Here is a 72,089-nt window from a genome sequence, read left to right on the forward strand (position 1 = left end):
TGCAAATCGAGACACCCATTCCACTGGGAATGGATCAAAGAGCCTACAAACACTCTACAAAAGAGCTAAAACTCCATGTGCTTGGAGAGAATGAAATAACAAGCACGTACACGCTGCAGACAGGCATGCTGGTGAAGATGGGCAAGTGAAGCACTGCAGTAACAGAAAGTTGTGCTTAATGTGTTGTTCCACAGAAAAACTTTTGTGCATCCTCATAAATTAGAGTTGCACAGAGTTTTCTGTGCTGGTAGTACCGGGCTTGTAACGTACTCCCAGTGAATTGTTTGTGTCAGCAACCACAAAATCAGCTGTGGATCTGGTATGACCTATACAACGTGTATTTTGGGGGTAGAGGGAAAGGATGCAAGCTAGCACAGGGAACACAAAAACTAGGGTTAAGTTTTCTGTGCTAAGAGAGTTTGGCTATGTGTTAATAATCAGAAGTAAGTGGTGCAATTCTGATCCATCCTCTTTACCTCTTTTTTTTTTTTTTTGTGCACACACAATCCTGGAAACATTTCTCTAAGAAAAATATATTCTTATCTTCTCCCAGAGATATTAAACCTCTTTACAAAGCAGGCATCTTTCCTAATAAGAGTGTGATGCAGTGATCTTGCTAAGAAAAATACAAGATCAAGGCAAGGAATTATCCCCGCCCATGGCAGTGGGGTTGGAATTAGATGATCTTTAAGGTCCCTTCCGACCCAAACCATTCTATGAACCTGAGAGCACCAGTAGTAAATATATAGTGCTCACTTAGAAGTGCAATTTCTCTGGGACTTGCTTCTGACCTCCCAACTGCAAATTACATGATATGGGCTATCGATGAATCTACGAATATGTAATAACAACAAAATGGAAAAATCCGTAATTTCATAAAACGCCAAAGCATCAAGAGAAGTCTTTAGGGGTTTACAGCATCACCTCTGGTATCACAAAGTTCTGATATCCTTCTTCAAACACCTGGAGTCCTTTAGGTCCAAGTACATCTTTTCATCATTTTGACTTAATCATGTTATTAATTGTTTGTTTCCAAACAATGGGTTCCCTTAATTTGTGTTTTAGATTAAAATGCCTGCCTTTGAGGAATTATTGATATGATTTTAACTAGAACATGAATTGGGTTAGCAAATTAGGTCACTTGCCATGGTGACAACTATCTGAGATAACCATGAATTAAGGGAGAATGCTTTGGAATCTGGATGAGCTTCATCACCTGAAGTTCTGCTGTGTGATAAAATTCCTGTACTTGGTTCAATTGTGGACAGTTTTGGAACATTCAAGCCTGACTCGGACTGTACCCCCGTCAGCTGACAGCAGATGTGGCCAGCCCTGTCCAGGAATGTCACTGCTTCTGCAATTTAGTCCATCTACCAACAGCAGAGTTGAAGAGCTTTGTGTTCAGTGGACTTCTTGGGGTTACAAGTTGGGGTGGGGGACTGTATTAATTAATACACTCATTTTGGACCTTCACAGTGCTTATTTCTTGATCTCTAGTATAATGACAAATGTAAAAATGTTACCAAAACTACTTATGCTGAACTTTAATTTGACTAAGTGCACCCTGACTGCAGTCTGCCATGCTTCTGTATTCAACCAATTGATTTTTAAGTGTGGTCAGTTACAAACAGTTTTGTAAGCCACGAGATAGTTCATTAAGAGCCTTGTGTAATATGGTATGTCCCCGTTATTTTCCTTTTCTAAGTAACTATGTATAGCTTTACCAAATGAGCCATTAAAGAGTACATTTTAAGGATGTTTTCAGTTTAATTATCACTGTTGAAAGACATATCTCCATTAGGTTTGTGCATACATGGCAGAGAAAACTTAATCATTGACTGATTCATGTTTCATGTAGGTACTTCAAGTACCCAAGCTAATTGTATTCAGGTTAGTTGTCCTTTCGAAAAGGCTGAGAGGTAAAATCCTTAAAACTTGCTTAGGAATCCCAAGGCAGAACTTCTTCATTTCCATGAATCACGGTTCCGCTATCAAATAAGGAATCGAGATTTCATAAATAACAGCTTCCCAACTTGCAATTATGCTCGTTCTCTTATGCTTCCTACTCCTCTTACTCTTCCTGCTTCTTGAACGTATGTTTTCTTTAAAAGCCTCAGCTAGGTTATTAATGTGGACAGTAATCGAGCGCTTCCCTTGGTTAGTAGAGATGAAAAGATGGATTTTCTTTTGAGAGCTGTATTGTTCTGCAGTTGTGTGCATGTCACTCCCGTTGTGTGGTTCTTCACCAAGGAAAAACAGAGCTCTTCTATCCCCGAGGACAAAGAACAAACTGTTGTTGGAGGGAGGAATATCTACAAAATCGTAAATCTTTCTCCTTCTCCTGTTTATTCTTCGTGCCATCCAAGGCCATTTAGAGAATGACCAAGTAACTCCAGACTCATGGCAGATTCTGGTGGGCCGGATTTCTCCTATCTGAGATGACACAGCCAAATTTCCAAATATTTCCTAGGTGAACACAAGGTTTTCCTTGCTCTTTAATTCATGGCCCCCAAACTGATATTCTGGTTACTGGACAAATCGACATTTCCTCTAGTTAATGCACTGATCACCAGTAATATTGTAAAATGTAGGGAAAATGTGTACCAAATTCACTTCGTTGTGCATCCAGTTCTTTATTATTGTGAGTAAAACTGTTTAAAGATATTTGTCCTTCAGTGCTTAATCTGCTAGCTGTCCATTGCACATCACTGCATACTGAAATACACAGGAAGCAGGAGTTTTACAGATTACTTCTCTATGGTAAGAACATGCTGCAAAAGTAATAATTTGTAAAATACCTCTAATCAGTGAAGAAAACACACTTTTGACTATGATATGGTACCTACTAAGTAAAAAACCAATACAAACTGGGAGGGTGAGGGAGAGATTCCAAAATTCAATGTTAGATCTTAATTATTTAACCATAATATAGTGTGTAATTAACATCCATGCTGCATGTACTTCATTGCATTTTACGTCTTATCAATTCTTGATATGTGGAATTTAGAAGAACTGAAGTTCTGACTCAATTACCCCCCAAAAATGGCTTTTATATGGCTTTATATTGACAAGTCATACATTTGAAAGTAAATTATGTTCATCATTTTACTTTGATATCTCGCGCTGGTGTCTGAATTACATAAAAGTTCTATTTTTTGTTAAGTGGCAGGTCTGCAAAGAGCCTGTCTATTTAATCCTAATTAAACATGGCTAGGATCAGGTGCTGCATGGGCTTGTGTTCCTACGTAAATAACGTCTATACAAGAAGTGAGTTAAAAAAAAAATACCATGCCACATTCAGGCAAGCTCTAAAAGATTAGGTTGTTATAGAGCAGCTTTGCAACATCTTTTGTGATACTTGGGCTCATTTTCTCAGAAAACTTTCTCTGTTTTCGCAGTCTTAGGTGGGAGTTTGGCCTCGGAAAGATCCACGGACACAAGACATATCTGTATCATCTACTCCTCGTTACGCTCGCTGTTCTTGACAGCAGTCAGCGAAAGGCACTGCAGGGTGGAAAGAAACTGGAGGGTGGTTTCTCTCCTTTACTGGTGCCTCTCTTAGCCTCATGAAAGGCGTGAGATCCTGTAGTCTGGAGGCAGGGAATAATCTGGTCTCTCCCAGACGCAACACGCCATATCATAGAATCATAGAATCATAGAATGGTTAGGGCTGGAAGGGACCTTCAAAGGCCATCTAGTCCAACCCCCCTGCAAGGAACAGGGATATCTCCAACTAGATCAGGTTGCTCAGGGCCTCGTCCAACCTGGCCTTGAACGTCTCCAGGGATGGAGCATCCACCACCTCTCTGGGCAACCTGTGCCAGTGTTCTACAACTCTCATGGTAAAAAAGTTTTTCCTAATATCCAACCTGAATCTACCTCCCTCTATTTTAAAACCATTACCCCATATCATTGGTAGCGCTGGGCCATGTTTTTTACCCAATGAAAAACAACATAGAAATTAGATTATTTTTTTTTTTATGGGTCATAAACGAGTCAAGCAGGAGAAACAGAATGATTCTAAAAACAGAGAAGTATTTACCATTCAAATATCTGAAGAAATTCGCAGTGATAAAAAAGAAATACCGTAAAGGGAACGCAAAAGAGCTTAGCTGGGGCTCTGAAAACAAGGGAGCAGTCTTTCAACTTGCCTGGATGTTTTTCTGGGTTTTCGAGCTCTCTGGCCTTTTCGGGGGAAAGAATAACGTAAATGCCGAAAAGAGCTGGACAAAAAGTAAGCTTTGTTTCCTGTCTCTGAGAATCAGACGATGTGTGTCACGCTAGTTTTTACAGTCATAGTCTACAGTCTTCCACTGATTAAAATCAAATTTGACAGTAACACAATATAGAGGTTTAACTGACAGCACACACAGCACATTTGCTAGTCATAACGGCACAGTTTAATGACTGACGCATGTGGGAAGCTAATTCGGATTTTTTTTTTTTTTTTTTTTCTTGAATGGGATAAATGAGCATCCAGTTAATACCAATCATGAATTCAAGCCATGTGACAAAATTGATGCTACATACCCTGTTCTTGTTTTGCATATTCTGCAAATTGAGCTGCAGGGAAAGAGCCCGTTTGTACACACATCCGGAGAGAAAGTTCGTTCTGCTTTCTGACACAGCCACCGACTGCAGCTGAATGTATCCAGCTTGCTGCTGCTGTGTCCACAAACTAATTACCCTTTCTCTGTTAAATAGCCTAAGAATTACAAATTGTATGCCTGTTTTGAGAAAAAGTACAGGTTGAACAAGCAGACGTAGTATAAATAAAATATTTATATAAAAATAGTCTCTTACAAAATATACTCTCTTATCCTATGGTTGATTTTTCCAAAAGATGGAAGTTTGTCTGGATTTTCTTATTTTTAGGCATATTCCAAACAGGATTTTATTAATGCTTCTTTCTTTAATTGAAGAAAAAAAAAAATAAACTGGTAAAGATTTGTAACCCCTACCGCTTGACTTTTGTTCCAGACAACTAGCAGCAAACAGGAGAAAAAAAAAACAAAAAACAAACAAACAAAAAAAAATAAAACAAAACCAACAACAACCCCAAAACCAACAGTGTGTGTTTGTGTATGTACATATATATAAAGATGCCAGCTTTTGTACTTAAACATCTAGTACTGTAGAACATATCCTGCAAGTCCAACTAATAGAAATATCCTAGTTAAGAATAATATATACAGCTCCAGTTTTTCCTTGCTCTTTCTACAAAATTATTCCACAAAGAAAGCCAGCTATCTACTTTAATTGCAGAATAGTTCCAAAAACGTTGGTAGAGTTCTTTTTAATTAAATAAATTAATATTAGTTTTATCTGAATAAATTGTTAAATATTGCTATTATTATGCCCGAGTGTCCCAAATCCCTGTGCTAAAATCTGCAGCACACACGCACACAAAATAGGCAGATCAAGCAGTGTCTACAGAAAACTTCAACAATTCTACTCGCTGTAGCAAAGGGTATGACGTGGAGAGATGGGCAAGACCAGCAGAAGCTTTTCACAAGTGTAGAAGCCTGAACCTGTGTCATCCACACGCTCACGCGGGCGATTCGCGATGGGGCACTGTCCATCCCACCCTGTGCCAAGCCCTTTTTTGAGGATTTCTCCCCTACCCCTCCCCGTTCCTCATACACTGAAGTTTTTGACCATCTTTCCTCCAAACCAAGAGTTAGTTGCCACGCTCAGAGATTTTTCTCTGACTGGTGTCTCTTCACGAGGCAGTCAATACTTCTTGCTCTGGAGGTACAGATTAGCCGAGATGATCCTTTTCTCTCCGTTTTGTGTCTCAGGTGGCTCAGGGTGGGGTTTGTTTTCGTTTCTTGGCTGACTTTCATAAGAGTCTGAAGCGTGTATCCACATAAGCAATGAAACGTGAGAAGAAAAGAGAGGGCTCCACTCATCAGCGTTTCTTCTGGGAGAGCAGGTCTTTCCTACAGTCTTGTGTAGGTACGTTGAGTGCATGTGCAAACGTATCGGTGGCCAGGGACGCGTCAGCCGGCCCCGCCACGGACTCACTTACAGGTATAGACTTCTGTTCTTTCACTGCACGTGTTGCATTTGACATAGCAGCACCAATGAAATTTGCAGTTGCACTGCCACACTCTCGAGTACTGGTGCGTGTTGTAACCTCGACCGCAGCACATCAGGTCGCAGCCGTTGGACTGCTGGGCTGTCTTGTTGCACATCCTTCCCTGCGTTCCCACGCTGCCGGTGACAGGGTCCTCTTCACAATAGTTGGGAGATTTTTCTATGTACACTAAATCTGTATCCATGGGTTTGCGATAGGAAAGTGGCTTCTTTATTTTGAGGAAGGTCGGACGCTTGTTACGACTTGCTCTCACCGGTTCGACTTGAACGGCTTCGTTGTATTTGTCCTTAAGGATGTAGCCCAGCTCCCGGAATTTCGGCAGGGTCGTCCAGCATGTTTTCGTGGTACAGGATCCCGAGACCCCATGGCACTTGCACTCTAACTTCATGTTTTCTTCCAGAATCTGTATTTGGAAGAACAAAGAACGATGCATTAATACAAGCTAGAGTCTCTTCAAAAGCCACAGGGTTATTTGATGCATATGGAATGAGAGTCATGGCTGGGTTTGCTCTCCAGCACGAGCCACGTTCCCACCAGCGCTGTGGGCTTTTGCTTGCCCGGTGATGCTGTCATCCCAGGTAGCAAACGCTCACCAGTGCCAACGGAGTTCTGCCCGCAAAGCTCATTCCCTGTGTGCACTTGGAGTCAAGCACGGAAAATAACTTTGCCTAATTTCACAGCGCACGGACCAAAGGTAAAATGAGACCCTCCTTAACCACACCTTTTCTTCACTTTCATTTCACAGAATCACAGAATGTCAGGGATTGGAAGGGATGTCAAAGGACCATCCAGTCCAATCCCCCTGCTGGAGCAGGACCACCTAGATCAGATCACACAAGAACATGTCCAGGTGGGTTTTGAACATCTCCAGAGAAGGAGACTCCACAACCTCCCTGGCCAGCCTGTTCCAGTGTGCTGTTACCCTTACTTCAGATTTATCTGCTGTTGCAATTTTTGGCATATGGCAGTGAAGTTAGGAACTGGCAGAAAATCACACCTTGACATGAAATGCCACATGCAGACTGCTTTGAAAGTTCCACAATAGGTACTAAGGACTTGATTTTTGTAAACAGAGGTTCAAAAATAAACTGTGTTTCAGTTCTGGCACCTGAAAATGACATAAGCTGGTGCAAGATGTGAACAAGCAATAAACTCTATCAATGCTTATCGTCCTGTTGGTTTCACGTTAATCAACAGCAATGGTCACTTATTCATACAGGCATCATCTGTTCTAAAGGTTGCAAGCTAACACTCCAATTTGGAAATCTAACTATTATTTTGATATACCATAGTCTTAAGTTCTTTGCATTTTCTGGAGGGTTTGAAGTGCTTTGCCTCCTCTCCTGTGGATCATAGAGCACACAAAACACCCCAGCTAGTTTGCAAGAAAACTAGGTCTGTCTCAGAGCATAAAGGGTGAGAGTAAAGATGAGGAATTAGTTCCATGTTTTGCCATCAATTCTTGGTAAAATTATTCTACCTCCTTAATACCGTAAAAGCATCTCAAACACCTCAACATCATGGCTTGCTCTGCCCTGTCTCATCTTCTCTTCTTTGTAGGGGTCTCTCACGCTGATGCCCGAGTTGTCACTACTTTCCTTTTGAAGATAACAAGCTTCATCTTCCCTTCAACCTTCACATCCCTTGAAACTTTATCCTTGTATCTTCTCCCTCCTGCTGTTTGTTTACCAACCCAGTCTTTGCCAAAGAAGACTGGAGACCAGCTTAGTCCCCGCTGTCTGTCCTGAGCCCTATAGCTGACCTCACTGAGCAGCTACATCGGGTTAATGCTAGAAAACATACCTAATTCCAGCAGTTAATTTCCCACTGGCCTTTGCTTGAAAGAGAACAGAATAATTTTGATGATTACATTCTGCCTAACCTGGCAGATACCAGCAGCGGAAAGCCCGGCCAGAGGGATTATCTGGGTTCAGGGAGTGGCCACATAATTTTTCCCCTGAGAAACCCCAGCTGATCTGGGCAGCCTAGAAAGCTGGAGGGAGGTCAGTGATATGGAAATCTGAATTAACCCTTTGCTGTAACCCCCTCCTCCTTCAGTTCTGGATGTTTGGAAAACTTACCCTGCGGACACCGTCCCCGGCTGCTGCTGAGAGTGGCAGCCTGCACTGAAGGAGCCAAGTCCAGCTCGAAGCCTAGACATGTCTGTTGGGACTTCAGCTCTAAAATCTCAGAATAAACTGGGGGTGGCAAGGAGAAAGAGCCCATCTGAAATCTTGCAGGCAGCAGATCACAAGTAGTGCACTAACACTGGCGAAGGTAGCTCCGTCCTGTTCTTGGCAGCCTTAAAACAAGCCATTGAAAGACTGCACGTAGCAGCTTATTGTTCTCATACCTTTTGGTCTTGAGGCTGTTCCCATGTCACCTAGGCACAGTAATGCTATTGCCCAACCTTAGGAGCGTTTGTAGCCGCTGCTTTACTCATTGTTCTTCCTGTGCCCCTTTTCAATGAAGACAGGGATTTCAAAGGCATTAAAATGGCTTTATTTTGATTTCAGTCTGTGTGTGAAGTGTCAGCATGTGTGGTCTGAAGACAGGATTAAAACCCCTAGAAAGTATAGGTCCCAGATTTTGACAGATGTGAACTTAGCATATATTAGGTCACATTTTGCGCTACTGTTTTTAAATTAGATTTTCATGCAAACTATCCGATGCCTGCCCTAAAACTCAGATGTGAGAAACTTTTACATTCAGGGCTACGTCTTGACTCACAGTTCTGCTCAAGCTTTGGCTTAACGTTTTGCATTATCTTGTTATCTTGAGTTACTCTCTCAGCCACTGCATACTTCTTTTATTGCTCACTCATTCATAAGGTAGTACGCTTAGAAGATAGATGAGGAGACGGGAAAGGAGTTATAGCACAGAAACCGGAAAAATAACATAAATTCTTTTAGCTTCATTTGTACCTTTTTAAAAGCTCTCTGTTTTTTAATTTGAAACTAGCCAGGGATACATTTCTCAGTCCTAATTCAATCACTGCCCTTGTTCAAATGGCTGGCCCTATATCCTGGTACGATGTTCAAACTTGCAACGAAATATTTCTAACTGGTCTTCCATCAGGATCCGCCAAATCGAGTTGAAACATTTATACAAAACACATCATGGCTTAGTGTCATCTATCCAGGTAGGGCTTTTTTCCTGAAGTGTAGTTAAATAGCCTAAATTGCCTTTTGGTTTATTTCATTAACATGCCATTTACAGCCAGCAGTCTCTGAGAGAATGAGTAGTTCCCCTGGAAAGAGCTGAGCAAGCGGCTGGAGCGGTTCAGCAACCGGGCAGCCTCGTGTCAGGGGTTGTCTCCTGCTCTAGGTGACACGAGGCCAACTAGAACCAGCTTCTGGTTTTCTGGACTTGGCTAAGGCTGGGCACGAGTGGTTAGGATAAAAGGTCAGGTTTTGCCCGAACATGAGAAGTTTGAGCAATACTAGCTGTGCCCAAGTACTAGGGGTCCTTCTTAGATGACCGAAAATGCTTGGAACGGGATGGGAGGAGAAAGAGTTTTGTCTTTTAATACTGTGCCTCATTTATTGTTCTCATAATTTTTATAGATAGCACTTCCTAAGATTTCCTGGCCACCCCTCTCGTTTCTCGTCACTCTTGTCGGAGGTGCGTTTCCGATACGCTGCGCTAAAATTGCTCCCGCACATCTGCCTTACTTGAGTCCACTGTAGTCTGCAACCACACTTTCCCTTCCAGTTCTGCCCTTTCTAACCCAGCCTCTCCACCTTTCCCTCACAAACCCTTTTGTTGGTTCTGTTCTTGTACATATATCCTCCTCGCTGTCTTTCAATGCGGTGTTCTGCAAATTCAGCCAGAGAGGAATTGACTCTACAGCCTTTAGAAAATAGGCGGCGTGTAACTTGAACTGCCTATCCTCAGCAAAAGCAAAAGCCTGCCATGGTGATTTGATAGTTTTATTGTACTGTGATATCAGGTGCTTGGACTATTTGTTTTGCATTAAAATATGTGGACGGTGGTGTTTTAATACCATCACATTATTCTAGTGGCCTCTGATAAATCGGTGCCTTTATAAATTCAAGATGAGAGTTGAAAAGAGAAGGAAAAAAATAAAATAGGGAACTTTTTGGGTAGGGTCAGGAGTCCTCCGTCTTTCCCTTGGTTTCCATGAGCCAAAAGAAGCGTTCTACCCCTTAAAAACTTGGTCTGTGTTAAAACAGAAAGCATTCTTCACCTTTCAAGATCAGGATTTGTTTCTTTGAAGGTATTAGCCAGCGGCTCACACTTTTTACATTAGATTAAAACTTTATGTATATTATAGACTGACTTTTCCTAAAATGTTAAGAGCCTGAAGGGCACAAAATTTAAACCCTAGATCTTCTGTTTCTTACCGAATGACCATATCCAGCTCCGTCAGCCACGGAAAGTAAATCTGTATGCACCAGTGAATGCTCTGAACTGGATTAAATGCGAACAAAGAGCTGGAGTTCTTTTAGCTTTGTCCACTTTTTCTTTGAGCTCCTACAGTAAACTGTCAGTACTTGTTTTTCTCCCTCTCTCTCCCTTGCCATTAGCCTCTGGGAAATAGTTTGCGCGAAGAGAACTTGCGCTGGCTCTCTCTAGTGATGTTATCTTCAGGTTTAGTACCTTTGGGCACTGCCATAAGGAACTTAACATGTTTTTTCTTTGCCTTTAGTTTTGCAGAGAATGCGTAGGATGCGTCATGTGAGGGTGGCAAGCTGGAGCTCTGGAGAACCCTGCAGCCCAGGAGCTGCAGGGGCTGGTACCAGCACGGCGGTCCTGCAGCGGGCAGGGAGCCTGGGAGTGGTGCCCTGGCCGGGGGCTGGCTGAGCCAGCGGTCCTGGTTTCCAATGAAACCAGCAGAAAGTGCTGGCTGGTGGGACTTGGTGCTGGAGCGGCACTTGCTTACGAGTGCGGCCGCAGCCACGTGGGAGGTGTGTACCCCAGGTGGTGGGACGGTGCTGTGGGTGCTGTGGGTCTGGGCAAACAGAGAGGTTGTTATGTGGCTGGCATGCTCAGAAGTGCTGATCACCCCCGTGCAGTGGGTTTTCTGAGTTAAGTGTCTCTGTTACCCAAGTTGGGCAGTGGTCTGTACCTCCTTGGATTTCCAGCATCTGCAGCCTGCTGACTTCCCAAAGGCATCTGCCAGGGCAGTGGCAGAGCCCACATGCCCACTCACGCGGGGTCAGGTACTGCACAGCCCTGCATTTGGTCACCAGAACGCTAAAGCACTTGATGCCAACGCTGTCCTGAAGGACTCACGGCATGAAATACAGTGACCATCACACCTCTGGTGCATTTTCCTCCCCCAACAGGATTTCCCGTAGAAACCCAATCCTGCCTCGATAGCAGAGGGCCTGAGGCCGGGGACCCTTTACTGCACCATCAGAAATAACTCAGACTCCAGTCTACATGTGAAGCAGATGTAATCAGTGAGACAACAGACACTGATTCCTATCCCACTAAGGCCATAATCTTTCCTAATTTTGTCTGACATCGGATCATCTGGGTCAGGAAATACCTGTCTCCCACAAGTGCCTGCACACATGCCTTTACTATAGGTCAAAGAAAACACAACTATTGGCAAAACAAGAGGGAATTTTTCGCTCCAGAGAAGAAGACATCAGGGCTTGGAGAGTGGTCACGATGTTTCTGTGGACTGGAGATGCCAATGGACAGATGCAAACCTGCCCCTTTCAGCATGTGGCAGATAAGGATTTGTGATTTATGTTACTTTCAGAGGCAAGTGTAGCTATAAAACAAAGCTCTTCTAACTTCAGGAATTATATTTGAGATATGTTTTTTTCCTTTTGAGGAAGGATTGAGGAAAAATATTGTTTAAAGCTAATATAATAAAGCTATGTCATATTTAGTCTTTCTACAAATTAACTTATTTGAGAACTAACTGACATCTAGTACAACTGGCAGTGAGGTCTAGAGTGAGACTAGGCATTGAGAAGGGCAGTGTAGGTACGTGTAGGAGTGATTTGACAAGCAGTGAAAGGACTATGGCTAATTAAAATGAGTAGGAAATGACTCTGCCACTTGTTTTATTCAAGCGTGGCAGTGATCTCAAAAAGATGCTACTGTTTAAGTGGCCTGCGTTAACAGCAGAGCTCTGAAACTTGAGAAAAGTAGAAATAATACTTGGTGTTTTTCATTGGAAAACAAAAACGATCATGAGAGCGCGTAAAAGAAGAACCACTGTTGCTAAAGACAAACTCTATGAAATCTTTAAGAACTGTGAGAAACAGCAGAATAAAAAAGTACCCAAATGCAAGGGTAAAGTTAGCAAAGGCATATTTAAACAAAGATTATTTCCCATCAGAGGATGTTCACTAACTATACTAATAGAGCTGTTGTAAAACATGTTCTTTAGAAATAAAACATGTTTTGCATTGCTGTCCTATGGCAAACTAACTGTGGATGCCTTTGGAACCGATTGAGTCCCATATTAAGAGTGACTCGTTCCAGACAGTCTTTTGCATTTTGGTTGAACATATTATGAAGACCTTTCTAAGCACAGCCAAAAGATTTTTTTTCTCATGTTTTTGATTAGTAAATCTGTGCAAAAGAATAATATCTGAAGTCAGTATCAATCAAATACACTGAACGCTGGGAGCTGTGACTATCCCAGAAATACTACTACCCCTGGCAGGTTGAACCATTTTTCTCATTTCAAGAAATTTTTTGTTTCAAATAAAAAATGGCTGGGGAATCACCAGAGCATGTGACCTACATCAATCAGATCACCATCACACTTTCCCGAGAATAGACATCTAAGCAAAATCAGGCGACATGCTGGCCTGAGGACCAATTACAAAGACAGCCAAGAGAATGCTGACAAACGACATAATGCTAGAAACCTCACGGATGGGTGGTATTTCCCAGTTCCACCACCTACCATCAATAATAGCTATCCTATTTTAAAGAACAGAAACACTTCTTCCAGCTTCTGACTCACGATACTCTTAAAAATGAAGACTTAAGAAATTTTGCACTCTCATGTGTTTAACCTTTTTCACACTATTTCTGACTTTTCTCTATGCCACCACAAAGCAGGAGGTTCCTTACGTTTTTTCTATGCACGTTTAAGAGTTTCATAATAAGTTTTCTGTGATAATTATTTTTATATTTTCTGCCCTGGAATATTAGTTGCTTTGTACTTCAGCTTTATGAAAAGAGTTGACCATATGCAGCAATTATTTTCTAAATGCAGCTTCTATTTCCCCAATATATCAAATGAGTAAAGAAAAAAATAAATGGTTATCAGTTAGTCTTGCAGCGCGGTCACAGTACTCGCGCTGTCGTCAGCACACACAAGCTGAATGAGATGTTCTTCTCTTTCCCTGGGTAAGTTGTATTGTTTAAATTAGAGGACAGAAGACCTAATACCCTTCATTCAATGAGCAGCGCTGTGCAGAATAGGAAATGAACACAGAAGTCTGAGAGCAAGGCCAGTAAAAGCTGAGAGGAATGCAGCGAGAAATATTTTCTCCTACGTATTTTTCTTATGCTTCTGATAACCTTCATGACTTGCCATGCACTAGATCAATTTATCACCACTTCTGGGACCAAAAAACACAAGAGCAATAGAAAATAAACGCCACGGGATGCTTTCGTAATTGTTATTTTTGAAGAATAGTTAGACTTAGGATAAAAAGAACATTGCTGTTTTAAAAAAAAAAAAAGAGATTTAACGAGACAGATTCTTACACACCCTCAGATTAAATCCTAAGGCATGGCCCTTGCCTTTTTTCAAACTGTAGGAACTGCTATATGAAATAAAACAAGATGTCATAATACTTCAGCTTTCTGTCACTGAGGGCTGGAGCTGCTCCTAGGAGAAACTTCTGCCAAAAGCCTCCCTGTTTTGTAAGAGTAGCTATGAAAGTGAATTCCATGTGTGCGGCTCCGAGTCTGTATCTAGCTTGCTCATTCCTCAATATCTTTCTCTGACAGCTCTGCAAATCCAACCACGGTCCGTGAAAGTCAAATAAGGTTCTTAAGTTTTTATTTATCTTCATCAAGATACTGCTTGCAGAGATAGTGGGCATGATGTGGCAACACCTGATGTTAATAGCTCAGCAAAATCTGATACGGCTTTGAGAGGAATGATACACGCCGAAATCCACACTGCCACGTCAGACGGTCCCTCCCCAGAGCAGGTCTCATGCCAGGTATTCTCTTCTCCCTCACCCCCTCCCTTTTCCATCGGATCTGATAACAGCTGCAAGCTAGTCTGTGGGATTCCTTGCCTTTTTACGCCTCTCATGAACACATTCCAGTTTTCCCCAGTGAGAAAGTACCTGCACCCTCATCCCTCTCCCTCTGGTCATCAAAATGTAAATCGAAACCATTAATTCAGGAGCTGGAACTGTGAGCTTCAGGTTGAGTTTCACGTACTCTTAAGGGACGTGGTCGGTGACAAAGTTTTCTGTGTAATATCAAATACACAACCTCCTTACTCACCCTGCCTTCTGTTGGCAGAAGTCCTGCTTTAAAGTTTTTCTCAACTAGGAATCACCAAACTAATGCTTAGGGAAGTTTTATATCAGGAAATAGACTGCAAGTGGTGTGTTCCTCCCGTACGATCGGCAAACAGGCTGTGAGATGGGGGGTTCTCGGCGTGGAGCTTTTATATTTTGAGTTGCTAATGACAAAAGCTCAGTACTTGAAAGTTGGCTTGACAGTTTATTGAGGAGTTACTGCTCTGATGGCTTCTTGGTACCTCTGTCTGCAAGAACTGGTCAGACTTGCATTTTGGTTTTGTGGATTTTTCTGTTCAAAAGCAAGGCAAATATTTTAACAGAGGGAAAAATGGAAATAATTTGAAAACATAACTGTCAATGTGCTTGATAAACTACTTGTTTTTGAAAAATAACTCTTGGGAGACCCATTATCACCTAGATTAAACTGGATCAGTGCAGTGCCAAGTAAGTGTCATCATGTAGGAAGTTTAAACATCAGTCATAAAAAGGAACTTGGTAAAAAATAGCTCTGAAAAAACTCTGGTTTCTTTTAATGTGCTTTCAGCTACTGTTATTGGAATATAGCTGAATTGTCTTAAAGACATTCAACATGTTATTTTATATTCTATAGTTGTTTAAGTGAAAGTGTGATTTCCTAGCCTCTTACCAAAACGGGACTGCGAGATTAAGGGAAAATTTATCTCGGATCGTTATTTGCTGCTGTCCAAGCAAAGCTGACACTGTGGGTATGATGGATTTTAGCTTGTGAAATACTGAATAGTCTTGTTGTCTGGCCTACCTGGGCACTTTGTACAATGAAGCTAAAATAGACTGGAAAGGGGGATGGTGTTACAGGATTACAGACAGAGTTGTTGCTTATATTATCTAGTTTACCTTCCTATCACATAAGTTTTCTACAGTACGTATCTTCCTCTCCAAAAAGATACCAGATAGCACGTTCATGCCAGAAGTGAAGAAAAGATGATGATCGAGGAGTTTTGAAAACGAAGAAACAACATGGTGTTCACTGACACTAAGACAATTTACAAAGAAAATGAGACAGCAATTTTTCTGGATTTGGGCATGTTACCAACATAACATTTCTTCTTAGATCATATTTACCTCCCTTACATTCTGGTCACAAATTAAAAACCACTCCAAAAGACTGATACTTCTAAACCAGATCTCTCTAAAATAGTGATCTGTGCAGTATTTTGCCAGGTACTAAAAAGATGACCAATGTCCATTGTTAAAAATGCCATCTTCCCTAACCCCTACTTCAGCCTAGGAGCTCAGTCCTGCAGTCAATGTATGGATCAGAGTAATTAAGTCAATGGAATCTTAACTGAGTGGTGTCTGCTGACCTGACATCCTGTGTCCAGTGTGTCTGTTTGGGGACAATGATCTTCATCCATACTCTGTGCTTCTAAATGTCAATGCATCAAGCTGTCATTAAACTGTAGGATGGAGTTGGGTTTTTTTAAAAAAGAAAGTCATTGTGCTTATAGTTTATATTTTAGCATGCTATTTCTGAAGAAATTGGAAGTACTTCCAGGCAAAATGAACTAAAACTTATCTATGCTCTTCAGTTTGGGGATACAATAAGTTAAAGTCTTTGGGGTTATTCAGACAGGGATGTCACTGCTGCCCGTCACTTTGGGCTATGTCATGGAGCCTGAGTCATAATTCACGTTAAAAAATGAAGGGAAAACAGGAAATGACACAACTGGAATTCGTCCTCATCACAGCTAATGTACACAGGGAGAGGAACGGTGCAGGGTTGACTCATTCCCACCAAACTTTGTCTTCCGTGTAACTCTCCCTGCTCAAAGTGACACCCTCAAATGAAGCGGTGCCGGCATTGTGCTGGCATGAATTGGGAGCAACCAGGTAGAGCATTTTGACAAATGCTGTCAAGAGAAAAGTTTCCAAAGAGTGATAGAAACCGAAAGAATGGTCTACTTGTTCCAGACAACTCATCAGAAAACACCTCTTGTGCTAAGCTAATAAAGCCAGGTACTGGCAGGAGTACTAGTTGCAGAATAATATCACTTCATGCTGCTTCCAAACATTTTTAACCAATAGCCACACACAGTTAATTATAGGTTCATTTAGTTGCATACCAAACCATGAGAGTTAACCCTTAGGTACTCAGCAAATAATGCTGTGCAAGGCATGCTTCTCATGCTGAAAAGCTTATATAAATTTTAGTTCTTCAAGACAGCAGTTTTAGTAAGCAAAGGATGTCATTCCTTTCCATCAAGCTTTTCGGGTGATTTCAAGGTACTTCTACAATAATTTTTCAGTACTGCCTTTATAAAAACGCAGTATTTCTTAGCTTAACTTCTTCATTGACTCCTTTGATCCAGAAAGAAGCACCAGGTATCTTCACGTTTGATTGACAGAGAGACACCTTTAAGCTTCAATCCTAATATCTCACATACTTTTCACAACTTGGTAAATGACACCGTAGGTGTGCCCGCCGCCCGCTCTGCCCACCCACCGTTGGTTCAGCAGGGAAGAGCACCTGAGCTATCTCAAACTCACTTCCATGCCCTTCACTCACACTGTTTTGCAGAGATAACATGACCTAGACTGTGGCAGAGGCTTCAAGCCCATTGCCAAGGATGGTGGTGCCCTGGGTGGGGTATCACCCTGCACATCAAGTGACAGCTGCTCAGGAAAGTGGTAGCTATTCTCGTCATTTTAAGAGAGATTTCCCATGACTCCTCCAGCTAATCAGCATGCAATTATTTTAGTTAGAAGGCAGAAACTCGATCACAACAACGCATCGTGTTTCGTGAATGTATTTCCACACACTTTGTGTTTACAAGGCAAAATACTCACATTATCGTAAAGTAACGTGATTTTGGTGTTAATTGTAATATTCTTGTGAGAATAATTATTCCACAAAGATGACTTTCAACTTAAATTTTATACATAGGACTATGTTATAGGGCTATTTTATGCATAGGACCTTTCCCCCTCCAGTTGCAGTTGAGACAATAGATCCACACTTCCATGTTTTCAGATAGCTTCCACTTATCAGAGATAAGATCCTACCAGCAGAGCCTATCTCTGTAGCCTAGCAGCTGCCAAGATCAGCATGCCCGTATCCAGGCCAAGAATTTTAACAAGGATCTTCTGGCCTGTTGTCAATGAAAATTTCCTCCTATACAGAAGAAAGTGGAATTTCCTAATTTTATGCATAATGCCTAGCGCGCTCTAAGAAAACCTCTTTGGCTTTCTGTCTTGCTTACCTGGCTTATGAGATTTTCTCCTTTTCATTCTAACAGGAATTTTAAGCAATAGTTGAAGCTGTTGCCTCACAAGTGAGCAAGAAATTTGCCTTTAAGGTGCACCATATTGATGCATGTAATTCCCCTCGGGACAGCTCGCCCTCCAGACCAGACATTGCTGTTGGGTTTTGTTAACAGATCTGCCTGTTTGCTACTTATAGATGAGTTAAGTAGCAACATCCAACAATATCATTAATAGTTCCTCTTTATAAGCCCTGTATAAATGAGTCTCGATACCAAGATTGATGTTTTTAACAAAAGGTTAACCATTTGCTCTAGGTCTTTAGTTCAGAAGGTCATAAGATGCCTCTAACAATAGCTTCTAAGCACCAGTTTCACCAGTACATAAACTCATGAATAGAAGAAACCATACACGTCTGCAGCACATTTAATGTATTAATCAGATACTAATTTCATAAATCTCTCTTTAAGAGGAACCTTAATATAAAGTATAATTCTGTTAAATAGAATTACAAAAAAAAAAAAATCTTAATGCTAAGGTATTCCTTAGCATAATTATTTAAGTTTAGAATGTTCAGGAAAATATTTTAAGACTTTGTTTACACCTTTTAGCCTAAATTTGCACTAATTATAGGAAGGCAGAATTCTCAGGCTGATTTTTGGAGAAAACAAAGCCTGAGTGCTCACTTGGTGTGTGTCTCCCTTCTGCCTTCCCATCTTCTCATGTCCCATTGGTAACGGCGGCACCTTTTTAGTCATTTCAACCAAATATGACAAAGGGTAGACATTTTGAAGAAACTTCTGTGAAATAAAAGACCACAGGGAGGGTGCAGATCCTATAAATACTCCAGGTGGCAAGTGTGAACGGTAGCGATGTTACATCCTGGGCAATTCACAAAGAGTTTGTGAGTAAGACATAGTTTTGCAGGAGAGCAAAACTGTTTCCTGGAGCTTTTCTTTTTCAACCAAGGTCTTAATCCAAGCCTTTTGGACACATATACTTGGCTCCTTATTAAACCTCTTTATTTACACGCTCACTATTGTGCCATCTCCATAGTTAATTGTTTTATGACTGCAGGATTTATGTACCCAAAGATAACAGTATGTGCTATGACGATTAAAATCTCATATGGGAATAGCCCTGCAAGAGAATACGTGGTTGTGCTCATAATTGTGTGTGGTCTTATATTTAGTATAAGATCTAGAATGCTCGAGGCAAGGCTAGTTTCCTTAGTGTAGGCCTCCAGCTGGTGCTACCAAGAGAACCTATTGCTACAGCACTAACAATAGATGTTGGCTTAGATCTGATTTAGAGTCTGAATACTGAAGCTTTCCTTCTGTTTGTCCCAGGGGACCAAATGTAGCCCATTAGGTGCAGCTCACTTTTAAGCACCAGGAGGCTCAGGGTCATTTCAATAACCAGTCCTAATACAAATTAATACTAGTGCCTTTTGGCACTAATTGGGCATGCAGAGCCAAGCATCCTCTCTGCAATTACCTGAAACCCTTATCCTTTAATAGATCCATTCTACATTCTTCCAGTACCAAAACAGGCCTTGTTTGTGCCCTTGGACTAAAAGGTTGTTCTTCATTTAATCGATTTTTTGATTGTTTACTTCAAAATACCTGGAAATTCTTTCCATTAAAGCAAAGGCTGTTCCAGTTGTACAGCAAATGCTAGCAATTATGGCTTCTGGTGAGCGTTCAGGGCTTCATGACTTCAGAGTTTTCTGCCACCAAGTGTCTAATAAAGCATTTGAACCAAACCTTGGTTTAACTTTCATCTTTACCAAAGCCTCTGTTATGTATTGTTCCAAACGTCTCTCCTTAGCCCAGGTAACTGAGGTCAGGTTACTGACTCATCATTGCAAGGCTCTTGGAAGTGTTCCTGGAGCTACTTTCAGCTCAACACTCTAGAGGTTTAGGTTGCAACTGCAGAAGATTCCCATTTCTGTCCCCGTCGACACAGCATGGTAGCAGAGATGCGACCACACAAACCTTGAGTTAAGAATGGGGGTACCTTGTCAGAGATGCAATGAATGAGACTGCACAGTGCAAGATTTCCAGCGTAGTTCAGTGTCAACTTTATCTGTAGTGTAGACACTGTTGTGTATTAAAAATGTTCTTAGTGAACAGCCTGGCCTAACCATTAGTTTCCTGCTAACTTAACCAATACCTCTCCTCTGTTGTTTTTTGCTAGAATTGCTGAAATACAGAGATGGAATTGTCTAGTTTTAGGCAAGTAAACCAGTTTTAGATTTGGAAATCTAAATTTGAAGTTTAACGAATGTCATGTGGGGAATGCAGGAGAAGCAGAACTGTACTCGTCAGCTATTTCTGAAAATTTAGCAACAATTTAGGCCTAAATTTAGGCATGAAGCTCAAAAATTTTGGATCCTGATTTAATTTCTCTATAAAACATCAAGAAGCACAGGTTGATAGAAATAATACAAGGCAAAACAGCCGTGCTCATAGGTCAGAGTTACGGTGAAGAGGTGCTGTTTTCTCTTTCTTACAACTTTATTACATGATCAGCGTTAAGTTTAAGATACCCAAACATAGCACATATTTGCTTCGAAGTGCTTATGCTTTGTGATAGCTGCATTTGTTTCAAATCAGTTTGGTTAGAAATGAGGCCTTTTGTTCTGCAACATGAGAGAGACACTGAAGACTCCACCACGGGTCCCACGCAAAGGTGTGGACAACAGCGGGCCAACTGAATGATCGATACAACAACTACTTTCATCTGGGTGATGGTCCCCTCTGGGTGCTGAACGACAAACGGCTGCCCTGTGGGAAATGTTGCTAACTGTCCAAAGAGAAACACCAAATTAAATTATAAAATATCCAAAAACGTGTGACCCGGCCAGTGGCTTTGCTGAGCAAATTAATCATTATAGCAAGCGTCTGATGATTTCAGTTACAAAAGGTGCATGATATTAAACTTGGAATTTAAGACCCATGTTATTTATTAACAGACCCTGGCCCTCACTCTCAGCTATCTTTGTCAGCTGCATGACAGATTGTCAGCTCTAGTAATCCTATACATGAAATGCATGTTTTGCTCATAATGCCAGAATCCTCTAAAATTGCGACTGCAGGTAAGCGATAGCATTTATCATTCCTTAATCTTCAGCGTAAATCAGGAATTCAGTTTTCAACCACAAGATATAGGAGGGAGTGGAAAGCCAAAATACAAGTAGGACCATGTATCACAATTTCTGATTAGCTGAAAGTGGAGGACAAGTGGAATGAAAATTCCTTCTTGCGGATTACAGTTCTTGTGCAGTCCAATTCCCCCGCGTAATTTAGACCAACATTAATGCTCCCTTTATCTTTCCTCTGGGCTGTTGAGAAGATGCAGAGCTTGTCTGTCAAGTTTGGACTTGTTTTAAGACCATTATCTAAAAAAAGTAGGAAAGCCATAAAATACAACTTTGATCCTTTCAAATGCAAATAAAATACTGTAAGAGTGCACAGGATGTATATATTTTTTCACACCTAGGAAATTGCCCAGCAGAGTCTCCTTGTGCACTGCAAATCCTCAGTAGGGATGGGTTTTTGGAAGCATTTAGCCTTGTCCTGTGGTCCCATCAACCTCAGTGGGAGTTTTCCCATTTGGTGAATTGGACTTCCTCCAAATTCAGTGCTTGGCCTTTCTGGAAATCCTGCTGCCCCCCAGCAAACGTGTGATGATGAAGTTGCCAGGAAAGACTTGGTTGCATCTAACGCTCCTTTTCTAATTGCATTGAACTACAGCTGTGGTGCCAGGCCTTGAGGCTGGAGTGCTTGGAGAGAAGGGAGGTACTTTGAGCAAGAGGGCTGTGAAACACAGGAACTGCAGGGTGGGACAGGACTGGGTTTATCTCGGATAAAATGCTATAGCTGGACCCAGGTCTGCCGGTGGACACTCCTTCTCTTTGCCTGGACAGCCATGTCAGTTTGAGATTTGTCAGAAGTGTTTTTTACATATTCCATGTGGTCACAGTGAGGCACAAGTCACACAGAATCATAGCATCATTAAGGTTGGAAAGGACCTCTAAGATCATCAAGTCCAACCACCAACCCAATACCACCGTGCCCACTAAACCATGTCCTCAAGTGCTACATCTGTATGTTTTTTGAACACTTCCAGGCATGGTGACTCCACCACTTCCCTGAGCAACCTGTTCCAATGTTTGACCACTCTTTCAGTAAAGAAATTTTTCCTAATATCTAACTTAAACCTCCCCTGGTGCAACTTGAGGTCATTTCCTCTCATCCTATCTCTAGCTACCTGGGAGAAAAGACCAACAGCAACCTCCCTACAAACCTTCTCCTAAACCTTCTCCATCTGCCCAGTTTAATCTAGATAAAATATTGTACAGCTTAATTAAGCAAGCCAGCTACCAGGACATTCTATGTAGGCATATTTGATAAACCTAACACCAGATTTTGTAGATGTTACGTGGCAGTTTAGCAGTGGAGCTGCATTTTTGATTTAAGACTACTATTGCTTTATGAGCGGAAGTGCTGAGCGTTGCTTTGACTGAAGATTATTCTCGTGGTGTTTCCAGCATGGTTATCTCCATGACTGTCTGCTTTATTCAGTTATGCCACTGCTCTGCCCCACTCTCCACTGCCAGGCTCCGTGTTAACACATCTAGTAGCCTCATCTGTCAGAATTGCTACTGCTGCTATCAACGAGGGGCACCTACTTGCCAAAAGACTGAGCCCCGCATCTTCCTACGGGATGGATGCATAGGAGGCCTTTTCCTAGTCCCTTATCAGCCAGGCAGGAAATCTCAGAAAGGGCTCAGGCAGTTGCGTGTTGCAGGTGCAGCATTGGGCTCAGCGTTGTGCTGGTTGCTCTTAGGCACTCAACACGACTGTTGGCGATGGAGGTCCGAGTGAGGGAGTAGTAAGGGGAGCTGGATGTAAATGCACAAGCTCTTGAGCAAGCTGGCATCACAGCTAGTCCTCGGTATGCTTCTCTCTTCAGGATCCCTCACAGGAATTTGTAATTAGAAGCAGAAAGTTACTCCTAAAAAACCTTTTGCAACTTCAAGCCCCTCTAAATCCAGAATGTACCACAGCTGTGATCATTTCAGCAGTAATTAGTATCTACCAGTAAAGAGGAAAATCATTCATCAGCTTTGTATTTAAGGAGCATCCCTAACATTAAGAACCAGAAGCTTCTGAATACAAAAATCAGGAACATTTCTGTGCCCGTGCCAAAAAAAAAAAAAAGTGAAAAAAAAAACGTTGGAAAATGTTAAGAGCAATTGCAAGGGCACTGTTAAGTTCTGAACTCCAAGAAACATGTGGCTGTGCTGCTGATACTATAATATCACTTGATTGCTGGTGCCAGGAGTATCAGGGCAGCCTCACCCAGTTCTGCTCGAAGCTGGTCTCCTAGACTCTCTGGAGTCTGAGATAATTTTCAGCAGCTCCAGACACAGGCAAGTTTATCCTGGTGTGCGTGTGCCATTAGAGATGATCTTTCTGATGGAGCTGCGAGACAGCTGAGCACAGAAGTACGTGGGTTTGGTTACTATTAGCCAGTTGCGCTGTGTGTAGAGGTTGCCTAGGGCCAGATCACAGCTGGGGCATGCATGTGGGAAGGAATGGTGAATGGATCGAGAGCAGCCCTGAGGAGAAGGACTTGGGAGTACTGGTGGACGAGAAGCTCAATATGAGCCGGCAATGTGCTCTTGCGGCCCAGAAGGCCAACCGCATCCTGGGCTGCATCAAGAGGAGCGTGGCCAGCAGGTCAAGAGAGGTGATTCTCCCCCTCTACTCTGCCCTCGTGAGACCTCACCTGGAGTACTGCGTCCAGTTCTGGAGCCCCCAACATAAGATGGACATGGACCAGTTGGAGAGGGTCCAGAGGAGGGCCACGAAGATGATAAGAGGGCTGGAGCACCTTTCCTATGAGGACAGGCTGAAAGAGTTGGGGCTGTTCAGCCTGGAGAAGAGGAGGCTCCGGGGTGACCTTATAGCGGTCTTCCAGTACCTCAAGGGGGCCTACAAGAAAGATGGGGAGAGGCTGTTCAGGAGGGCCTGTTGTGATAGGACAAGGGGTAATGGTTTTAAAATAGAGGGAGGTAGATTCAGGTTGGATATTAGGAAAAAATTTTTTACCATGAGAGTTGTAGAACACTGGCACAGGTTGCCCAGAGAGGTGGTGGATGCTCCATCCCTGGAGACGTTCAAGGCCAGGTTGGACGAGGCCCTGAGCAACCTGATCTAGTTGGACGTATCCCTGTTCCTTGCAGGGGGGTTGGACTAGATGACCTTTGAAGGTCCCTTCCAGCCCTAACCATTCTATGATTCTATGATTCTATGAATCTTTTGGCCCCACTCTGGGTCCCGTGTCCTCCTGGCACACTGACCGTACCCTGCTAGCACTGCGCTTGCCAGGCAGTATCCATCCCTGGTCATCTTCTGGAAACAGAGCTCCTACCAGGAGCTGCCAGGGTCTCCCTGGAAGGTTGTAGCCTTCCTCGGGCAGGGCCACCCCAGCGGGGCTGCGAGCCCACGGGCTGCACTCCCTCTCCACTGCAGGCAGCTGAACCAAGCTGCGGGTGCAAGCAGGAATAGCACCATATTTTCACGTGCTTTAAGACTTAGCGCAGGCACAACTATTACATCTCCAGAATTTCATGCCTATATTCAGAAAAATTATAAATGTTAAATTGTTTGGCAGTCTCTTTTATCAGTCTTGCCTCTTTTTTAACAATGCACTACATGCTTAAAACCTTTCAAGTGGTTCTTCTGCAAGACCTTGTGTTCTGTGCTGCTTCTTGTCATCAGGCTAATAGCCAAGTTAAAGGTAACTTGAATGAAGTGGAAATAACTGCCTCCTCTAGAGGATAGTTAAATCCTTGCAGTGGCGTGGGGATTGCACACTATGCAAGAACTGGAAGAAGTTCAGGAAAGTTATATCATAGAATCATAGAATCATAGAATCATAGAATGGTTAGGGCTGGAAGGGACCTTCAAAGGTCATCTAGTCCAAACCCCCTGCAAGGAACAGGGATATCTCCAACTAGATCAGGTTGCTCAGGGCCTCGTCCAACCTGGCCTTGAACATCTCCAGGGATGGAGCATCCACCACCTCTCTGGGCAACCTGTTCCAGTGTTCTACAACTCTCAATCTCAATCAATATATGGTAGCAATCTCCTGATTTTGGAGATGCTAGCAAGGAAAAAGAGTGAGTGTCGTTAAGTGTAGGCTTTACAGAAGAGCCTGGGAGAACTCCTGAACTCCTCGCATTCCAAAAGCTTCAACATTATTAGAGCATTCTCCAAAGGCTAAAATACTAAACACTTCAGTCTATTATGATCATTGCATGATCCACTTCAGAAGCACCTTCTGGTTTCTCATAGCTTCTTCGCTTGATATTTGCAGCAACCCTGTTAGGCACGTGCTGCACTCCTCCTCCGCGCCGTAGAGCTGAAAGGGAAAACTGGAATGCTCGTGATTTAAAGGATGAAGACACGCTGCAAAGTTAGCACACCCAGGTATGCCTCCAAAGAGAAACGCCGAATAAAAATCCACCTTGATGTGCTCTTGAATTGCCAAAGCCTTCTAATGCAGCCTGTGCCCGTGATTTATAACAATGACTCATAATATTGCATTATACTTAATATGATGTAACGCTGATGCAAGATGCCATTCGTGGAATTTCAATGTCAGAGAGAAAGAGAGGAGAGAGCAATCTGGTCATGTACCTCGCCATGCTGTCAGCATGAGAAGTTTACAGCCAAAATATGTAGAACCTTTCAGTACCTACTTTGCTATTTTTTTAGCAGGATAACCTGGAGAATAACATTTTTATTTCCTGGAGCATAAATATGTCTCAGACATACGTTATTGTGTTACTTACAGTAATTTAATTAACTTCGTACTTGAGAAGACAAATTTCCTAACAGACAATTCAGTCTTGCAATTATAACCCCTCACGTGGACGTTTGCAGGGAAAATCAGGATTATGCCTTTAAATTAATTCAAGCTTTATCTCTCTTTTCTGACCCAGCTGTTGCGAATTCTCCTCCTGTTCACCCTGTACCGCTTGCTTCTTCCTGCAGTGAATCAGCATTTCAGGAAATACTAATTCAAAGAGGAAAGACACCCTAAACTCTGTTTCTGGAGGTCAGAAATAGCTGCTCTCCAATAGGTTTGACAAATGACATGAGGCTTCTCGGGCCGCTCAGGGCCAGTTTCGTAGGGTGTATGCGACCCTTGTTCTGAACTCTGCCCCTTCCCCTCCAAGTAGCCTCAGAACTTCGAAGTTGTGCCCACGTGCTACAGAACTGAGTCCTGGTGGTTTGTCCCAAGATAGAGAGAGAAAAAGGACAGTTAGAGCCCCGTCCTTTATCCATAAGGAAAACTTGCTGGCTCCAGCCCAGCAGCGGAGTGCAGGAGCCGTTGGCAGCCCTGGCATTAGTCTGCAGCGTGGGAGCAGCTGGCAGTGGAGAAGTTTCGCACACGTCGATCTCAGGTGAGAGTGCTGCTCGCTGCATCCCGGCTGTGCACACGAGGATTTTTCAAGCATGGCACCAGCCAGGCTGTTCAGGAAAGGGAAGAGCAGCACGGGTGTTCTCCACCTATGACCTCTAAAATCCTTCACATCTGACACCGTCAATTTTTATTGGCTTCTAGAAAGAGTGGACGGATGCTCGTACTATTGCTCTGACAGAGTCATGTATTCAGTAGGTTCAGAGAGGCTGGTTTTGGCACAACAGGCAGCAGAGAGACATCTGCCTAGGTAAAACAAGGCTATGAGAAGGTGGTGAGTCTTGAAATGAGATCTCCAAAAGGTCTGGGTGAGGCTTTTCCTGGTGGTCCTCTGTTGGCTGATACCATGCGGTCCTACTTATGCTGGGTGTCCCTGGTAAGCCCAGCAGCCCTGCCTACTGCAGTGCAAAGTCCATCATTTCTTGCTCGCCAAGATGGGACAGCGATTCTTAAGAAGACAACTAGGTAACAATATACGTATGATTTACTGGAGTGCATGCTGAATCACCTCCAGCTGGTGTCATCCTAAAGAAAGACCTTTTCACAGGTCATTTGTGAGCACCTGGGGAGTGAGCACAGAACATGGTGCAGTTTCATGTGGCAAGACCAAAGAAGTAGAGAGGACCGACCTTTGAACAGCGTAGTGGTGCCTACAGGTGAAGACAGCAGATCAATAAGAATTGAACATCTGGTTTATTTTTGGAAGCCCAGTAGGTGCCAGTCTGTCTCCTAGGTGCACAAATATCATCAAAAACCTAGCCATGGGCAAGTAAAGCTAGACAAGAATTTGTAGCCCAGAGGAAAGCCACCAAGAATAGATTGTGTGGAGGCTGATAAGATCCATATTGCTCTAAAAGGGAGAGTACCACCTCTAAACAAGACAGTCTTTGTTGGGAAAGGGTTAGGTTCTGAGAGACCTGGCTTGCCAAATACCCGTAAAGGCCTCCCTTTGCCAATTGTCTTTAAATACTGTGATCTTTCACAAAAGAGCAAAGCCTGAAAGGAATCTCTCTAGCAAAAACATCATTTATTCATTCTCTACAGGATGGTGGAGTAACATGCCTCTTCTCAGTCGTGTTACTCCTTCTTTCCCCTGAAGAGCTCAAACAGAGATTTGTTCGAACAAAGATCAGTAATTTTGCTCTGTAAGGGATGCAGGAAGAAGCGTAGCAATATCTCTAGATCAGAACAGTTCCTGAGCCTGCTGGAGAAATGGCAGATCGCCAGAGATAGGACGCACCACTGTTCTCCCAGATAACAATGCGGAGAGCTGAATCTTCCAGGCATAATCTTTTAGGACAGCAAATTGCACACACATAGGTGAGAAACACAAGGAGCTCATGTCCCTGGGGGGGGGGCTGCTGACTGCTTTGCCATCCCACAGGCCAACTCCAGGACTAGTATCCCTCCTCCTCTGCCCTAGGTCCATAACTGGTCCATCCAAGAAATGTAACATCTTTTTTTCGTCTCTATCTTTGAGCTTTGTAATTGAAACAATTTCCTAAGACAGTAGCCAGTTCCGTCTATGTTTCCAGTCCTCTATAGGCTGGTGTGTTGTTTCTTGGGCATCTCTTACTGCCAGCACCTCCCAAATAAAAGCAGACCTTTCAGGGAAGTAGCTTTCCCACAAAGGTGGCACTCCTCTGCTCTTTTTTATTTCAGTGGATTTGTGCTTGTGCAGCAGAGCAGACCGTGGCCCTTGGTGTTTTACCAGGCTTCTCAGTATGTGCCTTCATGCCACCAGAAGCCAAGTACTAAAGATACTGAATCTCAGCTCGTTTAATTAGCAAACATTAATGGGTTTGAGTTATTCTTGAATTCAGTGTTAATTTTGCTGATGTTTTGAAGTACCATGTTTGTACAAGAGAGCCAGACATGGGCATTTGGGATACTAGGTAGAGTAAAAACCATAATCTGACCTATAAAACTACTACAGTAGCATTAAATAAAAGTTAGGCTTTTGTTTGGGGTGGAAATGACTTTTCTTCAATGCCATCTGCTTGGCTCCAGCGTAAGTGGAGATGTCTCAGAGCCCACAGGTAATTACCACAACAAAAATAGTATCCACAAATTAACTGCTGTTCCTAACTTCCTTCTCCCATTTGCTTCAAGTCACACTAACAAAATGCTAAAATCAGTACTGATGCACAGGAGTGCAAGCAGTGCAGAAGGTAAGACACAGAGCTCAGAAAACGAGAGGATTTACGTTCGTTCTGTGAGATGGGATCAGCAAAACGGTCACTCCCGTATGGAAAGCAGCGCTGGGCTGTGCCCAGGGAGCCCACGGACATCCCCCACCCGTTCCTAGCTGGTGTAAATCAGAGCTCCTCCACCCCTGAGACTGCTCTGAGATGTGCTGGGGAGCCCCTGACCTGCAAGGGTCTGAGGAGCAGAGATCAGGTTGGGTCTCGCATCTTCAATGGCCACTGTTGACAGCAAATTGGCAGCAAACAGCACAGGCAGCGGACGCGGGGCATTGCCCAGCGACCCCAGAAACGCGCTGGAAGCTGCTGAATTCCCGTCTTCCCAAGCGCTGGTTCTGCAGTAGCAGCTTTCAGCTACCTGGTCCCAAAGAACGGGGAGGAGGCAGGAATCCTGCTGTGCCAAACAAACCGAATCCGTATCATGGAGTAACAGTGAGTCGGTCTGGGTTTTTTTTTTGCTGAAGTATCTTTCCCCGTGGAGAGGTAGTCCTCACACAAAGAACAGGGTTTAAACAGCCGGGTGAAAACGATCCCTTTTCAAATGAGTGAGAAGTTCATGTCTGAACCTGACGAGAATCCCATTCAACCCGCACGGTAGCAGGCGAGCTTTTTATCATCAGCACCATTTGACTTTCCAGATAAAATGTTTGTTTGCTTTTTTTCTTTTTACAGCTGTAAAGAATAACATTTAGACAAATATTTGAGGACAGATGGTCCAACAAGCTAAGGTGCCTACTTGTCTACTGTAAAACGAGGCCGGCGTTAACGCGCGCTGTGGTTCTCACGCACCAGACGTGATCCAACCCCATCTCCAGTCCCGGGCCGGAGATGTCCACATCTGGAGGAGAGCAGAAGTACTTACCTTTCGCCCAGCCTCGTTGTTGTGCAGGTTCATGAGCGTCCTTGCATTTTGCTTAATCTCCCGGGCATCCACAAACACTTTGGCGAATCCTATCCCGTATCTGATGTCAGCGGAGCAGCCTCCCCATTTCCATCCTTCCTCTTTATGGTACTGTCCTTGTTTCTCTTTGTCACAACCACAGTCACTCAGGTTTCCCTGCGTACAGGCAGCCGTGATTGCATGTGCTACTCCGGCAGCGATGATGGCATACGTGAATGCTGCTTCTCTGCTCCCTGAAATGAAAACAGCGCCATAAATACGTGGTACAACATGGTGACATTCCTTAGGAAAAGACAGGCAAGATCCTGCAGTGCAAACATAAGAAGGCTATTATTAGAAAAGTGCTGTAAATCTGCAGGCATAAGCAGGTCTCTTCTGAGTATTGATTTTTGTGGATGTTCACTCTCTAAAATGAGAGCTCTCCATGAGGCAGTAGGAGATAAAGTATTATTTAGGCAACTTCATATAGATACTTCCAGATGGTATTAGAAGTAGTCGGACTAAACTATTCATAGCAAAAGGGTGCGGTGGCAAATGCTCTAGCTCAAACAGAAAGAAAGAAGAAAATAGGTGGAATTGGAGGTGAAATTATTAAAACATCCAAATTCAACTTTTAAATAAATCAGCTCAGAAAGGGGATTTTGTTTAGAAATTTAATTCTACACTAAAAGGTACTTTTACAGGAAAACAACCTCTGTTAGAAATCTGGTTCCGAAAGTATTCTAGCTGAACTGGAACTTTTTTTCGCATTGTAGGTGTCACAAAGATTTCAACACTGACTTTTGTGCAAACTCAATGAAATAAGTTTCAGTTTTAATTTCAAAATCTCTCACAGGATGCAAAAAAATCCTGGCCTGTTGCAGGTACCGTGACAAAAGCAAGGCCACGTACGAGCCGCACCAGAGGGCTGGGAGGAGGCAGTGAAGTCAGGATTATTTTGTGCAATATGGCTCTTATGAAAGGCTTCTGTTTGTTTGGGGGAGATCACTTTAACTCTGTGATTTAATTTATCTTCTTGAAGCTTTCTTGCATGCTGGCGTGGAGACTTCCCACGTGTGGATCCTCTGGGATCCACGAGGCTTTTGGAACCAGTTCTGCTGAGAGAGGGACTCTTCAAAACACAAGGGGGTTTGCAGAGGTTGCCCACATACATCAAACAGCCCTTTCAAAATTCTTGCATCTCCCAGACTAAGAACCTACTCCTGCTTTTATTTCTCCAGTGGCAAAATGTACCCTTGCATCAACAGGATCAGAATCAGGCTCTTAATTAGGGGAGGGCAGATGGGAAGATCAGCTTCCCTTCTCCAAACGCCCACCGGTTAAGTGCTGGCAGACCTCAACTGCTGGCAATAGTTTATTATACATGAAACAAGCATATTTCTGCTGTTTGTTGGATTTCACAAAAAAATAATCACTTGGGAAAGAAATCTTACAAGCACTTCATTCTCGACTACGTCCCTTTCACGTACAAGACCTGGATTTCTGTACTTGTCACTGAACAGTTCTTTCAATGAAAAATATTCACTTCCTTACAGCAAGGAAGTAAAATGGAAATCAAGATGACATAATCAAAATCTGTTAATAGGCAACTTCATGCCTTTTTATCAGCATAGGCAACATTCCCATTGATACTGCTGTGCACTGTCTTTAGTAAGAAATTGGTAGTCAAGTATCAGGCTCCCTCAAAGGATTTCTTGTTTTCCCTTATTTAAAAAAAAAAAAAAAAATCATAAAATATTGAATTGTTATGACTATGTGGACTTTGCAGATGAGGCTTTCTGGAGCTAGTGGCTTTTTATGAAAATCTGAACGTGGGACAGAAATCGCAGGCTTTAAGGTGTGTTTAGGTGTGGGGAGGCCAGAGGGGGCAGGTGGAACTGGGGTTCCACTCCAGAGTGAATCCACGAGGACCAGCCAGGGCACCTTTCTAGTTCCTCCTCCAGTTTATCCTCAACAATATCCTCACTATTTTAAGTACAACACTATGGAAAATGCACTGATAAGCAGGGGCAGGTACAATAAGAGGTCCCAGTTTCTCCACTCAGAGGAGATCGATGTATTACACCAGATTTCTGTTTCATGAAGCAGCAAATGGGACAGCATCAAAATTATTTTTTGAGCTGAAATTTTCATCTGGTTCTGCGTTTCCTTCAGTTGGATGATTTCTGATCTAGCACAAGTTGATTTCTAGATCTAAAATGAAAAACACTGGGAGGGCATTTTAATCTGACACACTCAACATTGTGAAGTTGCTCTTTTGCTTCTTAGAGGGGAGAAAAATGCAACACGGAGTATAAAACCAGCCCAAGCAGAATCAGAAGCCAATGTCAAGCTTGATCATAAAACATATTACACAAATTAAGTTATTTTATAGCTTCATCTTGTTTGGGGGAAAAGTTTAGCAGCTTTTGGAAACTAAACGTTAGGAGATCACAAGGTAAACAAAGCAGGTGTCTGGAGGAATTGATCCAGGCAGGAAGTGGATCAATTGGCACTTGTGCAGTATTGATAAAGGGGCACAGGCTTGTCACATCTGCATCAAACTATCCCTGTTTTCCATAAATGATTGACTTTTTTAAGCTTCGTTACCCTTGTCTGGCACATGGAAGTGTCAGCTTACAGGCTAGGGGGTAACTTAGTTCATTCTGAGTCTCTTCTGGGACAGTGCTTTAGGTACCAAAGCAGTGCAACGGGGGTTTTGTAACCCAGTTGGAGCAACATGAGCACATGTGTTTTCCTGCCACTTTTGAACAGCAAATACTACTCCTCTACTTCTGATTTCAGCAGACAGTTGAAACGCCTGGAGGATCTCAGAGGGAAACACTGCTTTGACAAGGTATGTGCAGGCAGCTGCTCCTTGCAGACAACAGTTTGTTTCCTCTGAGCTTCTGCTGATGCTCTGGAGCAGGCTGACCAAGGAAGTACCGCTCCACATTCAGTCTAATCTCAAAATATGGGGAGGCTGAAAGGTCCAACCTCATCATTTCTGGATTTGCAAAGATGAACAATTTGGGAAATGACCTGATACGATCATCCTTTATTTTCTCTCTTGTTTACCTACGCTTTTTAGTGCGTCTGACAGCCAGCTTAGACCTGTGCCATACTTTCCCTCTGCAAACTTAGTAGTAAAAAACTCAGGATCTCAGAGTTAGAAAAAGGTCGGGCTTTGATACCAACACAGTAGTGAGACTCTTTCACGTTTACTTTAAGCTGTAGGTGATGGTGACTGTAGCATCACAAAATACTTCATAGGTGAGCACAGCACTTCTGGTTCAGGAGGACACAGAAAGTTAGCAAAGCAGGAGCTGTAGTACAAAATACAGGGCAAGGAAAGAGTAAAGGGAACAGAACTGGCAGCAACACATGACACCATGTGAGACACAGAGCCCACTTTGGTGGATGACACTCCTTCCCTAGTGAAAACAGATCGTTAGCCAGTGGGCTGATGGTAACATCAAGGGTTTCTCTCTTCTGTTTGGGGTGCAGAAAACCCTGATCTGCAGTCATCACCTTCTCTAGATGGCTAGAAAGATCAGACAGTAGCTGGAAGAGTAAACTGGCATGTTTTCAGCAGTGAGATCAGAAGAGACCTTTGGAGAGAGTTTAAATAAAATGTACTCATTGGTATGAGCTACTTAAACTGTCTCTTGAACAAGCTTCTGACCCATTCACTAGAAGCATCGAGTAGAGACCCAGGAACTAACTCTTCCTGCAGTCAATTCCCACTGAATTCATCCTTAAACTGCAACTGGACTTAAATCTATGCTTTTTTAAAAAATATTTGGGAAAAAAAATAATTAAAAATGCATATAATTAACAGATCCATTGATCTTTGTGGAAGATTGGTGCAAATCATGATCCCAGATGCTGGGTCAACTTAAAGAGACTTTTGTGGAGGCTTTTCCAGCCAGTGACATGCAACAGTGCACATAAAACCACTTGTGATGAGCAAACTGGTGAAAGAGAGAACGATGGCTGCCTGCGACCTACACGAGTTGCGGAGAAGGGTGGAGAGTTGTTGCTCACCAGCCTGGGCTGCAGCACCAAGGATGCTGCTGCATCCTCCGCAGCCAGGAGGAAATGGCCTGCCTCTTGTAGGCAGGATAGGTACCTTGAGTTGAGTACTTAATTAGTTCATTATCTTCAACTCAGTCCAGCTGGGTAAGAATGATTGGTGCCATAGAGAGTCAGCTATACGTGTACAAGAATTTCAAGCCGTCGTTTCAGCTCCCGAATGACACGTTCCTCTCATTGTCTCGAACAAGAACAGGCTAAAACCGCACCAGAGCTGAACTCCAAGCATCAGAAGAAACTTCAGAAGAGGATCTGGCAGCCTTCCAGAGGTTGCTCTGGTCATTTACGAGGCTGGTGATCTGACAGGGCTTTCTGACCATGGCAGCATGTCCAGGTATAACCAGTGTAGTACCATAAGTGATGTCCAAGCGCAGTGCAGACAGGCTGGGGCTGGTGGTGCTCCCCCCCATCCAGACCCAGGGCTGCCCTCAGGCTAAATAAGTGCTTCAAGTGCTGTACAAACACAGAGGCTTTCCTTCACGTGTCGGACATAAATATCTCCCAGCTCTTTCTATTTTTTTCTGGACTTAAATAAGGTATGCGGTGTGTTGCAGCTCCGTTGGCTTTGATGGCAGATAGCTTGGCACCTGTGGCTTCCAATGCTTCCACAGCTCCACTTGGTCAATGCAAATTGTCCTCCAAAGCACTGGAGTCCTGTCTTTAGACCAACACTGGGTAGAACGTGACCATCCCAAGCTGTCTTTAACTTTGTGTCTGAGCTCTGCACAGTCAACCACCACCACAGAGTGCCAGGTGTCGTAAAGGGAAGCACTAAGATTATCTCAAGTGAGTGAAAACATAAATTTTACCAGCACGGGTGGCTCTCCTGCCACGCAGCATAAGTATCCACAACTCACGTATACCTCGGAGCATTAATGCTGCAAACACGCATTGCTTTGCTCCTGTGGATGAATGTTGGTGGGACTGGGCTTTGGCTGACCAGCAAGTGGTCTGCCTGCGTGTCAGCTGCAAAGAGTGGTCTGCATTCTGGTTTTAATTTAGCTAACTTCATTTTTTTTTTTCTTAAGTTTAATCTTAAAATTTGAACAGTTTGTAAAGAGCTTCATTCACACTGGTTAGAAATGAGAATTAGTTTTTTTAAAAAAGTCAATAGCTTCATGTTGCATGGGAAATGCAAGATATGGAGTGGGTTTACTTGCAGGAAGCCAGTAGGTGCTCAGCAGTTCACCTCTCGTGCTGTATGTTTCTAAGTATCTTGGCCCACCCTATCAGTCTCCCTCATAAATTGACTAAGCTGTGAAATAAAAAAGACAAATTTCTGTTTATCTCACTGGAAAACACGGGTTGTATTTTCTGCTATTTAAAGCCAAAGGGTCAGAGGGGGAGTTATCTGCAGTGACATGAGCTGAAATATGATTGTGAAAATATAAAGATGGAAAATGCAAGGTACCTTGCCAATTATGTGCCATGGCTAACATTACTTCGCATCTCTCTCTAGAGGTCATAACTCACAGCTAGGAAAAACCAAGAGCAGAACTCATCCTCTGCCTTCTTTGGGGTGTGCTTCCTCCTTTCTTGGTAGACTAGGGATGGTGTTGGAGGTTTTTTATTTTTATCTTTCTTTAACTTAGCGTGTGCAATTATTAAAAAATGGTAGCTTAAAATAATCAGTGAAGTATCCCCCTCCTATCTTCCTTCCCCCTTCGGTAACCGTTCAAGTTTTGAGGGGTTTGGTGCCTTAAAACATTGTACTGACCTGAAATGAAAATAACAGTTCTTTATAAATGAGCAGCGTGTTCTTTGCAAAGATTAGTACTAATAATTAAAATAAGTAGAGTTGCTCTAAGAGGCATTTGAGACTTTGGGGGGTTAGTCACTGCCCTCTTTCACAAGCTAAACTTTGTTTCATCAACACCTGAAACTCTTGGAGAGGAAACAGTCCAGGTACAATGACTATTTTTGAAAATACCCTTTTTGAGCTTGTAAAGTTACTACTCAAGGCATGCGCATTACAAAAGTCACAGCTGGTATTCTGGAGTTCAAACACCAGTTTCCCCTTTTCAGATGGCTCTGATCCCTCCACACCACTGCCCTACTTCAGCCAATGCCCCGTACTGACCCTGCAATAGGAGGCAGCTCTTCCACCTTTCTAATGAAATGTAATCTTTTTGTTTCTCTGGGACATGTACTCACAAGACACATCCGAAGGCAGGTATGAAAACCTGCTGATGGGAATTCCAACTGCAGTGACCTTGGGGCAATGTTTTATCTTACTGTGACAGTCCCTGCTGAGAAAGATTGACTTTTTGGCATAAGCAGCATGCTGGGTATTGGATGTTCAGGCCATATTTCAGCCTGGCCTCTGTTTTGCCTGCAAATAACTGTTCTCGTGCAAGACACTGATATTAAAAACTGGTTGTAAAGGCTGGAAACTTAACACACGCATGCAAGTCCTGACCCTGCTGAAGTAGATAGCAAGACTTCTGTTAATTACAACAATATTTCTTTTCTGTGTATCTCAGGGGTTCCATAACATCACTGGTTCAGAAAAAAGAGTATTTATCAATCTAAATATTGACCACACGGAATAGTGCAGCAGCACTTAGAACCTAGTGTCCCGCAGACTTGTGCAGGTAATCTTCCATACGATATAAAACCAGCAAGTATTTGCATAATGATCTACCTATGGTTGTTTACTTGGTCTGTTACTTTATCATTCAAAGAATCCAACTTTAAAACCTGACACAAGAGACTACATCAGTATTTAAAATCAAAAAGCTCTAGAAAATGATTGAAGATTAAATCCTTTCTTGAACACACCTGGACCGGGATGTTTTCAAAAGGGTTTGTCTTGAACACAGTGACAAAATGAAGTTTTACTGTATTATTTTTCTTTGGACTCTACTGGGCCAGATAGGAGAATGAGCTAGGTCTTGTTCTGTTTTGCAAAAGAGATCATTCCTGATAGCTACTGAACAAACGAGTTAGAGTTTGGCTTGTAGGATGGCTGTCATTTGTTTCAATAGGCAAGAGTGGGAATGTCCTCTCTTCCTTTACACTGTTGAAAGCATAGAAGAAAAGTTTATTTTAATATATGGAAATCACTTCTAAATTCAGTCCAGAGAGCAGTGTAGAGCTAACAGTGTATTGTAAAAAGGAAAGCTAAGAGCATCTTCTGTTTCAATGTGTACATCTGGGCAGATCTGCAATGATCCCTGAGTCAAAGGCATTGTGCACAACATGCATAGGTGCTGACTTGGCCTGCTACGCTTGCAAGTTTTAAGACCAGTTTGTCCATGTTTTGGTTTCTTGTTTTGATTTCAGCTTTCCTTATTCGTAATATCAGATGGTTGAAGGTATCAAAATGTACCGAAACATTTTTCAGTGTAAATCCATCCAGTGATGGATTTTAGTAAGACCAGGAGGAAAACTTGATTGAAACCAGTTTTGCTGTAACACTCTTCAGGGACCATCACGTGCCTTCACAGCCCTTGGCTGATCCCCTCCACCCTCTCCCATGCAAGGTCTACGACAGCTTCCACAAGGCTCTAGGGCCTGTCATTCCACAGATCTGCACTGAAACGAGTTTCCACTTCGTTATGTCACTTTGTAGAGATGCAGCCAAACAGTTTGGGTTGTTTTTACTTGGGAAGTCTCATTTACTAGTGGCAGTGCTGCTCAGTTATGCCAAAAGGACGTAGTTTTGTATTTGTATTTGCCCTGTGATGCCAATATGGTGCTGTCCTCTGGATACCATGAAATGTGGGCATATCCTATGGCAATTATTTGGGATGGCTGCTCCTTGGCTTGTGATTATCACAACGAGCAAAGTTACTGCCGACTACCTGCGCACAGGTTGGACACTGCAAAATGGGCTGTTCGGGCACCTGAGGAAAGGCCTCCACTGTGGTCCTCGTACTGTGGTCCATCAGAGCCCAGATCTGATTTCCAGATTCTATCAAAGGCATCCCTGGTTATTCTATCAAAGGCATCCCTGGTTGATCAGAGGTTCAGGCTTGAACCATGTTTCACCTGAAGAGAGATAGGCAGGAGGAGGTTTTTGGCCTATCTTGCTTTGAAACCTTGGTTTTTGATTGTGGCTATCTTACGGGAAGAGAACTGCTGACCACCGTAACAAAGACATTTGTTTTTAAAAGTGTCCATAATTGCAGCATTGCGTCATCTCCATGGTTATTTTAGAAATTTGCTTTGTGACTTTACATTATTAATAAGGTGCCTCCAGAATTGTCTAGAAAAAAAATATCCTTGCGTTGATCTTGATTGTGACTTTATCATTTTCTGTCATAACCGGACCAAGTCCTCAGCTGGAGTAACTGATGTCACTCCTACTCTGCTACTTCTCTTCATGTTATTGGCACTACTGTCACCAGCTGTCGTGATAAGATACCCACAGTGTGTCAGTAGGGAAGAATCTCTCTTTTGAAGGACAAACTAGGTAAAATGACAAAAGAAACGGAGAGTATATGCTGCATAATGGTTGGGAGCACCCTATAATGAGCTGGAAACTCAAGTCTGTGATCACAAGTACCCCATATGAAGCATGGATGAATTTAAACAGCTGCTACTCTACAACTAAATTATCACTGGAAGACAGATTATATGTGAATTTGTTAAAATACAGATAGACACATGCTACAGATTAGACCAGGAAAGTTTCGATCCATGCTTTCCTTCTACAGACTTCAAAGTGTGTCACCAAGGGTCGTACCCCCGTTGCCATTTTAAAAATAGGAAAAGAGATGCACAGAGGAGGAGAGTGCCAGGGTCCCTCAGCCGCACGATGGCAGAGCCACGAGGAGAACTTAGGTCTCCTGACTCACCTGCAGTGTCAATAAAAGAATCTAAATAATTTGGGTACATTTGCATAACATCAATAAGACAGATTACCCAGTAAAGGTGAAAGTAACGAGACCTGGTTTTGAAGAGATTTAGCTTGGTGTGCCACCAAAACCGTGGGTCGGGAAATGCTTCACAAGAATCTGTGGTATCCAAGGGAACTTATTTGTATGGACTAACACACGCAAATCCTATTAGCATAAGAGTTCCTTAAGCACATCCTCCCAAATTGATATTCGACTTTGCTTGTCGCGCGCGTTCAGCAGCGCAGCGGCAAGGCGAGCCGCGTTACTGTCATTCTGAAGTCATAGCCTAATCATAGAGCGAGGACATCAGTGCTGCTCCGGAGGAGGCAGAGCGAAGCCTCTAATAGGGAAAGTGGGATGAGGTCATGTGTGGCCCGCTGACTTTATTGCAAGTGGCAAGACAAAGGTGCCCCACGTACTTCCGAGGTAATAACTTTATGGACGCAATTGGCCGAGAAATACAATCAGTCTTTGAATGCTATAAAAGGTGCTAATGTATCAGTTGCTGTTTGAATAGTATTTTGCAATGCACACTGGGTCAAAGGACTGAGAAACTAGAGCTGTTGCTGCTAATTGAAAAAGCTACAACCTTAAAGTGTTTTCTATAGGGTATACGGTCCTTCGTGCCACATGGCTCTGTCTTTCCTCTTTAGGGTAGAGCCCACGGGCCTGATCTCCTCCTCTTTGTGGGCACCAAATTTGACTTATGGCTTTATGGCCCATAGGTTTTACCCTTTTTAACCAGAACAAAATATTAACCCCTATTTCTCTGTCTGCTAACCCAGAGCACACCCCGCCGCGGAGATCTTAGGGAAAGAGGGAGAAACATAGGGAACGAAACAGATTCTTCTTCCTTCTAGCCATAGAAAGATGAGCTGTGTCAGATATTGTAGGTTTCTATACATGCAGATCAGGAAGAAGCGGAAGGGCAAGGAGACAACCCCAACAGGAGTAGTTACGTTACAGTATTTCGTGGTGCTCGAGGGTCCGAGCACATCCCGGAGACACCACGCGTGTGGAATTCATCATTGCAGCTTTCAAGCCTGTGTGATTTTTTTCAAAATTTATTTGCAGATCATAGAATCATAGAATGGTTTGGGTTAGAAGGGACCTTAAAGATCATCTAGGTTAATGTATAGCCTGTTTAAATGCAAAGTTTTTGCCTGTTCTTTAAATGAGTTTTATAATTTGGATGCCATTCAACACTTGACTGTGTTCCGAAACCAACGATGAATTTGCCCTATCCATCTTAGCCTCGTAATGGATAGATAGAACGTATTAAGAGTTATCACCTCAAAGACAGATCAAAGTCTACTTCCTTTAATATTGACTTTCTTTAAAAGGACCTAAATATAACCCACTAGCTAAATAATTCAATTTTGGAGGGGGTGGGGTTGGGGGGGGGGGAGGAACTGAGTGCATGTTTGTACAACAGACCAGAATAACTCTGCAGTTTTATGATTTGTTGGAGAAGAAGAAATCCTTCTCACATTTTCTGTTTAAGGAAATGTTACTCTTAGACTAAATGAGCCCAAACCTGTCAGCCATCCAAACGGACTCTTCACTGACATAAGTGGCAAACACTTGCATGGATCACTGACAGGAACAGCTCAGCTCGAGGAATAGAAACAATGAGCTAATCTGAATAAATGGTCCATTTTCAGATGTTTCACAATGTCGTGCAGGGTGGTTTTTACGTTCCCTACTTGACTCACTGTGTTTGATTATCAAAGGTTTTGAAAGATTGGTAACTCACACAGGGCTTTCAAATGTAGTCGTCTTGTTCTCTTTCTGTTCTTTCCTTAAATACCCCAAGATTTGGAAAATACACGTATCGGTGGGCACACGTGATAAAATATGTGTTCAGTTAATGCCTGGTGTTCTTGGGATTTCCAGAGCAGGGTGGCACTGCTGTATCTCTGCATTTCATGAGAATGCAAGGAATGAGGTACCAGAGTCAGTCATATCCTGCCGTTTGTCCACATATAACTAAACGGTGCCTGGAGCCAGTCCAGTCCAGGGGGTTTCCCAACAAGCTAGAAGCCAGGCTCAGCTGCTGGGCAACTGCTCAGGGCTCTTCTACCTTCTGACCTCAGTCACTTCTTCCATTCTCCTGAAACATCCATGTTTTCTATCACACTAAGCATCGTTTGACTGACTTTCTCGGTTTTTGCATCTACATTTTAGATGGGGAGGGGGCAGAAAGACCTCAAGGGTGGAAACCACAGATCCTAACTTCAACTTCTGGACGCAGAATGCCGTACTGTGAGTGATTAGCCTTCAGCAACGGCTCTAAAAATGGCTACACCTGTATTTGGAAAAGACTTTTCCTAGTTCTCTGTATTTTAAGTGCTGTGGAATCAACAAGCATTGAGCAAGCTCCACTACTATGTGTTTTGCAGTACAGGGGTACTGAGTTTTAACCTCAGCTCTGTTTCCTGAGGTATTTGTGTTTGTCATGATTAATGCTTGCTTAGCTAAGAATTTCTATATATTTTGTATAAATATTTGTTGCAATAACTGAAAAAATGGAAACTAGAAACGAGATCTTCTGCCTGTTGACTGGACCAGGCCAGTTGCAAACGTCCTGACATCTCGCACCAGAACACACCTGTTTTTTCTGGAGGGAGAGAGGGCACTAGATATGGTTGCTATGGAATAATGATTTTATGTCTTAGAATGAGACTGGTTGCTGGACCTGAGTCCCAACAGGTAGAAACATCAGGCCGGTATCATTGTTGAGACGTCTGCACCCCAGAAATGTGATTCTAAGCATATGATCTCTGACCACTACATTTAACCAGGACCAAACACCTTTTTTGCATCCTTAAGTACGTGAACAAGGCTGCTGCCCTGTGCGCGCAAATGGAAAATCTTTCGGAAAGGACTTGGGAGAGCGGGACAGTGAAACACCGCGGCGGAAGCTAACGCGTGTGGAAGTGCTCTCCTGAACCACGGCAAGGCCCGCAGCAGGTGTCCTGCCGGGAGGGAGCACAGGTGCCAGTCACATTGGTGACGACAGCCGTAGCATCCAGGCGAATGCGCCCAAGGTGATGCTCCTGCCCCGGCGGGCCCGAGCCATGTGAGCCAGCTGGTCTTTGCCAACGCCAACAGCTGTGCCCCCCGACACTCCCTGTGCACCCCCCTTTGGGTCTCACGTGGGTGGGAGCCGGTCAGTAGCGAGCAGAGAGGCAACGTACCCACTTTCAGCTCCTTCCCGAAGACGGTCCTCTCTCCCAGGGCAGAGCAGTTCCAGCGCCCGTTGCGAAACTGGAACTGGCACTCGTTGATGCCCATCTGGGACCCTTCCCCGATGACGATAATAGCGTCGGGCCTGCTCTGGCAGATCGCCCGCTGCCGGGGGGCAAGACCCGGGATCTTGTTGCAGATGATGCTGGCTCCCAGGGCCACCACCGAGGAAAAACCCCTGCAAGGACAAGACACCAGGGGTGGCTGAGGGGAGGCTCATCCGGAGGCGGACGCAGCACCCCGCCGCCTTCCCGCGCTGCCGGACCCGGCTTGGGCAGGTGCCCCCGGAAAGCTCCCGCCTTTTCCCCGCTTCCCTCTCCCTCTCTCCGCAGCCCAAGCGGAGATAAGGAGCGCGTGGGCTCCTGCCAAAACGGGACCCAACTTCCTCGTTCGGGAATTAAAGCGCGTGCAGCAGCGGGCCGCGGGCTGGGAGGGTTTTCCCTGTCCTGTCCAACAGTTGGAGGGAGGCAAGGAGGGAAGGGGACAACCCACGCTCTCTGCCCCCGGGATTCACCGCCTCCCCCCCCCCCGCCCCCCACCGGGACCGGGCGCACCTGGACGGGCAGCGCCGCGGCGGCTCCGGCCGGGCCAGGGATGCTGCGGGGCCGGAGACCCGCCACCCTCCCGCTCCTCTCCCGGTGCGGGCGGCGGCGACTCCTCCGGCCGCGAAGGGATTTCCGTGCGGGGAAGCGGCAGGTAGCTGCGGGAGCCGGGCGGCCGGGGACCGCGGGCCGGGCCGGGGGAGGGCCGCCTGCCCCGGGGGCTTCCCCCGGGTCCGTCCCCCCCCGGCGGCGGGAACCACCGCCCGGCTTCTCGCGGCTCCGCATCCCGCCGGGGCCGCCACCTCGCCCCGCTGGAGGCTGCGTCCCCGAGGGTCGCTCGAGGGCGTCGGGGCTCTACCTGTCTTTTAAGAAGTAAAGGTGATCACCACCATCATATTTTTTTTTTTTGGTGAGACTTCCCGTGTTAAATAGTAACAGGTCTGGGCAGGTTAGGCTGAGAGCGAGAGAGAGCGCAATTGTTATAAAAGAAAGGGGAAAAGAAAAAAAAAAAAAAAAGTTACTTACCCGATCTTGATGTACACAATCCCCAGGCTCAGGAAGATGTGGAAGATCCAGCGCCTTGTTTTCCTGTTCATATTCCTTGCTTGCCGTGTCTCAGCCCAACATGCGAAACGATGCGTGGCCGCGCTGCGGGCCCGGGGCCGCTTCTGGTGGTGCCCGCCGCGGGTCAGGGCAGCGCGGCCGAGACGGGCAGCCCCCGCCGCCCCCCGCGCCGCGCCGGCGAGCCCCCGCGGGCACTCACCATGGCCCTCTCCCGGGGCAATCCGCTCCGGCTGTCCCGCTGCCCCTCTCGCTCTCCCGTCCCTCTATCCCGGATTTGTATGCCTGTCACACGCAGCGCTTTACTGCCGGCGATGTATGGGGCTGCGGGATCCTCCGGAGCGCCCGCGGCTCCGGGCGCTCCCCCCAGGTTCAATGTTAACTGTCTCCCTCTCCCTCTCTCTCTCCTTTTTTTTTTTTTTCTTTTTCCTCCCTTTCTCTCTTCTTCAGCTGCTTGGGCGTGTTCTCCAAAGGAGGGAGTTGTCCAGCCGGGGGGGAAGAAAGGCGGGGGAGGTGGGAAGAAGGGGAACCAGCAATGGCAGCAGGCAGATCACCTGCCTGCAGGGAGGCTCACGGCGATCCTCCTCGGGCGGAGAGCGCGGCTCCTCCTGCGGGCACAGCCCGGGGGAAAGCGGCAGGGGCTTCGGGGGGTGTCACCGGGGGGTGCCCCCGGGGCTGGCCCCGGCCCGCTGGGCGGCATGGGGCCGCCGCGCTCGGCCCGCACCCCGCGCTGCTCCGCACCGGGTGGTGGTGAGGGGGAAGGGGGGGGGGAAGTGGGGTGAAGTTTTTTACTCCGCGATAGCCGCCCGTTCGCCGGGGCTGCCGAGCACCTGGGGCTGGTTTTATGCGTTCGCCCCGGCCCCGACGCTCCTCCCCTCGCTCTGCCTCCCCGCGTGTAACGCGCTGCTCCTCTCCCTCCCGGTTTCCGAGCCGAGATGAACCGGCGCGGCGGGGTGAGCCCCGGGCAGCCCGCAGCATCCCCGGCGGCTCGCCCGGGAGCGGGGTAGGTGGTACCGGTAGGTACGGAGGGGCGGCCGCCCCTCCAGCCACCAGCGGGCAGCGAGGAAGCCCTGTGTTGCCCAAACGCCCCGCCTGTGTACCTGCGGTGCCCTCTCCACTTATTTTTCGATGGATCCTGCTAATGACAGACCCAGGGACGCTCGGCCGCTCGCAGCCGGGTGTCCCGCCCGGCCCCGCCCGGCAGTGGGCTCCCGTCGGGTGTCTGCGGGACCGGGGCAAGCAGACGGCTGCGGCTGGTGGGGCGCTCCGCAGAGCCGCCTTCCTGCCCGCGGGGAGGGTGGCGGGGTCGGCCCGGCCGAGAGGAATATCCCGGCTTCTCGTTGCGGGAATTTACACGGATGTGGTGACTATTTTATTATCCACTTAAAATATTTCAAACAGGGAGGTTACCTAAATGATAACAAGGGTGTGGTGCGGGAATTGTTCTGCTGATAGTGTTTTTCTGAATACAAACAAAAAAAAAAGCAATGAAAAACCCTCAGGATCCGCGGGTTTGAAGCCCCTCTCGCGGGGCAGCGAGCGGAGCGGCGCGGCGGCGCGACCCCGCCGGTGCGCCCGCACGGCCCCGCCGCTCCCGGCAGGGGGGGGCGAAGGGGGCCGAGTGGGAGTGGCAGGCGGCCCTGGCGAGGGGTGGGCAGCAGTTTTTCCCCTGCGGAGTGCCCGCGGCGGAGAGGGGGCTCCCCGCGCCCTCCTCTCCCTCTCCCCCTCCATCGCTCGGTGTTTCCCGGTGCAGCAGATGCTTTCGCATCACCTTCACGCCCGGCAGCCTCCCACCGCGGCCCGGCCCGCCCTTCCCACGGGCAGCCGGCCCCAGGCCCTGCGCGGGTGAACCACCGGAGCCCGCGGAGCGGCGCGGAGCGGCCCCCGAGCCCCCCGCGCGGAGCGGCCCCGCCGCCGCCGGAGGCCGCGGTGTCAGGGCGCCACCTGGCGGGCGCGGCGGGGGCAGCAGCCGCAGCCCGGGGCGGGCGGAGGCGGCGACCCCCGGCACCTGCCGGGCGTTTGGGGGCGGTGGGAGAAGCTGCCCCAAGGCTTCTGCAGCCTCGAGTGGGATAAAATAGGCGCCCAGCCCCGGAGCGTACCCGGCACCGGGCACAGGGCAGCGGGCCGAGCGCGCAACCCGTGCGTGTGACTTCTCTGAATGAGAAGTAAATTCAAGGGTTAAGGCATGTCCCCCCAGGGTGGGAGGGAAACCGCCCGGAAAAGGAAAGTGCCGTTAAGAGACAGGCAGAAAAGCATCATTCCGATTTACATTTGTCTATCGTCTCCGTGGATCAGCAAGGAACATACTGTGTTGATGCTACCAGTAAGCCCAGCCCGAGATCTTGTGCTGGGACAGGCATCCGGCACGGTGCACTGGCACTGCTGCCGGCTGCGTGTGTGGGGAAGCGATGGGGACAGGCGTGTAACAACCAGAGAGTTGGGGCTGGTCAGCCTGGAGAAGAGAAGGCTCCGGGGTGATATTCTAGCAGCCTGCCAGTACCTGAAAGGGCCTACAGGAAAGCTGGAGAGGGGCTTTTTGCAAGGGTATATAGTGATAAGACAAGGGGCAATGGCTTTAAACTGCAAGAGGGCAGATTTCAATTGAATATAAGGAAGAAATTTTTACATTGAGGGTGGTGAGGCACTGGCACAGGTTGCCCAGAGAAGCTGTGGATGCCCCATCCCTGGAAGTGTTGAAGGCCAGGTTGGATGAGGCTTTGGGCAACCTGCTGTAGTGGAGGGTGTCCCTGGCCATGGCAGAGGGGGTTGGAACTGGATGATCTTTGAGGTCCCTTCCAACCCAAACCATTCTATGACTCTATGATTTTGGAGAACTGGTGTACCCTGTGTGCAACACACTCCTACAGCAAATACATCGACATGTTCACCTCACTCTCACAAACTGTACAGGCCAGTGGTTTAGGCGAGGTGGGATGGTTCTGCATGAAGCAGCAGTATAGCGTAAGTTTTACCAGTTCTGTAAGGAAACATGGACGTGCTCGCTGCACTGTCCCCTTTGCACATCAAGCAGAAGTTTCCCAGGTGTCAGAACGTGCCCTGTCATTGCAGCCAATCACCAAAACAGGTATTTTGCCTGTGTGGATTTGTGAATGAAGGGTTTTAATTTTTGCTCCATATAAGGCTCAGTACAATGACATCCCGATCCACCATTTGGGCTCCTAAGGTCCAGGGTGATCCAAAACAACCACCAAAATACAGCAGACCTGCTGCTGAAGAGGACTCAGGGACACACAGTGGAGCTGGGGTTGTTGCTTTTTTGGTGCCCTTAGTACAATTGGCCACATTGGTTCAATACTCCTTGAGCAGAAATGGGCATAAACAGTCTCAGGAGTCTCATTCTGAAGCTAAACCTGCTTTCCAAAGACCAAATCTACCCCCAAAGTGAACCTCTGAATGCTAAAACAACGGGGAAGTCATTTTAAATTTGCTTCAGAGTTTCAGTCCATATTCCCTGCTGTAGTGATCTGGCACATAAAATATGGTCCAGGAGCTCTTTCATCTTCGTTTTTGCTTCTTTTGTGTTTCTGATGCTGAAGCTCAGGATGTTTTGGCTAATTCAGCCTCAGCAAGTCGGCTGCTTAATGCAGCCACAGGGGTATGGGATAGGTCAAAGCTGAGTAAATCGTTGTCTTAGGGTTCAGGAAGAGCGGAAAATGGCAAAGCCTCCTCAGAAAATGCAGATAAATAATTTACTGGACTAATCAATGACTTTCTCTTACTCTCGTTTGTTCCTAAAAAAAATTGTGACCTAGTTACATGTGAGCGTTTGTGCATGTGTGCGTGTGAGGCGTACGTAAAATAACATTCCTGTGCAGATTACAGAGGTAGTTTGTCTTGTTTGGCAAAGTTTCTCGAGCATTTTAATCACCATTTAAAATGCTGTAGACTTTAAATGGTCCTTCCAACCATGTGGTCTTTCCAGTGGTCTGTAGTAACTAATCTTTACCTACCACCTGTTTTACAGTGCATGTATATCTACCTTCCTTTTTTACTTTATAAAGATTTTACTTAAATCTTTATATTTATTACTTTCTAATTTCTGCATAATAATATCAATATGAGGCATTGTGATAAATTATTCTATTTTTCTTAACAGAATACAGCAATCAATTGTAGGCAAATTGGTAAATTAACACAAAACTTGGAACGATGATTGGAAATTAATGACAGGAAAGCAGGAATCTGGAAATTGCCCGTGGCGATAGAAATGAACTTGAAACCATGCCCTTCAAAGGGTTAAAAAGGCATGTCAGAGCTCCTGGTTCATAAGAAGATGTCTGCAGGTAGAAATCCTACCTATAGGTCCTACCTACAAGTCTTGAATGTATATCCTGAGAGACAGCAGTCACCCGCCGCAGCGCCCAGCCTGCAGGCAAGCAGACACCAGTCGCCCACGGTGGAAGAGGAGAGACCTTGAGAGGCTGCTCCATCCCAGGCTACAGCAGAAGGCAGGTTGGTGCGTGGCAGTTTCTGACTTGTAGCCCACCCTGAGCCGTGGAGCTCGCCTGTCTCTCCTGGGATGCTCGCTGCTACGAGGAAACATACCCTCGAGCAGAGCAAATAGTTTTATTCCAGATACGATCTGTTCTCTCTCACCTTTTACAACCCATTTCTTTATTTAGCAGCAGCAACTTTCTTCTAAACAAAGAGTAGGCCCAAGCTACACCCTTGAGCCATCCATCACTTGTTGCCACAATGGTGTTTCCATTGTTAATTGTTTGTCAGGGTTGCTTTTTGGGGTTAGGCACTGCGATGATTTAGTAGGCTAGCTAATCAGCTCTGAAAATGTATTCTCAAAATAAATTAGATCAAAAAAAAAGAAGCTTGTAAAGTCTCTTGGTCTCCATACAATCCTTCTGGACTTCTGGACTCCCTCACAAAACCACAACTGGATCCAGTAGTTCCTTCTAGTCAGAGATTCACGGCTGCTCCTGGTCTCTGCGCTGACGTGGGATAGTGAAGCTAAGTGAGGAAGTTTGCACAATGCCATTCTGCGCAGTGTGTGGTGCTGGTCAAGGTTATTAATGTCTCATTTTTCATAAACATAAAGAAATACAAGAAACACGCTCACGTGAAATGAAAAAGAAAGGTTGTCTGTCTTTTCTTTTTTTTTTTTTTAAGATGGCCTCTGATAACGTGAATTCACAAGGGAGAATGTGGTTAAAAGCCCATTTTGTAACTAGATCCCAGATGCACATACCATCAATACTCCAACTCTGGCTCCCTTTTATCAGGCTAATCATAGCTGCACTGCTTTGTTGTCAAAACATCTCCTGCAAAGGACTAGAGCCTCCTTTCAGTAGCAAAAATGTGAGGTTAATATACCAACACTCCTTGTATTAAGAACCTCCTACCTCCTAAAAGGGTGTTTAAAAAAAATACAATAAATAAATAAATCACATTCGCAAAGCCAGTTAATTTCCTGGGCTCTTCTTGGCCCGCTCCCACAACGTATCACATCATCAGCAGCCACAGTAACTTCTCGGTTTGCAGATGTAATCGTGGGACGGCAAAACGAACAATAAACAGCCTGCAGCAGAGTTCTTCTCCTCGAGGAGTAAATTCCATCAGGAGCTGTGGCAGGTCAGAGCTCAGGAAGGACGAGAGCCACCTTCCCGGCCAGACCGAGGTGGGTTTCCAGAGTAAGCCTAAGGTTTTGAGCGTTTGTGGCAATAAAAAGGTGACACGGATCTTGTGATCGACCAACTTAGTGAGTCTGGCAAGCTCAGGGGTCTGAGGGACCCGGAGGAGGTTGGCACTCTTTCCAAGGGAAGCTCACATGCCCAGGTCCCTCTGCAGCATGCTGCAGGTGGGGCCCATCCAAGCAGGCAGATGGTGACCTCAGAGGTTAATGCAAGCCAGTGGGCAGAAGGCATGTAGGCAAGTGCAGGTACCTGGGAGCTAATTACCTGCAGCTTCATCTAGTTAGTAACTGATGGGCTCAGTGCGCTCTCGGAGCTAGACGAGGAGAAGGATGGATGACTAGAAGTCAGTAGAAGATTTGGGGTAAGGACAGAGTTGCTCTGTTGATGACTGAGGAGCCTGCTGGCTGTTGAGAGAAGCGGTGAAGATACAGCTATTTTGTGCCAATCTGGTGTAGTGCTGCACGTGTGTGAGCACTCAGGCGGGTGTTCCTCCTTCCTCTGCTGCAGCCTCTAATATGTCTGTTGGCTTTTGGAGCTGGAGACAGCCTGAGGAGCCCCTGAAGACAAAGTCAGTAAGTCCAGGCTTTCTGTGGGTTTGCTCAGGCTTTTGAATCCAAGTACAGATGAAGGAATACTTTATGTTATAGATGAAGTACTGGGTTGATGAAGCTGCCCTAATCCTGAACTGGTGAACTCCATCCAGCCCTGGTTCTGGGGCAGAATTGTAGGTTTTGGATCTCAGAGTTGAGGAAGTCTCCCCGTGTGAAGACATGATCATCTATTGAGTGTTAAAACCACAGGCAGCAGAACATGGAGGTTGTTCAGGTGCTGTTTTGCCTTGGTCTTTTTTCTGTGCTACCTCGAGCACCAGGTGACTTGCTGTTGCTGCACCTCCAGTGGTCTCCCATGCTCCTGTAGCCACGTGCACGCACGTGCCAGGCCTGGCGTTGGGGCTGTGTCTCAAAATGGGATCGGGCTTAACCCGGGCAGCTTGTGCTCCCCTGGGTACCACCTGGGCTGCTTGGAGTTTGGACCCTGCACTTGCTGCACGTACCAGAGAAGGAGCTAATGATTAATATATGTGGAGTAAGTTGCTCTCTCAGACAGCGATCCTTAACATCAATAGCAGAATCAGGGACACAGACCTCTTCTTGTCAGTCATTTTGAGCCAAGTACACAAACCCCACTGCTCTGCATCTCCTATTCCCTCAAGCAACCTGCAAGAGTCACCAGGTGCCTGTTGCACATCACATGGAGACCTCCAGTTCTACAACAGCTGATTTTCTTCTCTTTTTACCTTTTGTTCCCTGACAGGTATAAACACAGCTATTTGTTCACAGGGATGCTGCTCATCCAGGCTTTTTTTTTTCTCCTCTTTTTTTTTTCTGCACAGTTTCTTTGGGAGACTTTCCTGATTCTACCCCATGACAAGTTGCCCATTACACAAACTCACTGGGGAATATGTTACATCTGCAAGAAAGAATATTCCTCAGTTATCACAACATGCACTGAGACAGATACTATTTTTGCCTTTTTTTTCTTTAAAAAAAAAAAAAAAAAGGCCTGACATTTCCTCTATGCATTTATTAATGGACACAGAGGTGAAAAGATGAACGGTCAAAGCAGATTATTTGTTGCCAAAGAATGGTCTTAAATATCATGGATCTGATCCAGCAAACGTGACGCAGTCTTCCAGGGAGCTAGAGATGCTGTTAAAATAAGGTATTCCCAAAGCTACGAGATTCTCCTCAAGTCTACGGAGAGATGGAGCAGCAATAGCAAGGTGGCTGGCTGGTATATCCTTTGGTGACATGACCCGCTGGGCACCAGCTCTGCCACGGAAGGTGCTGAGCTCCGGTGGTGGCTGCAGCACCGGGGTGGTGAGCGAGGAGAAGGATGGAGCAGAGCTGTGCTTGCCACCGGTCGCTGCGGAAGTAACGGGAGCTCTTTGCTGGGCAAAGTTCCCGTGAGCGCGGTGATGTGCGAAGCAGATAGCGTGTGTGGCTGGGTGGAGAGCAGCAGGGTGGACAACAAGGGTGTTGGCCATTCCCTGAATGTGCGCAGGGCGGAGCCACCAAATTGTGTGTGGGAAGGGGTAACAAATAGCATGAGGAAATCATGTGGAGAGGAGGGGAAGCAAACTCATGTTCACGGCAGGAAGGAGCGAAAGGGTGGAGAAAGTGGAATGATGGGGAGGAAGGCACAGAAAGACAGAGGTCTGCTTGTTGTTCTGACGAAGGCTGACCTTGGACTAACACTTATTTACAAATCTGACAATCAGCAAAAGACATTTTGAGACTATTACTGCGAGTGATGAGATTAGTATCGCTCTCATTATAGCTATAGTTAAAACAAGAGAACCCAAAACCTGTCTTTCTCCAAAACGAAGCTTCCCTTTTTTTTTTTCCTCTCGTCAAAGATTTGAGATGCACTTTTACAAGGCTGATGTCAAGGTGTCGCTGGAAATGCACGAGGCCGTGGTGATGTCACGGTGTGAGAGAAAGTTATGAGCACGGCACATAAACTTTGTGAAATATTGTAACTTTTTTCCCTTCCATTTGGCCATCGCCTAAACTGTAACCATAAAGCTCATCTTAAAATAGCACTGCAGGTTTAAAAAAAAAAAAAAAAGGAAAATTACTGAACTGGATTTGGTTTTCCAGCCAAGTTTGTTCAAACAGCCTTTGCAAACAGGAGAGCTTTGGGGGAATTCTGTGAACCCTAAGAAAGGGAATGGTGTTGCAGATATCAGGGCTCTTACCAATAATTTCCGATCTCCTCGCAAAGCCAGGAACTTTTCCCTACCTACCTACGCAGAGATGTATTTTATGTCAAGATGTAAGGCAAAGCAGGCTTGCATTCAATGTTTAGTTCGAAATTACGTAAACAATATTAACTGATCTGTCAAAAATGCCTTGATGGAAAATGCTTGACTAAGCTAATTCACCTTTTTGGAGACGTTGCTTGTACAGGCAGTTAAAGCACATCTGTTTACCACGGGCTTGATGCTGCCTCCCGAGGGAGCCACACAGCCCTCCCGTTATACATCTCCAAGCAGTAACTGGGGAGTAAATAAATTAAAGGTATCAAACGTATAATTGAAAGCTGTTGGGGGGGTCTAACGATCTGGAAGGCAACGTGGTCGAGTCCTGGCATGTACTCGGTACAGCTGAGAAGGTGTAACGTGGAGGCAAATCAGTACTAGGCCACAAGGACCAGGGATTGTCTGAGGGTTCTGGGCCGGAGTTTTGGTGGTCATGGGATGTTCTGGCCTCACTGGCTTTGGCAGAGCTTGTGGCTTAAGCCAGATGAACAGGCTTGGCATCAGGAAACACGAGTTTCTTTATGCTGACCTCCTGCTGCAGCTCCTGTGTAGCTGCTCAGATGTCACTGAGACCAGAGCAAGAGGTGAGGTCACCTCTCTGATAGCCAGGTGAGGACACTCTGCAGCTTAATCTTTGGTTCTAGTGTCCATGTGCCAAAACTGCTGTTTTTTCTAATAAGCTTCATGTGTTGATCCGAGACTGTCATATCAACACAGAGGACAAACAGAATATTTGGTGTCTGCTCTCTGAGCTAGGAGCGGCTTCCAGAGGTGACCTTTAACTTGTGGTTCAGGTGTTATCGCTGGTCTGGTTCGAGTGAGTGCTCTTGTCAGTGAGGGAACTTCTTGTGCTGTCCTCAGAAGGGAAAGCCTGAAAAGACACTAACAGATTAGCCTTTGCTGGAGTATTCCTGGGAAAGGTTTGGGAGCCATGGCCAGAGGGTGTGTAAGTGCATGCGCAAACTCTTTAGACATCTCAGAAGTATGTGCTCTTGTGGAACGATTTTCTTGTGGACCAGAGAGTAAGGGCCACTTGAAAGGTGTCAGCATCGGGCTCGAACCGAGCAGAGGGCACAGACTGAAAGGATCTCAGGGAGGATTTCTACATTTGATAAAGGATATGTGATAGGAGAAGACTGATAATTCCACCTGCCGCAGACGGCTGTGCTTTGCAAGCCAGGGCTTCTTGATAGTGATGGAGACCTGTTTATTCAGCAGGTTGCCTTTCTACAGTATCATCTACAAATGCAGAAGGAAAAAGGGTCCCATCCTCAAAAAACATCATTATGTAAGTAGAAGATGAGGGTGGAAGACAAGAGTAAAAAGGAAACAGTGAGCGGCTGCTGGGGCGGTTGGCGAAGAGTTAAGTGCTTTCGCAACTGTTCGTAGGGAGCTCTAAGTTCACAGGGAATTCAGCACCCAAAAAGAAGAAAGATGCTTTCTTGGAAATATGACAGTGAGGGATGAAGACCATTGTAGTGGACCAGCCATAGAGCAGCTTCTTATTAGCGAACAATAGTATGTCATGAAGGGCCTTCAAAGCAAAGACCAGGGACAATTCCTGATGCTAAAGAGAAGGTGTCGGAAGAGGGATGCAAAAGGAGGGGAGTATGTCAAAATGCCAGTGAAGAAACTAACTCTGCTGCAGAGTGCTGGATTGCTGTGAACAAAGCAAGAGCAGACTGGCAGCCTCGTCAAGATGTCAGGTGGCGAGAGTTTAACCAAGGGGATCATCGGGAAAGGCTGTCAGTCCTTAGGGCCCTATGCAGAAAAACTTCAAGAGAATTAAGCCTCATTTAGACAAGAGGATTCATGAACTGGAAATTAGGAGAGAGATCTGAGGCCATGATGGGTTGTGGGGTGACTGAGACACATAGTCATATTGTCAGGAATGAGGCAAAGTGGGGTTTGGTGAAGGCACGGGCAGGAGCTTTGCTCTAGCCAGGAAGAGCCTGAGTTAAAAGCAGATCTCAGTAAGAGGTGACCTTACAGAAAAGTACTAATGCTTTTTATTTGGATAGAAGGGACAAGTCTGGAGTTGAGCAGTAAACCAGGAGGTGTCTCTGCAGAGGTGGTCATTGAGTTGGTACATGGAGATGAGTTTGGGGTTTTTGTTTTATTTGGTGGGTGGGTTTTTTTTTCCTGGAGATGGGATGGTAGGGGAAAAGAGACCAGACCTGTTCAAGGCTGGTGAAGAAGACTCCTTAGCAAACATGCTGAATGAGTGACAGGAGGCAGAGGATGAGAGGTGCAGAATCCAGAGAACAAGGTTTCAAGAATATTGTGGTCAATATGCTAGAAGTAAATGACAAAGGATAGCAGAAAGAGTGTCTTGGTGAAATCTTGGCAAGAAGAAGATAAAAGAGACCTTGACCAGAGAAGTTTCAGTACGATGTAAGAGGCAGAAACTGTTGGATGAACGTCAGGATACTATAAACAGCAATGAGCTATGGAATGGAACAGTGCCTGGAAGGACAAGAGGGGAATCAAGGACATTTTCCGGTACATCTTAAAGAAAGGAGATGCTAAAGGATGCCAGTGAGGGGGAAATCACAGAATTCAAGGTTAAATGTTAAGGGTAATCAGAATTAAAAGGGACGAAGGAAACTGAGATGGCATGGAGATGACATTGGAAGGGAGAGCAGACCAGTGCCCAGTGCCCTACCACAGAGACAAGGAAAACCAGCCAGGTCACATTTTCTGGCAGAACAGGGGAGGCAGGAGAAGAAAGTGGTTGAGGAGCGAGAAGTTGCATCAGCCATATATATTTCCTCAGATTCGGCTGGATCTTACAGCTGCCTAGTTGGGAAGGTGACGGTATGGAGAGGTAGAGAGAATGAATTTGCTGCTGTGTTAGTAGATTCAGGAGAAAAAAATTTAAAAAGTGAAATGAAGCCAGTAGGCCAGACTCTGGTAAGGTAGCCTAGACTGGACTGAAATTAAAGTTGAAAGCAAATGAGCAATTTTCAAATTGAGAAAAGGACAGGGAGGAGCGCCCTGCAAACAAGAGGAGGGAAGAAAAACTAATTGAATTATCTGCATGAGCAGTGACCAGAGGGGGAATTTGCCCAGTGGAGGTGAGGAAGCGAAGTGCTAGGTGAAAAACACAACAGGTTAACTATTTCAGGGTGCCTGAAAGAGTCAAACAAGAGCTGCAGATCAGCTGAAGGCACAAGAACATGGAGATGCCAATGTAAGAAACTGGTTGGGTTGTCACGTCAGAACCTGACACCACCAAAAGTGGAGGTGGGAATCTGGGAGGAGGAGAAAGAGCTTTGGATCAAGCGTAGAGGAGGATGGGGAGAGGCTGGGCCAGAGAAAGGGCTTGGAAGCAGCAGGAACAGGAGGAACCCCCAACCGTTTGCACCCCGTCTGCGCCTGATCCAGGAAGCTCAGAGAAAGGAAGATGCCTGGAAGAGGGAGAGAGCACAGGTGAGGTCCTGGGAGCTGGAGGAGCTGTGGGTGCCCGGGGTGAGCACGTGGAGCTCAGAAAGAGCCGGGAAGGGAAAGGAATGCAGTGGTGGCACTGAAAAGCAGATGGAGGTGAGCAGTCGGTGTAGCTGGGTGGAAAGAGTGGTATGCCAGGAGGACAGGGACTCGATCCAGAGTCGTCAAAAGGAAGGGATGAGGAGCGCGGTGGGAAGAGGATAGGCTTGGCATGGAAAACGGGCGGGCGTAAGGAAGATAACAGGGCCAGATGCTGCGCTGAACAAAGGGTGAGGTCAGGGCGATGGCCGGGTGGCAGACGGACGCGTGTACGAAAACAGCAAACCAGAGGCAGCTCCTGCCTGTGGTTTCGAGGTACGGCGCGTGGCCGCCCGCGATGCAGAGTGATTGATTACGGAATGAGGCTGGTGCTATTTCGGCCCTGTGACTTCAGATGCTGTAATCTAAACCCGCAGGGCGCTTATCCTCGCGGCGAGGGTGACTCTTTAGGCAGAGGGATGCTTTGGGGGGGGGGGGGGGGGGGGACGTGTCAGAAAGCTTTTCCCCAAACTGCGCTTGTAATCCTGCCACTCCTCTCATCAGTCATCGAGCTCGTATAAACCTGGCAGTGCGCTTCCTGTTCGAGTGTTGTGGATTTTCAAAGGCAAAGTGCACTATTGTTTAATAGCCAATTATTCACTGGCATTGATAAACAGGCTCCGCTCGCCATTACTGCAGCAATTACTCACGCTCCTAATTTAGACATGAGGAAAAATTAATTCAAGCTTCCAGTTGATCATTTATATCTTTGGCTTTCGTAACACACATCGCAGCACACTGAAAACAACTCCACCGTAAAGGAAGCCGATCTGTCCAAATTGATAACGTGTTTTACTCTCGCTCTGTCGCTGAGGGAGGCATGACTGAGGCCAAGCTGTTTTTTTTTTTATGTTTTGGGGACATGAAAATATGAAAATCATTTTGTTAAGCCTTAAATTAAAAACAGAGGGGAGGGATGTTACAGCGGTCGGAAGGGAACTCCATGTACAGCTAAACAAGCAAATAAAATAGTAGGATGTTTGAGTAATTTGACCTCACCTTACCCCCAGACCACCCTTTTCAAGTGCTGATGGACCCATCTTCAAACAGCAGACACCCAAGAGGTTCAGAGGAGGCTTGTGGGGAGCAATGAGAGGACGCTGGCTGTCTGGTTCGGAAGGAACTTGTGGCAGAAGTATATAAAACTGTTACCAGTTTTGGCAAAGGTAAGTTGCAAGCATCGTATTTACCCTTTCTCATAATTCAGGAGCAGTGAGATGGAAAGGCATCTGCGTAATGTTGGGACAGGGAAATGCTTTTATTTGTTTTATTATTATTATTATTAAAGTTACTCCACAAATTGCAAAGGGCACAAGAATTTTGTGGCGACTGTGAGCTCCAGCCCTCGATACCTGAGCGAAAGCACCGCGCCTGAGGAGCACCTTCTCCTGGTTTTTTCTCCCCCTCGGCGCTGTGGTTTCACTTGCCACGGCGCTCCCGGCGTTGCCTGCTGGCAGCCGTTCAGCAGGTCTCAAGGAAGGGCAGGAAGAGCCTTTCCTCGGCGTACGCCGGCGCAAGTCCGACGGCACATTCCTCGTGGGCGCGGGTTGCGTGCGAGGTAGAACCTCCTGCGTGGCCGGTGGGGAGCGCGCACGGGCAGAGCGCGGGGTCCAGCAGCCTTTGCCTCCGAAGCAGAGTTTGCCCGTGCTTTTGGCTCCCAAATTCTGATTTATTTACCCCGAACAGTGTCACTGCAGCGAGATTTTCTGTTGACAAACGAGCTCGAGTGACCCCAGATGGGTTTTTCACCCCGAGAAGCGCCCGCGCCGGGCAGTGTTTGCGGAAGTAGCGCCCCGGCGTTGGGCAGCCCGGGAGGCGGATGGGCGAAGCGCGGACAAGGCTGGAGCACCTCTGATGCTCAAAGCAGGCTTGAGGGGAAATAACTGGTTGAAAAACCGAAAGGCAGCAAAACGTTGTCTCCTCTGGGAGACCAGCTCTGATAGACAACATGGTAGCTAGGAGTGTTCAGCCTTAGCCGAACACAAGGTGGGCTCATTAACAAAAATTTGAATATTGTTTCGATTGGGAGACAGATTTAGGCCTTTACTTTTTCCTCCTTCCGTGCAGTGACTGTTCCAATAGCAGCAGGTCGTTATTACTCCTGGTTTGCCCAGGTGGGTGTATCCATCTGCCCCTGCTCCTTGCACCGGGACTCTGCAGCGGCTGGAGGTGCTGCCATCTCCTCCTGCCTCTGGTGGGAGGACGTGTCCTGTCTCCCTCACTGCCACCATGGCTCTGCGTGTCTTTGGGATGCTGGGAGCTCCTCTGAGCGGTGTAAGTGTCGCACAAGCGGAGCTATCCCGGCTTCTGCAGGAGGCACTAACGCTCCTACAGCTGAGCTGAGCAGCAGGAGGGTGGGTGCACCAGCTGGCAGGGGGACACTGCTCTGGGGACGTGCTGTGGGCAGGAGGAGCCACCTCCAGGGACAGGGAATAGGCATAGCACTACTGTGTGCCTGAAGAAGGGCTACGAAGCTGGTGAAGGGTCTGGAGCACAAGACTTATAAAGAGCAGCTGAGGGAACTGAGGTTGTTTAGTCTGGAGAGAAGGAGGCTCATGGGAGACCTTCTCGCTCTCTACAACTACCTGAAAGGGGGTTGTAGCGAGGTGGGGGTCGGTCTCTTCTCCCAAGCATCAAGCGATAGGACAAGAGGAAACAGACTCAAATTGCACCTGGAGAGGTTTAGATCAGATATTAGGAAAAATTTCTTCTTCAAAAGGGTTGTCGAGCACTGGAACAGGCTGCCCAGGGAAGTGGTAGAGTCACCATCCCTGGATGTATTTAAAAGACGTGTAGATGTGGTGCTGAGGGACATGGTTGAGTGGTGGATGTGGCAGTGCTGGGTTAACGGTTGGACTCGGTGAACTTCAAGGTCTTTTCCAACCTAAAGGATTTAGTGATTCTACGAGCTCCTGTTCACGGGAGCTGCTGGCTGCGGGCGCTGTGCCTGCACATGGCACTCACATTTGGTACGGCCATGGGAAACGCGTGCCGGAGGCGCAGACGGAGCCTGCGGCACCCCGAGATCCCTGGCCTTGGAGTTTGCTCCAGGTGTGGAGCAGTCGCAAAGCACTGACTGTTACGTATAAAACTGGGCTTATCAGAGGAAAGAAATGAAAACTATCATTTGGAGTTCATCTTATCTGAGGCTATCATGCGCGCTCAGGAACTGTGTAATTCAGTTGCCCTGCTTAGCCAAAAGCTAAATAGTTCCTCAAGTTTATTTCCTGTCTTTATAGCAACTGTCTGTCCTTTTATTTATTTTCACTGAAAGCTACTGGTGTGCTAAAAATAATTTTTGGAGCAATTCTAGTGGCGGATTGTATAACAATCGCAGGCTGAAGTCGGAGCGGTTGGGAAGTGAAGGATGCCTCCTTGGCCAATCTCTTCTTACGAACTTCCATGATTTTTGTTTTTATGTCGCGAACAGAAAGTTCCTCGCAGTCGAGAAGAGCTGACGGCTCGCATTGTTGTCACCTTGAAAGGGCAGTTATCACGGTTAATCCACCCTCCAAGGTTTTTCCTCAGGATAATTATTGTTTCGGTGATTCATCTTGCAGACCCTGCCCTTCCTTATTCGCACAAAATATCCTACTCCCTGCAATATTTCTGGGTCAGGCTCGTGCCACACATGTGATTTCCTCTTGGGCACGCCGACAGGACAAGATGGATTTAAAGGTCACCCGTGGCTGGGCTGGCCAACCTTGCCGCGCGGGCGGCTTCACGCGTCGCTCACGGGGCGCTGTCGGACGCGGGAAGGTTTGGGGGAGCGGGGTGGTGAGGGAGGGCTCGCTCGCCGTTCGTGCGGGGCCGGGGGAACGGTGCCTCTGTTGTCGTGCTGGAAAATTTCACCGCTCCTGTCTTCAGTGGAAAACGTTATCACCGGCACATCCTGGCGCGTAATTTTGCCTCATTTGTTATTGTCTCGCGTTGGCTTAATGCTTATGGTGCATTTCTAAGGTACTTAAAGAGGGTTGTGGTTTTTCGAGGCAACATAACTCATGGGGGACAGGGGAGGGAGAATCCTGAAAGTTTTCGGCACCAATTGAGTCACATTTTACTGAACATGAAAAGTTCAGTGAAAACGTGAAAAGTATAACCTGTGCAGGCATTAACACGAGTTCTGCATGGCCAGGAGGCAACGGGGAAGGGAATACGCCCAACGGGCAGGATTACCACTCAGGAGACCTGGGCTTTTCCTGCCAATTGGCTTTTCCTGCCAATCTGCTTGTCTGGGTCTGTTGGTACATCCTGTGCATCCCAGTTTGGGTGCAAACCACTACGTTTTGTAGCAGGCAGATGTTACCCAACACTTGTCTAATCTCAGGTTCCTTCTCAGGATACAGAGGCTGGATGAAACCCAGTGATGCCACCAAAAAGGCAGATCAGAAGCTTGGTTTGGGTTTGTTCCAGAGTTTTTTCCCCCCTTTAACCTTGGCATTTGTGCTACGGAGATGGGCTCACAGCTCATCAGCTTGCCTGGTGACCCTCCCTGATGGTGTGCCGCAGCAGAAGTGAGGAGCACCATCAAAGGGAGGCACCAAAACCCCTACCAGGTGGTTCCACCATGCTCCCCTTTGCAAGGCACCAGCACCAGCCGTTTCCCAGCAGATCAGGGCCAATGCTCACCGTGCTGGAACAGCTGCCCCACGACTGCACAGCACTGCTGGCTGCAGCATCACTGTAACACGCACTACCACGTCTCTCGTCTCAGAGGTATGGCACCCTAATTGGTGAGGTTGGTAAGGCAGCTACAGGTCCATAACTTCCAGGTAGGATGGGAAATGCCTATTAGCAGGGAAATTTTATGCAATGCTGCTTTTAGTGAAGATCAGCAGAACCCGGTGGCAGTGTGGTGGCCAACTGCTACCACCAAGGTCACTTGATTCGGAGGAAATCAAAGTCTTGAGTAAAAGCCTCTCTAGGGACAGAGGAAATAAGAGAGAAACAACATAAGCTTCAAACTTCATTTCTTTGTACACTGAGCATGTATGAAGGCGGCAACAGTTCCAACTGGTCCTGCTACCCTTCAAAGGATGTGAGTTGGAGCCAGTCCACAATAGAGCAACGTGCTTACTAATACAGTGAGGAGCTGTGGTCTTAGTAAACCCTTCCCCCCCTTCTGCCTTTGTGACCCAGCCAGCAGCCCTTTGCTCACACCAGAGAGCTCCTTATGGCCTCCGAGCACCTGCACATCATTCAATCTCCTGGCCCTGGAATGGTTGCTGCTGGGTGTCTGTGGCAGCATGAAGCTGTTCCTGCGCTGGTTGCCTTCGGCATGTGCCCATTCCGTCTCCTTTAGCAAAACTCATCCGGTGAACTGGATTGTATTTTACCAAATTCAACCGGTGAACTGGCAGTGTATTTTAACGTCACCATATCGGAGCACTCGCACAGCAGAACGCTTTTCCTGTGAACCTTTTGCATACAGGTGGAACACAATACCTGGCTCCAACCACGGGTGTAGAACTTTTGGTATCACGAAAAGACAACCAGCACACCCAGTGTTGACACACACAAAGTGAAAATCTGTATGAGCACAAGCCAAAACAAACTGGTAACGTGTTCCTCAGAGAGTATCAAAAACTGTCCAGGCTCTACCAGCCCGTAAATCGTGGGAGGTACGAGAAAGCCCCAAGCGTTGTGTGAAGCGCTGTACCTGCTGACCAGCGGTCAGTTTATGGGATCTTTATGGGACAGAAGTGGTTCCTTGTGACTGGTGTTACTATTTTCAATACCAGATTAATTTTGTACATGATGGTAGTCTTCATTGCGTGATACGTAGTTATGACCACAATGTTATAGTGATTTTGATTCTCATGTTTCCCTGAAAAAGTTAACATAAACAATGACCACAATGATTTGTTTTGAAAATTCTCCCACAAGCCTACACTTACATTTACAGTTTCTTTGAATGTGCAACACCAATGGTTCAAAGAACTGGGGCTTTAGTGGCAGAACAGAGATTCAGTCTGTTACTGTTTCCTTGACAGCAAAAGATGTTAAAGGCTTTGAATTAGCTTCAGTGGGTCCAAAATCCCTTTGTTTTTGGCACAAGCGTTCTAGAGCAATGCTTCAGGGAGCAATTCCCCTGGCAAGTAAGGCGGCTTTCAATGCCCAAAGTATCAAAATCAGTTTTGACTGGTTGTATAGTGCTAAAATGAAACCACTCATGCTGTGCAGGTTCATCTGGTATAGATGTGCTTTGGTTTTTACTACTGTACAATGGAAATACCCAAGTAGTGTCCCCGATAGTGACTGGACAGACACACAAACTACCCAAGCAATAACAGATCCAGTAAATGTTGTATCTGTCCAGTAAGGAATCCAAAAATCTGAGGGAAGGGAACTGGAGGGTATATTCACCACAGTTTAGGCTTAGGCAGTCGAGAAAATAGAGTTCTGTCTCGTAGCAGGTCTCAACAATTACCTGAAAGGAAGTTGTACGGAGATGGGGGTCGGTCTCTTCTCCCATTTTATGAATGACAGGACAAGAGGGAATGGCCTCAAGTTACGCCATGGGAAATTTGGGTTAGATATCAGGAAGAATTTCTTTACAGAGAGGCTTGTGAAGTATTGGAACAGGCTGCCCAGGGAGGTGGTGGAGTCCCCATCCCTGGAGGTGTTTAAGAACCGTGTGGATTTGGTGTTGAGGAACATGGTTTAGGGACCCTGACATTGCAGGGTGAATGGTTGGACTCGATGATCTTGAGGGTCTCTTCCAACCAGATGATTCTATGATTCAAAATGCTTGTCTGGAATTAGCTGAGTTTTGATGAAGCTCTCAAAATTGCATATAAAAAGAAGCAACCTATTAATTTTATGTTAAGTATCAGATACAACACTTTGAAAGATTTGTATGCAACTGTCGCATGAATTTAGGATGCAAATCCACATCGAGGTTTCTTTTCAAAGCTTTGCTGACCATAGGCAGACATGTGGAAACTCAGCTAATCACCTCTGGAAAAAATGGCATTTGTGCCTTATATTGTCAGAAGGCTAAAAATAAACCTCTGCCTGTTTGTTTTTCTTTATGAAGTGGCCAACTGTAACACTCCCTCACCAACCCTAAAAAAGAATTTACATAAAAGCTGGTGACGCAAAGCCTTATCTCATTAGTGTATCTCATTAGGTCATCTACGGTAGTGAAGAAACGGCCTAATTTTTGAAGTCTTTTTCCCATCTTCCCTGACCAGGAACCAATTTGACAAAATATTTAGGTGCATATCTGCACATCAACCTGTTGCCTACCTGTTAATAGTGCAAATCTGTTTCTTGAACCTAGAGTAACATCTCAATTGTTAATCATCCCTAACATAACACTCTAATAGGGAAACTTTCACACACGCAGTCATTTAACAATAATTAGTAACATGCTGTCTAAAGGGCACGGTATTTTTCCGGGTGTACTGAGCTCCACATCTTTAAACTCTTTGCTGAACAGAGCTTGTGGAGAATCAAACCTTTCAGTTCTGTTTAATTATGGGATTTTTTTTCTAACTCTAATTGTAGGAAAAACAGTTGTCATGGCTTATCTGTCCAACAATGAACATGTTTGGTGCTGGAAAGTTACTGTCTGTGACTTGTACTGCATCTACTGATGGCACAGTTACAGCCTGGAATGGGCAAGAGGTGAGAAAATACATGAGTTCACATATTTTTTCTCTTCCCTGAAAAATGAAATTTAAGGTTCAAATCTATCCTGCAATACTTACTCCCTCAATATTTATGCTCTCTGTTTTTTACAGAATCCTACTCCACTTAGGAAATACCTATTGCGATCTGAGAACGTCAGCTTTCAGCAGACAGTATCTCACATGCTAAACTCTTTCCCATTCAGATATAGTGAACTCTGCTAGAAACACAGATGGCATGGGACAACTGCACAAAAGCAGGTAAAGGCACATGTGCCTCAGTTTTTCTAATGTCTTCATATAATGAAATATTCTGTCTTCACAGAAATCTCTAGATATTTGGGTTGCTGATCATAGAATCATAGAATCATAGAATGGTTAGGGCTGGAAGGGACCTTCAAAGGTCATCTAGTCCAACCCCCCTGCAAGGAACAGGGATATCTCCAACTAGATCAGGTTGCTCAGGGCCTCGTCCAACCTGGCCTTGAACATCTCCAGGGATGGAGCATCCGCCACCTCTCTGGGCAACCTGTTCCAGTGTTCTACAACTCTCATGGTAAAAAATTTTTTCCTAATATCCAACCTGAATCTACCTCCCTCTATTTTAAAACCATTACCCCTTGTCCTATCACAACAGGCCCTCCTGAACAGCCTCTCCCCATCTTTCTTGTAGGCCCCCTTGAGGTACTGGAAGACCGCTATAAGGTCACCCCGGAGCCTCCTCTTCTCCAGGCTGAACAGCCCCAACTCTTTCAGCCTGTCCTCATAGGAAAGGTGCTCCAGCCCTCTTATCATCTTCGTGGCCCTCCTCTGGACCCTCTCCAACTGGTCCATGTCCTTCTTATGTTGGGGGCTCCAGAACTGGACGCAGTACTCCAGGTGAGGTCTCACAAGGGCAGAGTGGAGGGGAAGAATCACCTCTCTCGACCTGCTGGCCACGCTCCTCTTGATGCAGCCCAGGATGCGGTTGGCCTTCTGGGCCGCAAGAGCACATTGCTGGCTCATATTGAGCTTCTCGATCACTATTTTTTATTTAGGCCCTAATTTAAAACACTGTAGAAAAAACCCACAGTGTACAAATATTTCATTGCTTCTTGAGCTGTGTCAAAATAGACAGAAAGGAACAAAGAAATGTGGCAGTCCGTACGACAAGTCGCGTTTTTCTTCTGCTGTTGAAGGCTCTTTGCACACGAGAAGTCTAGTAGTCATGTAGCCATAGAATTTGGAATGAATCTAAAAGCAACATTTATTTTCTGTTGCCGATTTTGATGGAGGAAACTGGCTTGGAGAGGGACTACACAGTGATCCACCCAATACTGCTATCCACTGCGTGAAATGCTGTGTTCAGTAATTAAATCTGCTCATCTGCACTTCGAACTTTTTATTTTTTGGAAACCAGTTCCTGAACACTGGCATTCACACCAGTCACCCTATAACTAATAAACACTACTCAAGAGCAGCTTTGATTTGGCTGCTCTCACAGCTGTGTGTAAATGCAGTCTTAAAATACCTGGGATATCCGTCCGGGAGTCCACAGTGACATGAACTGGCAGAGAAGGCAGAAAGCTTCGTGTACAGCTGTGCCACATGTGGATCCAGAAACGGGCTCTGAATTTCACAGGACCACGGTGCTGCTCCAAAAACCAAAGGAAAGGGAGGAGAAGGGGATTGGGGAGGGAATTTTAGTTTCTATATTTTAAGAGAAGTTGACAGGAAAACTCCTGTGTTGCCCCTGCTTGAAATACAACTCTCTGCGGGCACTGAATGAGACCTGAAGGGCAAGCAATACAGCGGATATTTTTTCTTTAACAAGGTAATCTTTGGAAAGAACTTCTTGGCCGCGTTTCAGAACTTCTGAAACACAATGGAGCGTGCTGAGTCACGGCAATCCAGTGGGACACGGGTCCAACCAGGGTTGAGACACAAAACAGAAAACAGGTATTTTATTAAGAGTAAAAACTTCATCAAACGCACCAGAAATATTTTTTTAAATGTCTTTGAAAGTTTCATATGGTCTAATTGACTTTGATATGAACAAACTAATATTGTAGTAATTAACTCTGTATTAGATGGTTACTAACTGGCATCTTACTACTCTTGGTTAGGGTTAGCAGCCGTGGTCAAGCTCCTCAAAGCAAATGCTGGTTCTGAAAGTCGCCGCAGCACGGGGGAGCAGCGACTGCCCACTCAGCGACCCAGGCCTGGCAGGGTGGCTCTGGAGAACACCTTGCTCCATTTCCCACATCACCACCTTCATACAAGTTCAGTACACAACAAGGCTTTCCTAGCTGTGAGTAAATTTAAAACAAAAACAAACCCCCCCCAAAAAAAAACCCCAAACCCTAATGTTTATTATTCTCTTGTCTAATAATTATCTCAGTATGTTGATTCACGTAATAATGAATTAGCTGTTCACCTTATTTCAGTCACTTGGTTAAAAAAGGTACTTGGGCTCAAAGTAAATCCTGCCCGAGATAAAAGGAAGGATTTCCACTGACTTCAGCTGAAACAGGCTTTAAATATGTCTGCTCCTGTCAAAGGACAGCTTTCCAGAGCTGCTTGTTGGCAATTCAGCCATTTAAAGTATCTCCACACTAGTTTTATGTACTTTATTGCAATTTTTTGTGACAGCTGAAACCTTTTAGAGCATCCTAACAGTGCCTGCATTTGAATCCTTCAGATACTCATATAGTTATTTCACACTCTTTATTTTTTCATTAGTTATTCTCATGCCTAATGCTCCAACTGTTTTACTTACTCTACTTTTTTTCCATGGGTCTGATTGGATTTGACCTACCTCTTTCACCTGTTGGAGCACCAGAAGGACCATCTATGAACCAGTGCTCGACTGCTGTATCAGAACAGCATCTCCAGTGTTCCTGTACAGTAAGTACAGAAGTGGGATGGTGCAGAGCGGGGAACAGCAGAAATATTGTTCTCCACAGGAACAGAGCGATTAGTCAGATGTGTTGACTTTGCTTATTTGCACTGCAGTAGTAGTGGTCACTGATGGCTCTCCTGTACTCCCCACTCTTTCCATTTAACTGGAAACAGCAGCAGAAGAAGGAAATACGCTGCATCTGTTCGAAACGGACGGAAATTTGCTCTGTAGTGTCTGCCTACCCATTGGTTTCTGCAGCTGTGCATCACCTGCTTCATTACAGCATGTACTATAAGGTAATGGGGGCAGTATATGCCAAGACGATGAAGAAACAACCAGGATGGCATTACATCAGTCTCTAAAAACAGCTTCAGCCTTACTTTTTTTGTAAAATAAGTATGGGGGAAAGTCTTGACCATGCTTGTTTTGGCATAAGATATGCTTCAGTTTTATGTATCGGGTCCTAATAGCATCAGTCACGGCTTAATGTTAGTCACAAATATTAGCTCTTTGACATTGTACAAATTTATTTTTGGAGGAGTTGAGAAGTTCAGACTACACCTCTCTCTTTTTTCTTCCTTATCCCTCTTTATTTTAGGGAGCTACTGCAGGAGGAGCCACTTACACACTAAAGATTCCAGATGTGAATCAGGCTTCATGTGTGACAGCATTTTGGGATACTGGGATTGATTTACTGCTCCTTACTATTTTCACCTAGCAATTTATGGGTAGTTGTTGGGAGTACTGAGATCATGGATATCTCCAAAGGTAAAGTATTAAAGGGTGTATAATAGATAAGGTAATGTATACAGGGAGTATTAAACTCCCTCACAGAACTGGGACTTGCGTGATTTGATCCTTCTCTCCGGTTTTATGCTGTGCTGGGTTCAACTAATCAGTTCAACATCATTTATATAGGAGAGGTTTAATGTCAAAGGACGTATTTTTTTTCAGAAATATTCTCCTGTTTCAGAAACGACCTTTTCAGCCACCAAAAATACAGTACTTAGTAGCATTATATGACCTGTAATAGCTTTATTTTGGGATCGTTTTAATACGCCAGGCTGAAATAGAAGTGTCTTATTTTCCGATGCGTATAAGCCTTCTCCACTGTAGTGGTTTTGAATGTCTGAAACAAACTAGTGTAAAAACCAAATTCCAGTAAGACCATCTATGCAATAAGAACAATTTCGGTTTCTTGTGTTGCAACAAAACATCCATTGACATCCGATGCTTTCAGTAGCTCCTGTCATGACTCATCTTTACAGAACTATGCCGTTAAATATACGACTAAGCTTGTTAGATGAAATCCGCTTTCTTGACTAAATCCAACTCTCTCTCTCATCTGCTGGATTCTTTAAAGCTTAGCGTGGGTCTGAAGGCCACACCATGCACTGATGCCTCTAGAGAACTGAGGGACTTCAATTGTCTTTTGGGAGTCTCAGCTGAAACCACTAAAACTCAGCTGAACTTGTCACACTTGTCTGTTTTGACCAATGTATCTGAGACTTTCCTTCCTATTCCCCTCACCCCCCTCGCATATATCAGGTATTTTATAGTTTGCTTGGCAAAAGCAGATGAAGATGAACCACCTGTATGCACTTATTACGGAGTCCAGCCTGCTGTTTTTACCAAAAGAGAGAGGAAGAAGAGCTTTTTGGCATAAGGATGACATGACACTTCAAATGACCCCAGTATTGGATTCAGCAATCAAGGAACCTAAATGTAACATGAAAATTCGAGGTGCGTGTTGCTAACATCTCTCTATATACATTTGGTAGCTACAGGTTCATTTCCTTCCAACTGTTCTCCCAGGTTGGAAGGAGGAGGCTGGATACACAAAGGAAAACTAACGGTTAAGAATGTAAATCCTCTGACCAACCTGGGAAACCCCAGTAGGGTTTACCACCCTTTTGAGGTAGGGTGCAACTCTGCTGTATGTACCCAGCATGGCAGCTGCTCTCTAGGAGCTCTATCATCTTCCACATGGCACAAAGCACAGAAGATAACAGCTGCAGTTCTTGTGTACCACAGTCCCAGCTTTCAACACAAGGCAGCATAGGAGAGAGAATTTTTAATGCATAAAGTTCCTATCCTGGGAACATGGCACAAGTGCCCAGAGCCCCCTCTGGAAGCATAAGAATGTTCACTGTTTTCTCTTACGGGAAAAGCTCAGCAGGTCTCAGGTTTCACACTACCAGGAGGATTTTGGAGCACACCTTCCTGCACAGAAGGGCACGGAACAGAAATAATTCTCCTGGGATGTGGATCTGCACTGAAGCTGTGTTCTATTTTTGGAGCTCTACTGGAACGTTTCCAAGACCACCATGACACAATTACTTCAGTATGGGTGGTAAACATGTCTCTACTGTTACTGCAAACTTTTCTGCACTGTTTGCTGTGCATTCTTTAACCACTGTTTCTTTATTGGAAGGATTCTTGCCGTCTTGTCACCCCATCCTTGGACCCCTCTCTGAATATACGCGTGGAAAAAAGCAAACAAATCCTGGGCTTTGCTGAGCTGATACCGTTTATGAGGTGGAGCCCACAGGTAAATCAAGGTAAGCAGTAATCTGATGAGACTGCTAAACCACAGTGTAATTCCTTTCTGGTTTGAGCCTTATCACTTCATCAAGCTGCTTCCAATTACAGGAAGTAAATGCCTGTACCTGTTACAGGTAAGACAGAATCAGTAGTAGAAAGATGGGGGTCAGGGGTTAGAAGAACTAATTAACCATTTTAAAAAATTAACTGAGCAGTGCTGTCTTCCTCTATGAAGACATGCTCAAGGCCACTTATGGCATCACACAAGAGCAGCAATATTTGATGTGGCAGAACTTTTCAGGCATTCTGTACTGCTAAAATCAAATTTATTGATATGTTTCTCTGCCTGAATCTTACCTGTTGATACCTTACCAGCTGCGTTTATGCAAAACCCAAGGTGTAGTTAGGACTAGTAAAGGCCACCCTCTTAAAGGCTGGATTTTCATGCAGCAATTTAAACTTACACTCGGAAACCAGCTCTCGAGCAAGCAGAGCTTCCAGTTCCTACACATTCATCAGCAATGTTGTAAGCAAGGATCACCCCCCGTTCCACCCAGTGAAGTCTTGTACCACTAAGAAAAGCCATAGTTAATGCTAGAGTAATTTTTACTTTATACTAGAAAAATTGGTTAACACTAATTCTAGTTAAGACCATAATTTTTGTAACATGGTCTTGACTTTATTTCAATAACGTGGGCCCTGTTTTCCTGTAAAATTCACTTCCTTATTTGGAGAAAGTAAAGTCCATTCACCGTTAAGAGTTGCACAAAATGCCGTGTTTTATTACCGAAATCAAACGTGTACAATTTAAGTTCATACAGGATGTTCAATATAAGCACACTTCACATGTTTATAATGGAGGATTCTGTCTTACTGTCAAAAGTTTAAATAGTGGCTGGTGTAGGCATATCATGTTAATAAGGATACTCAACAGTTAAAATAAAGTCTCTGGATCCCATAGTATAGGGCGTCCAGCTGAAGCCCTACCAAAACTACTGCTGTAGTGCAGTGTAATTCCTTAAAAAAATATGGATTACTTTTTAACATACAAATCCATGAGAGACAAACCATGCAATCATTTTAACTGACTGAAAACATCCAGCCTGCAAGACTGCAAATAATCCATGACTGAGAGCTTGTTTTCCTAGGAGTGTCTATACCTGTTGAGAAACCACCAGCTTTCAGGTGAGTTGTAAGCTGATCCTTCCGGGGAAGGAAAACTTCAGTTTTTCCACTGGAAATGCACAAAGCCAAAAGAAGATTTGTTTTAGTAAATTGTATTAGTATCTCAACTGAATATTAAGAAGTGAGAATGAAACACTTGAGAAGGGATGGTGGGGAGGTGGGGGAAGGGCTCTTTACATTAGTGATGGGTGATAGAACAAGTGGAAATGGGTATAAGCTTAGTCAGGGGAGGTTCAGGTTGGATGTTAGAAAGAATTTCTTCTCTGAAAGGGTTGTCAGCCACTGGAATAGGCTGCCCAGGGAGGTGGTTGAGTCTCCATCCCTGGATGTGTTTAAGAAAAGGGTGGATGAACTGCTTAGGGATATGGTTTAATGGGAGATTAGGGATGGTTGGACTCGATGATCTCTAAGGTCTTTTCCAACCTAGAAATCTATGAAATCTATGAAGTGCATACCACCTCCATCGTAATCGCAGGGAACTCGATCTTACTCTTGAAGGAGTTGCCTTCCAAACATAGCCTCTTACCTGCAGGGTATCACGACCCAGTATCACCAAAATGGCAAGTGCATCCTCAAACGCAGTGTTTCACCACACGGAATTCCAGCTAGCAGTACCACACTTGAGTTTGGTACCAAGGCTGCTGATATACCAGTTTCATTAAGCCTCAACATGCTTAGAAACAGCTTGTCATTTCTCTTCACATGCCAAAGCTGCAGGTTAGGATGGAGCCAAAATGGTCCTGGTGTTATAATAAAGCCCTAAGAAAGGCAGCAGGTTGTATAGTTACCTCCTTGTGAGCAAAATCCCTGCCCTAAAACTATGCAACCTACTACCTCTTCCTAGGAGCCCAATGCTTCCTTTTTGCAGTTCTTCTTACTTAGCAGCTGCTCTGTGAAGTCAGTTTACCTTACCAGCTGCTTTTGGTCTTCTGCCTTTTACGTCTGGGAACATGCTGCAAGTGTGCACTGTCATCCCTGCTCGGCAAGGGGTTAACCAGTCTTAATGCTCCCGGCTTAAGTACGGCTTCGTTTTCACTCTGACCTACTATGCTAAACTTTCAAAAAGCATTTTCATTCTTTTCTTTGTTATCACAGCAAGATGCTAGCTGGTCACTCTAGTGCAGAAGCAGTTAGACTGGGTACACCTAGGACGTCAGCAGGAAAAAGAACACAGTAAGCTTAAAATGTATTTTTATAAAAACAGTAACTAGTTCAGAGAAAATTCACAGTTCTCGATCTTGGATGCTCAAACTTCATAGTTTTACACTTCCCAAAACAGGTGAGGGGTCGATTTTGGCCATTTGACACTTCAATTTTGTATCATATTGTTTAAGTCTCACTTGCTAGAAAGTTGGGAGAAAAATAAACAGATTTATTAGTAGAGTATAATTGTAAGTTTTTCCTCCAGCTTTTACTAAGCAGTTGGAGTCCTGGAATTTTAATGCCAGTTATAGAAACTGGTGTCTCAAACCAGTTTAGGTCACAATGTAAAAGTTTGAGCTACCTGCATTTTTACATTCAAACCCAAATTATTTTAGAATAATCTCCACTCTATGGGGCATTCCACTCTGTATCTAGGAACACATGCATTTCTGATGCCCGGTCAGCACTGCGCCGCTCACCTTGAAAGAAAAGTCGTATTAGTCAAACACATCATTTGGGGGTTGCACCATTCACACTGATTGTTAAGCCTGCAAATTCTGTCACTGATTAACCTGATACAACTCTAAATTTATCTGACGGATCTATTTTTACTCAACGCAGACATGAATGACTGCAAAGGACCGCAGTTTGGTTTACTCCTCAGGGAAGGCAATAGATTGTATAGTTATCTCCTGAACAGGGTAAAATAACTACCCTACAACTATACAATCTACTACCTCACTCTGACAGAGAAGCAGATACTTCAGCAAAGAGCTTAAGTAGCTAACCATAGTTTCACTCTAAAGGATATTTGCTACTTCAGTTAGCAACGTCAAACACCACAACAACTGGAACATCAATAATTTGTATTTGATGACCCCACCACACACACATAGGAATCAATCTATTATTAATTTTTTACTCCAAGTCAGAGAAAAATTAATGTAGAATGATAACCTAGCGCTTCCAAGAATTAGAAAAATCTAAACACAACTAGGTGTTAGAGAAATATTTTCTCCTATAATAAGTGTTACAAGCACACAAGTTCAGTAGAATCTGACGTCGAGTTTAAAACTGAAGTTTCCATTGTTGATTTTCTGCTGCTTTAGGAAAGACAGTAGATTGTATAGTTATCTCCCAGTTGTGGGTATGACCCTAAAACTATACAACCTACTACCTCATCCCACAGTGCAGGCATCTTCAGAGTTGATGCAGAGTGCTGCTTTAGTAAAGACAAGTTAGGCTAGACGCAGAGAGCAGTTACAGTGTGAAATACTGATCATAGAAAAAACATGCCCCTCACTCCCCCCAGTTATTTTAAAGCTATTTTAAGTTATTTTAAACTTCCCCACTGAAGTTATTTTAAAGATTCCTTAATTTCAAAATTCTACCAATTGCTTAGGTCTTAGTACATTCCAGCTTTAGACAGTGAGCAAGTTGTAGTAGTCACAGCAACTACAGTCATTAAACTTCTGTTAAAGTACTATTCAGAGGAGAAGTCTATCAGGAACACTGTATGCAGACCTAAATGTCTTCCTCTTTAGAAATTAAAAATGCTAAGATCTAGGACCACAGCTATGCAGCCTATTCGCATGGATCAGTATGAGGCCCTAATATTTGTAATTCTGATGAAATATATATTAATATTACATATAGCAACTTTTTCAGCTATCGTTAAGTTAATAGCTCAAAACCACGTACCGTCAGAGGTAGTATTCTGTGCTGCTTCTGTTAGTCTTAAATTACGTTAGGTCCCGTGCACAGGGATTCTTTTATTATAAACAAACCTTATTAAGATTACAGCCTATATCCTGTCATTTAATTGCTAAACCACCTTACCCAAAGGCCACTTAAAATATACATTGTTTTCAGACCAGAAACAAGTGGGTTTCTCTGACTGCTCCTGGTAAAACCTTAAAGCCAATTTCGACATCAACACGGCTCAACGTGACCTTGAAGTAAAAGGTCTTTAAGATATTGA

At 45.1% G+C, this 72,089-nt stretch overlaps 1 protein-coding gene across 1 annotated transcript; it reads right to left on the reverse strand.

Moving 5' to 3' along the window:
* Positions 1-6,023: 6,023 nt before the first annotated feature.
* Positions 6,024-42,741, reverse strand: WNT7A (Wnt family member 7A). Its single transcript, XM_086619356.1, has 4 exons — positions 42,671-42,741; positions 41,555-41,781; positions 29,398-29,669; positions 6,024-6,503 (listed from the first exon to the last, which is right to left on the reverse strand). Exons 1-4 carry the CDS (start codon positions 42,739-42,741, stop codon positions 6,024-6,026), a joined length of 1,050 nt encoding a protein of 349 aa, XP_086475482.1.
* Positions 42,742-72,089: the final 29,348 nt, after the last annotated feature.

This window comes from Tauraco erythrolophus, chromosome 12 (assembly GCF_009769465.1).
Source record: "Tauraco erythrolophus isolate bTauEry1 chromosome 12, bTauEry1.pri, whole genome shotgun sequence".
NCBI classification, from domain to species: Eukaryota; Metazoa; Chordata; class Aves; order Musophagiformes; family Musophagidae; genus Tauraco; species Tauraco erythrolophus.

What these genes read in the sequence shown, in the direction of transcription:
- WNT7A (XM_086619356.1), bottom strand. Translation starts at nt 42,741, where the DNA reads ATGAACAGGAAAACAAGGCGCTGGATCTTCCACATCTTCCTGAGCCTG. An exon ending in ATTGTGTACATCAAGATCGG is followed by an intron (nt 41,782 to 42,670) that starts GTAAGTAACTTT and finishes TTGTCCTTGCAG; the next exon opens with GGGTTTTTCCTCGGTGGTGG. An exon ending in ACAACGAGGCTGGGCGAAAG is followed by an intron (nt 6,504 to 29,397) that starts GTAAGTACTTCT and finishes TTCCAAATACAG; the next exon opens with ATTCTGGAAGAAAACATGAA.